Genomic DNA, 72,089 nt, shown 5'->3' on the forward strand with positions numbered 1-72,089 from the left:
TTGTCTCTTGCTTTTGAATACAAGTCCCATTTGGAGTGAAGACTATTTTACATATCTTTGTGTCACTAACATTTAGTCAAATACCTTGCAGTCACATCCTGAGCGCTCAAAAACATGTTACAAGAATGATTAAGTGGATGAATGAATGGTTATAATACTGGGAATTAGCATTTTGTATAAAAACTATGACCTAGAAAAGCACAGGGGACATTAAACCACAACTATTATACTAGTGACACGAATTAACTGTGATTTTGGTTTCACTGCTGCTTTCCTTTTGCAACTCAGTCTTACTGGACCCTTGAGCCGTCTTCATTCTTCTTGTAAAGTGGCACCAGGCAAGAGAATGTTCTAGAAGTTTATTCTTCATCACTTACATCTTAGTAAAATGAATGTTCTGAGTCCCCTCCCCTGGTTGCCTACTATAAAAGAGAATCCACTTCTTTTTAGCCTATTTAGTGCCCTGCACTAATCCCAATTCTATAGATTTAAAGGAAAGTTATACTTACTCCACTCTTAGGAGGATCCTGAACTATTGTGATAGAGCATCTTCCCCAAGTCTGAATGTTTCATGGACAGTGACTCAGCATCCAGGCAGGCCCCACTCCTGCAATTTGTCAAACAACTGTCAGACAGGTTCTCCATGCAAAGGCAGAGTAAGAATATATTATGAAAATAACATACTAAAATAATCTTATTTTTACTCTTGGATTGAATTAGGGTTTTTTCTAATTGAGCATGTCTTACGTCTTCTCTTTTTGTACTCAGATAAAATGTCTACTCTGTTTATCTCACATTGATATTTACTACCTCTTCTCCTTAAGGGTTTCATTAGTTAGCCACTTGCTGTAATTTGAGTGATATTATATTATAAATCCTAGAAAACAATTTTATCATATTTTCTGTTTCTTCCATATACAGAGAAACAAGGTAGAGAGTTTGTTCAGAAAGTGGCATCCCAGGGTGAAAACACAGTTCAGATCAATGAGCTCAGCAACACGTTTACATCTTGAAATTGAGTTTCCTGCAGAGTAGTTTTCCATCAGTTTTGTGCATCAGCATTAAGCTCCTTGGAAATTTCTGCAGTGTTTCAAACTCTGATAAAGAAGTTTTGTCATTTGGGGAACTAAGTCACTCATTGATCATATTTGGAAAACAAATCAAGCCATGAACAAACATTCAAGAAATTACCCAGCCCTAGCCGGTTTGGCTCAGTGGATAAAGCATTGGCCTGTGGACCAAAAGGTCGCAGGTTCCATTCTGGTCAAGGGCACATACCTAGGTTGCAGGATTCTCCCCAGCCTGGGCCCTGGTCAGAGCATGTGCCGGAGGCAACCAATCGATGTGTTTCTCTCACATCAGTGTTTCTCTCTGTCTTTCCCTTTCTCTTCCACTCTCCCTAAAAATCAACGGAAATATATCCTTGGATGAGAATTAACAAAACAAAGCAAAAAAAGAAATTATCCATTAGGGATAATTTCTGAGGGCTGAGAATATACTTAAATTCATATTTAAAACAATTTATATCACTTTAAAATGGTCACATACTTTAAATATTTTATATTGTATATATAATATTTATTTATTTATTAATAAAAATCTTAGCTTTAAAATTATATTACATGCAAGTCATTTCACTAATTGCTTTATATATTTGGTAGGGTATTGTGTGTGTGTGTGTATGTGTGTGTGTGTGTTCATGTGCACACATGTGAAGTTTATCAACAAAGGCTCAATCCTGGAAAATTACTACATGGAATACGATTTAGCAATTCATGGCTGAGGGAACCATGGAGACAATTTCATCATGGAAAATACAGGAGATGTGATGAAAAAAGATGATCATAATGGGATAATAGGGAAACTCTTCCTTCTAGTCAATACAGCAAGGAGAGACATGGAAAAGTGGACAAGGGGTGGGGACCAAAAGACAAAGAGATCAAGTAACTAACAGGGCCTCAAAGGACGTAATAGAGGAAAGACAGATTCCAAATAGCCTACCATGAAAGGTTTACATCTGCTGAGACCCAGAGCCAAAGTGAGAAGACAAAACCAATAGAAGGTCTCCTAATGCCAATCAATAATCCATGTATTGACCCTCTGGTTGACTCAGTACAGTTTGGAAGAAACTATTGAAACCTAATATAAACCGAATGCATTCTATCGTACTCCACATGTGTGCTTGCTAGTAAAATTGTTAAATAAAAAAAAAAACTGTTAAATAATAGACAGGGCCCCTCTCTCCTGAGATTTCAGCATAAAAGCGATGCAAAAATCATCTCATTCCCCACTGTTGACAATATAAAGAACTGAGCTTTTCATTACACAGATGAGAAAATTGAAGCTGTTAATTAGAACAGGAAATTGAACTCAACTCTCTCTGGTTCAAAGACATGCCTTTCAAAAGTGGTATTTTCTGTTTAATTTTTTGGCTAGGCATGTATTATCCTTCACTACACTGAGCTTTACGAAAACAGGAATTGTGCCTATGTATTAGCTTTATGGGGCTAAAATAAATGAACACGGACTTAGTGGCTTAAAACAAGAGAATATTATTCTCTAGTAATTCTTAAGGCCAGATGTATAAAATCAAGGTGTCAGCAGGGCCCTGCTCCCTCTAGCAGAGAGTCCTTGCTTGGTTTTCCAGCTCTCACTGACTAGATGGTCCTTGGTATGGGTGTGTGATTCCAGTTTCTACTTCTTTCTCCATATTGCCTCATCATCCATCTGCCTGTCTTCTCTCTTCTTTCTGTGCAACTCTCCCCTTGTCTTTCCCTTATGCAGTCACTATGTTCTGCCAATCCTGGATGGCTTCACATGGAGATACTTACCTTAGTTAAATCTTCAAAGACCTTTTCCAGATATGGCTCCATGCATAGATTCCAGGAGTTAGAAAGTGGACGTATTTCCATGGGGTGCCACCTTTCAAGCTATGATGCACTCACTGGGTAGTATGGGCACAGATGGAAGGGACCATTACAAACTCTCACATTCTCACTGAAATTATAACACACCAGAGGCCCAGTACACGAAATTCGTGCACGGGAGGGGGGTCCTTCAGCTCGGCCTGCACCCTCTCACAATCTGGGACCCCTTGGGGCAATCAGACATCCTTCTTGCAATCCAGGACCGCTGGCTCCTAACTGCTCTCTTGCTTTCCTGCCTGATCTCCCCTAACCGCCTCTGCCTGGCTTCCTGATTGCCCTAACCACTCTGCATGCTTGTCTGATCACCCCTAACTGCCTCTGCCTTGGCCCCCGCTGCCGCGGCTTCATCCAGAAGGACATCCAGAATAATGTCCAGAAGGTCGATTGGCTGTCTGGCCTAATTAGCATATTACCCTTTTATTATTATAGATGGCACATTCCTACTTCATCACATTGGTGTCAGATTATTGGCTTGGTGTAGTTGTACCTTCAATGCCATGGTGTATTTCTACACCGATATGTAGGAGTCAGTGACTTGATATATATTTTTATATAGTTACTATAATGAAATGTACCAGAATAATTACACCAAGATGGAGAAAAATAGTGGATGTGGACAATTGGTTTTTACTTAATTTAATAACGAACACCTGAAATTGATTGCTTTGTAGAAACAATAAAACTTTTTATAATAATAAAAAGATGCTTACTGTAATAATGACATTATTATTATTAATGCTGATCAGTATCATTAACATCACAGTTAGTTCTTTAATCTTTATGTGTGAAGGAGCTCCACAAGCATCGCGCCCAGCACTCCACAGTAATGCTGCCAGGGAGGTCTTTCCTCAGTGTTCCTTAAGTTGGGGGGTCACGTGACTTATTTCTGCCAATGAAATCTGACACATAAGCTATTTTAAATGTGACCTTGAAAGCAGCCTTGCACTCACTACTCCTGGCCCCCTATCTCCTTCCCCAGTGACCTCACAATTATGACTTCCTTATTGCATCACTACTTTATGGAAAGAAACACTATGGCTAGATTTCTAGAAGAGCCAAGGATGGTGTTTTGTATTCCTCTGCTTGTGGCATGCATGACAGATACATTTTTCTTGTTGTAAGCTACTAAGATATTGGGATTTCTTTAGTACTATTTATAATCTCACCTATGTTGATTAAAGGAAATAATTCAATAGAAAACTGCTTGAAAATATATAGGTGCAATTTATAATCCAAAGTAGGTCTAGCCTATATTAACATCTCCCATTTCCACTTAGATAGCTTTATATTTTGTGTTTTTAATTGATTATGTTTCCCCTTCCTTGTCCATGAGAATTAAAATCCATGAGGGCTAGATGCATTCTCACCTTGTTTACCAGTGAATTCCCAACATTTTAAAACATTCATTTATTAAAGCCACCATATGCCTTCATCATGTAAGAAAAAAAAAAGGCTTGAATACCAGTTTGTAGGGGTAATAAAAAATACCTCTGGGAAGAACTATAGATTAACCACATTGAATTTTAAAATGCAGAAGGGCTGCAAAGTGCTGAATCTTTAATCAAAATATGCTTCTTGCAAAGGTTTGCTCTTATTAACACCAATGGGGAAATAAAATATTAACTCCTGCCAGAGAAGTGAATTATTGTGATCACAATTCAAAGGAAATGAAAACCAGGCAATACCAGTTGCACAAGCATAGGAAAATTACTCAGGTGAATTCCAAGAATATCTGGAAGCATACAGGCATTTGGATCCTTAAAAGAAACATGTGATGCAAATATTAAATGTTAGGACCTGACGTGAATTCAGACCATGGCAGACAAGAGTTTTTACATGTGATTTAGTCCTAGTAATTACTACATAAAATGAAGTCTTCTCCTTTTTTCTCCTCTGAAAAATGAACTTTTATCCTACTTTTTACATAGTCTTTCAATTAATGCTCATTACTGAGTTTTTTCAGTGCTCAGTAAGTTCCTCTTTTCACAATAATGTCACATAAAATTACAAAGTTACCAATATTGATAATCCTTCAGTATTTTAAATTTATCATTAACTCTCAATAGAAAGGGTTATGGTATGCTTTTGAAAGCTACTCAAGACCTAAATTCAATATATACATATCAGACAAGATACGGAAATTTGGGCTTCAATATATTTTCACATTTCTTTCAAAAATAAATTTATCCAGTGATCCTCAGGATATGCCTCTGGGTCCCAAAATAAAAGTTTCAATGGTTATCAAGATAATAACATCTATAGAAAATATATAATCTGTACAAAAATGTACACATCAAAATTATTGTTATTGAATTTAATCTGTATTCAAATTCTATAATGAAACTGCCATGCATCCAATTGCTCAGAAAAGAACTCCAGTCATTCCGGATTACTTTCATTCTTCATTCACATATGCAATGCACCAGTAATCACAGTTGCCTTTATTTACAAAATACAACCCTAACCACTTCTCACCATATACACTTCTTCCCCACGACTCAACACCAGCATGGTTTTTCATTTGTCCAGTGGTCTTCCCTCTTCCCCACTCATCACATTATAATCCACTCTCCACATACCAGAATAGGCAGCATGGTCTTCAAAATAAAACCTTAAAAGCACACAAGATCATTTCACTACTATGTTAAAATTTTAAATAAATGGTTTCCAAAGTTATAATAAAATTCATATTGTTATAATGGCCCTACAGAACTCAGCATAATCTATCACCTGCTTATCTCTCCAGCTTCATTTCTTATTATTCTCCCCATTTCAATCAAGATACTCCCATCAGCTGTGGTTTTCCTTCTGCCCTTTTGCAACCTTCACCCCTTCAGCAAGGGCGGGTCCCTGGGGTTCTGCATGGTTCCAGGATTATGTGTATCTGATTTCAGAGGCCATGTCTTCACCAGCATTGTATCTGACTACCATAACTAAAGGAGCAGTAATATCACCCTTCATATGGTTTCATATGAAAGCCACTCTTGCAATCTGAAAGGATGATATTTTTGTTTTTATTTTTACCATATCTTTTCTCCTCCATGGGTACTTGCATAGTTTACCACTGTATTTCTCAAGTGTAAAACAACCTGCTTATTGTCAACATTTAATAGCTGTCTATTGAATGAATGAATTTGCTAATGGAAATATCTTAAATGCTAACGAACTTCTCTATGATTAGTAAACACATAAGTTGACATTATTATTCTTGTGAAAATTGATTCAAAGGAATAGGCAGATTTTGTGCCAACCCAGGCAGATCTCTACTGTCTACTCACATGGATGAGCTCCGTATTCAGGAGACAGGTTAAATGGATAATCAGTATGTATAGAATTGCCCTTAACTTGACTTTAGTCTTAGACAGCACTGTTTTTGTCTTGTAATTTATTGTGCTTTATTATCCTACTTTATGTCTTCTTCATCAGTCAAAACTATGTCACAAAACTATGCCAAAACCAATGCTGACATGCTACTAATAACCAAAGCCTCAGCCTTGTTATTTTTTATTTTAATGAACAGACTTCTATTTTTTTTAATATATTTTTATTGATTTCAGAGAGGAAGGGAAAAGGAGAAAGAGATAGAAACATCAGTGATGGGAGAGAATCATTGATCTGCTGCCTCCTGCACGCCCCACACTTGGGATCGTGCCCACGTGCCCTGACAGGGAATCAAACGGTGACGCCCTGGTTCATAGGTCAATGCTCAACCACTTAGCCACACCAGCCAGACTGTTTTTAACAGAAATCAGAAAGAAACAATGATATAAATAGGCCACATCTTCAAAGTTGAAAGGAAAAAGGTATTAATGTTTCCTTGAGGCACACTCATTTCCTGAATGAGTTAAGGGAGTAGGGGCTCCCCATCTGTGCTGCTTCACAGTTCTGAGCAACAATAAGGAAACATATAAAAGGGAATGCAATGTGTCTGTCAATCCCATGAGGATTTATCTTCATAATAGCAAAACAATGAACGCTCCACACGATACTCTCAGAAAAACCCAACACTATCATTTGTGTGTCTACTGTCTACTCACAAGGATGAGCTTTAATATCTGACCTTGAATTACAGATTTTGCCATTTTAATTTCCTCCTTTGAAAAGTCTACTGATTGTTAGGCATCAGAAATGACAATGACTTTAATCAGTCAGATATATACTCAGAAAAAAATCCACTCTCCATATAGAAAGGGAAGAAAATGAATAAGGAGGAGAAGAGGGCGAAGAAACAGAGCATAAATTCAAAGGAAGAAATAGAAATCCAAAGAAAAAAGAAGGCGATTATGAATCAGGGTAAGTCTTGTGATAATTAAAATTAGATCATTAAGTATATAAGCACATTCTCATGTTCAAATTAAAGAATTATTTGAAGACGTGGATTCAAAGAGCTGCATAAATATTCAGTATTATTCATTCAACAAAAATTTACTGAACACTCTGATGTTCATTCTTCTAGATTCTGGGACACCAGGGTGAACAGACTTGGGACAAGTCCCTGTTTGGGTAGAACTTATACTCTATTGGGATGAGACAGATAAAAACAAACAAAATAATGCCTGATAATAAGTCCTCAGGGAAAAATATTATATACTAGAGGCCCGGTGCACAAAATTCATGCGTGCGCGCGCGCGTGTGTGTGTGTGTGTGTGTGTGTGTGTGTGTGTGTCCCTCAGCCCAGCCTGCACCCTCTCCAATATGGGACCCCTTGAGGGATGTCCGACTGCCCATTTAGACCCGATCCCAGTGGCATTGGGGCCTAAATGGGCAGTCGGACATCCCTCTCACAATCCAACACTGATGGCTCCCAACCACTCACCTGCCTTCCTGCCTGCCTGATTACCCCTAACTGCTTCTCTACCAGCCTGATCAATGCCTAACTGCTCCCCTGCCAGCCCGATTGACCCTAATTGCCCTCCCCTGCCAGCCTGGTCACTCCTAACTGCCCTCCGTTGCCACCCTTGTCACCCCTAACTGCCCTCCCCTACAGGCCTGGTCCCCCCCAACTGCACCCCCCCTAGAGGCCTGGTCCCCCCAACTGCCCTCCCCTCAAGGTCTGGTCCCCCCAACTGCCCTCCCCTGCAGGCCTGGTCTCCCCCAACTTCCCCCCCCCCACCTGGCCTGGTCATTCCCAACTGCCCTCCCCTGCAAGCCCAGTTACCCCCAACTGCCCTCCCCTGCAGGCCTGATCTCCCCCAACTGCCCTCCCCTGGTGGCCATCTTGTGTGTTGGAGTGATGGTCAATTTGCATATTGCCTCTTTATTATATAGGACAAGCTGCTATAGTTGATAATAGCAGTGATTTCTGTAGTTTGGATGAGTACTGCTTTTGTTAATCAATAATCTTATCAGTGTTTAATAGTTCAACCAAAAATAATAGTAATAATAAGAATATATGAACAATCTGAACAAATTATCATGAGCAACAATATGACAGATATTCAACCACACAGTCTATGAAAGTTGACCTTAAACTATGGCCATAAAATACATCTTCTATTTTCTTTTCTTTTGTGTGTGTGTGTGTGTGTGTGTGTGTACACATTTAGTTTTATTGTAACAAAGCAACTTGTGCACTTTTTTTTATATATATATATTTTATTGATTTTTTACAGAGAGGAAGGGAGAGAGATAGAGAGCTAGAAACATCGATGAGAGAGAAACATCGATCAGCTGCCTCCTGCACATCTCCCACCGGGGATATGCCCACAACCCAGGTACATGCCTTTGACTGGAATCGAGCCTGGGACCTTTCAGTCCGCAGGCCAACACTCTATCCACCGAGCCAAACCGGTTTTGGCAACTTGTGCACTTTTAACATTTACAACTGAACATCATCTTTCCTTTCCAGTGAAACAAACAAAAAATAAATAAAATAAACAGGAACAAAATTACAATAGATAAATGTCAATTCTGAATAAGATCCTACAGGTTCTGCTGATTCTTCCATCCAGTGGCAGGGCTCATGTCATCATTAGGAGAGACTTTTATTTTAAAAGTTTTATCTTAGACTGCAAGAATGTCCATTAAATCACAATTAAACATGCCAAAGGAGGAGCCATGTTGTCAAAATGTCCACTTAACCCACTCAAACATCTCAAATACAGCCTTTGCTGACCTTCTGTAACAACCCCCCCCCACCGCTTTTTTAAGTTTTTTTTTTCTTTTGTAAACAAGAGAAAGTAGACAGATACATGTTGGTAAATCCTAACTGTCCATATTCACACAGAGACACAGTGTAATCGCTGAGCCCAATATACAGAGAACAGAGAGGAAAAAAAGCTAGAATTCTATGCGCTCCTACACAGAGGCCTAGCAACCTCCAGCTCCCAGCTAAGGGAACAGGTTTTCCTTTTCCCTCACAGAACAGTGGTGTTGATTCCATAAAGTTTTTCTTGAGACAGGAAGGGATAAAAATGAATTTGGAACAGAAAGATTCCTTTCCCACTGTATTCTGCTCAAGGTACACCCCCTCCCCGATAAAGTGAGAACAATGATGTAAAGGAGAGACCTCAAAAACAGGGTGACTGAGTGCAAGTGGGGGGAAAAAAGACTGCAAGTTGCTCCCAGGGACTAGGAAAAATTTAACAAGGTTGGAATCTATCAGTGTTCATTTTTCATCTGCTCCTTCATCTTCCTCTCTTCCTTTCCCCTCATCATCCTGTTCATCTTCTTCACCTTCCTCCTCATCCCCTTCTTCATCAATATCTTCCAACCCTTCCTCCCCCTCCTCCTCCTCCCCCTCCTCCTCTTCCTCCCCCTCCTCCTCCTCCTCGTCCTCCTCCTCCTCCACATCCTCCTCCTCCTCCTCATCCTCCTCCTCCTCCCCCTCCTCCTCCTCCCCCTCCTCCTCTTCCTCCCCCTCCTCCTCTTCCTCCCCCTCCTCCTCCCCTCCTCGTCCTCCCCTCCCCCTCCTCCTCCCCCTCCTCCTCCCCCTCTTCCTCCTCCTCCTCCTCCTCCTCCTCCTCCTCCTCCTCCTCGTCCTCCTCCCCTTCTTCTTCTTCTTCTTCTTCTTCTTCTTCTTCTTCTTCTTCTTCTTCTTCTTCTTCTTCTTCTTCTTCCTCTTCCTCTTCCTCTTCCTCTTCTTCTTCTCCTTCTCCTTCTCCTTCTCCTTCCCCTTCTTCATCATCCATGTCAGGAACCAAGTAGTACTGTAATGGATTTGACCAAATATCATCTTTAATGACTCTTCCTAACTCATCTGCACCTGCATCAGAATGGTCAGTAACTAGATAAAAAAAAACTCTCTCAATCAATCCTCATGCTGTCTCTTCCTGCTCGCTTTATTCTGGTTTTTTGTTTTGTTTTGTTTTGTTCTGTTTTTTTAATTGAACCTTTCCTCAAATCCTTTCCAGATTTCCATTTGATTTCAGTGGACTTTGAAGAGAGAGCACCACTCTCATTCAGATTAAATTCTTCGGAGAGAACTTTATTTTTGAAGTAAGGGTTTTCATCAAAATAAAAATGTATTCTGTAACCTGACTTAATACCTTAAAATTCTGTCCCTTCAACTCTTGTCAAATAATGCAGTGCCTTTTCATCCTCCTCCCCAAGCAGTGCAGACACTTGTGGATGGTTGACAAATGTTACCCAAAAATGTGGGATTTTTGCAATCAACTCTGACTTCTTCTGAAAAAAATGGTTGGTGGAGTTTGTTATATTTCTATTCTGCTTTCAAAATCTCTTCACTAGCTTGTTCATTGAGTCCATCTATTCAATTTTATACTTCATCAATATACTTCATCAATATGTTCAATTGATTCTTGCTGTTCTTTTCCTCCTTTGGCAAGTCCTGAGGGATTGACTTCTCCAACTTGGAGGGAGGAGGCAATTTTGGTTTCTTTGCTTGAGGCGGGAGGAAAGACTGTCATTGTGGGGCCATTCTGTGAGGAAACTCAGAGAGAATCTGACTGAAGGGAAGTAGCTGGAATAGAAGGCACTCTGAGAACTGATGTTGTCTTCTATTTTCTAACCACAACACAATTAAGTTAGAAAGTAGCACTTACCTCAAAACTAGAAAAAATTCTCATGTTTTATGAATTACTAAATATACTGTTAACCCACATATTCAACAAGCAATCATAATAGAAATATAAAACTACTGAAAATGAAATAATACTACTCATACTTCCTATGAAAATATAATGGAATTAAACAAAATATAAATATAAAATGAAAGAATTGGTAAAAAGACAAAAGTAGTTCCTTGAAAAGTCAAAATGTAAGAAGTTTTTGACGACAGTATGACTAAGAAGAACAGAGAGAAAGCTCAAATAAAATGAAATTATAAACGAAAATGCAGAAATATCTAGAGATGTTACAGAGATAAAATTATGACAACATAGATTGAAGAGTTTTCTGGCAACATAATTTTTAAATAATCTAGAAGTAGATAAATTATCAGAAAAATATATTTTCATACTCACTGAAATAGTAAAAAACATAAATGGCCCCAAATTTAAATAATAAGTCAATCATTTTAACAGAGTCTTAATAACTCAAATTATTAAATATCTTGAAGGTACAATAGTAAAGCTACTTCAAGCTTCTAGGTCAATCAAATTTAGTTTCATATTCCAGCTTTGCAGGTTTTCCAGATGTGTAAGATCTTACGAAAATTATGCCATTTTTCTGCACCTCTTTCCTATCCTCAAGATGTCAATAATATAAATATCTCACAAAATAGCTGTTTAGCCTAAATGTGAAAATATAAGTAAAATCATAGTGCAGAACATGCAGTAACCCCATGATAAACACTAGTGTTCATACCTCTTCCCCTACACCCTACTCATACAACTAATTATATGTAGGAGACCTTTAAAAATATTTCATATATAAAAAGGAAATATACTTTTTATTAGAAATTACTAGGTTTGAATCTGAGATCCCTGTTTTCCATTAATGGGCAAACGCATAATTTAGTTTTCATCTTTGAAACTCACTTATGGCTATCTTCAGAAGAACAGCAATAGTTAGCACCTAGAGTTGTCATTATATAAATGAGATAATAAATACTAGTGTACAATTCTTAGTACATAATAAGTGTTTAAAAATAATATGATAGTTCTATGCAATGATATTTAGAATGCCAATGCCTACAAGAGACCTAAAGAAAATTTTCAAAATTCAGTCATCAACTTCATCTCAGGAGATAAAATTCAGTGTTAGGTTATCAGAAAGAATCACCCACTAAAAGCAAAGCTGCAAGTTTCACTAGATTGATTGGCCCGGCTTTGGTTACCTTTTTGTTTGTTAGTCTGTTCTAATTAGGGGTAGTAACTGATTAAGTGCGCTAGTCCTAAATTAGAGATGTATGCATGTGCAGTACAGCACACACAGTTCCCTGTTCGCTGAGATCCCTGGTTTACATTAGGCCAGTAGAGTGGATGAGTTGGCTTTGGGGAACGTCACAGGTGGGGAAATACATCCTGGTTTACACGTTGGAATCACCACTTCCTCCTGCGTGAGTTGCAGAAGCAGCTTTACTTCCACAAGCCTGTTTCCTGAAATAGAAATGAACTTTTCAGATCATTTTGAGAAAAGAGTGAGCTAGTGTGGTGAGCAATTAGCTTAGTGTTTGGAATACTTAGTGATTGGCACGATGTAAGAAGGTAATATTTTCAAGATCTTTACAATATGAGAAGTGAAATTCTTTGCTAAACTGCTACTCATTTTATCATCAGAGTTACAAAAGCAGGTATTACCAATAGAAAAATAAAATGTGACCTCTGTTTCCAGAGTGGAGTATGTTATATACTTTGATTTTCCCACAATCATAACCTCTTACCTAAAAGTTAAGGAGCACCGCTGGAATCACATTACATAAACATTTTGATTTATAGATGAGCTGCTATGGAACAAAAGCTTAAATGGTTCCCCCAGCCAGGTTAATGACACACCTTCCTATCTCTCCCAGTTGGGTTCTAGAAATATTAGGGGAAACACTTTGGAGAGTATATTATTTTCTAATCACTATACTGTACATCTAATACAAAATAATACTGAATGTAAACTATAATTCAAAAACATTTTAAATAAAAAATGTAAAAAAATAACCACACACACACACACACACACACACACACAAACACACACACACACACAGAAAGAGAACTCGTGTGTACCAGTCCAGCTTTACTTGCCATTTTTCTAAACTCCTCCTGTTTTTCTACTATTTCTAATGTTTATCATTAATGTCCATAGTCCAATTATTTGTTGCATATTCAAAAGCTACTTTGAGAGGAAAAATGCTATGTATGGAATATTTGCTTCTTATTCTCAATTTCCCTCTGGCTTTCCGTGTCCTGCTTGCCTGGGAAGAGAGAAGTGTTCCCACTCTTCCAGCTGCAGAAATGATGTGTTCTGTGGGCTAATTCCATGGAGTTGCACTGTTTAATAATACTGTTTACTTCAAGGTGTTTCTTTGAAAAACCTCCTAGGAGTTTCTTGGCAGCCTTTGATTACACTGTTGTCTACTTAGGAATATAATCACGTTCCTGGAGTTTTACTTAGAGAATATGCATTTAGGTGAGCTCTGAGTAATGAAAACTCAGAGCTGTCTCCAGACAACTAATCTGGTTCCCCTTGTCAGTTGTAAAGAGATATTGTTCTGTGGTAGGAAGGCCAGTAAAACCCATTAAGACTAATGACTTTCATCACAGTTGAGATAAAAATTCCTTGCAGTAAAAAAGCTTTCAAATAAAAAAAAAGTACACACATTATAAACACATTGATATTGCACATTGAAGATTCAGAGAAGGTTCCAAAAATGTTTAGAAGTTAAACATTTATTCATTTTGGAAAAAATATATTTACCAAATTGAAGTCTGTAGAAGATGGCATGTAATCTAACCAAATTTTTAAACTTGCAATGGACATCATGTATTATGGGAGAAGTTGAAGTATTTATTTTAAATATTAGATATATTTTTTAAAGGTCTAAAATATTTTAAATTCCATATGTCATCACATATTGGACATTGTCAAGACTTCTGTATCAATTAGAACAAACTTCATTCTAATATCTGAAGTGAATCTATTGAAAAAATCAAGAGATAAACATTTATTGAAGTTTATGGCAAGGTCAAAGGAAATGAAAAATGTTGGCTTTGTCAGGAATTATGAAAAGGACAACTCTTGAAGCAACAGAAAAAGGAAATATTCATTTACACAAAATACAACCATGAGCATATATGCAAAGAAATGTAATAATGAATGCATCTGCTATGAATGTCCTGATCACATATATATGTGCAATTTTTTTCAAAAAAGTTTATATTTATTTAGTACTTATACTTGCTTTATCTCACTTAATTCTGATGAGTATGGGGAAAGCAACAACATTTTAGAAAGGAGAAAAAGATTAAAACTTATAAGAGACTTAAAAATGTCATTAGCTCACTAAATATTTTAAATATTAATTCATATAAAAATTCAAAATAACATTCTGAAGTAGCTGTAATTACTTCCTCCATGTTGGGGATGAGAAAATGATATTCAGAACATTTACATAACTGGTTCACCTTTCATGCATGGGTGAGCTGGACATCTATGTTCTTAGCACTTCCAATGCTCTGCCTCTCACAATCTAACTTTTAGGGAAGTACCATATCCAAGATTATGGTAATGGCTAAGACATACACTTAATGTCCAGATTATTATGACCACCTTACCTTTGTAGGTAAATTAGCTATGATTTCGCTCTAAAGTTGCTAGAGGGCCAGACCATTATAAATAGGGAAGCAGGTTGTTTGCCATGACAGTAGAAGTGATTTTTTTTCTGAAGATATGGGTAAACAATGCGATTTAACAGCCTTTGAATGTGGGAATACACACACATACACACACACACAGAGTGGCCAGATTATTATGACCACCCCATCAGTATTTCCAGTACTTGGTTGGGCAACCTTTTGCCAAAATACCACGGTGATTCTTCTTGGCATTGACTCCACGAGATGTTGAAAGGTGATGCGAGGAATCAGACACCATGCCTGATGAATAGCACTGTCCAGTTCTGTGAGATTTGATGGTCTTGGAACCAGCTGCCTGATGACTCTTTTAACTTCGTCCCACAAATGCTCAATTGGATTGAGATCTGGTGATTATGGGGGCCACCTAAGCACGATAAAGTCTCCCTCATGTTCTTGAAACCACTCCTGCACAATACGAGCACCATGGCATGGCACATTGTCTTGTTGGAAGAAGCCATCTCCATTGGGATACACCAACATGATAGGATGAACTTGATCAGCAATGATACTTAGGTATGTTGTGCTATTCAAATGTTGTTCTACACAAATTAAAGGGCCCAAATCATGCCAGGAAAACATGCCCCAAACCATAAAACTGCCCCCACCAGCTTGAAGAGTTGTACTCATGCATGTGGGGTGCATGCTTTCATGTTGTTTCCACCAAATTCTCACTCTGCCATCTGCATAATGCAACTGGAAACGTGATTCATTGGACCACATGACTTTTTGAGATATATCCTCCCCCATTGAAAGGCTGTTAAATTGCATTGTTTACCCATATCTTCAGAAAAAAATCACTTCTACTGTCCTGGTAAACAACTTGCTTCCCTACTTATAATGGTCTGGCCCTCTAGCAACTTCAGTGTGAAATTATAGCTAATTTGCCTACAAATGTCAGATGGTCATAATAATCTGGCCACTCAGTGTAGACCAAGAATTCAAAAGCTATATTCTGAAACCTGGGTACTATTGCCTCTGGATTTAATATCTTCTCTACTTTCTATCCACATCAAGCTTGGGTAATCCCATTCTGCACCACGACTAGATCCAGAGTTTCATTTGTAGCTCAAACATTTCCCTTGAAATCAAGATATATATACTCAACTATCTACTGAGTGTCAGTACTTGGATGTATTTGGTATCCAGTAACATTGAGTTTGGTGCATTTTAAGGATCTTATCTAATAAAGAGGGAATATGCTAATTGACTCTCATGCTGTTCCAAAGATGGTGGCGCCTACAGCCAATAAGGAGGGAATATGCTACTTGACTGCCTTGCCCTCGAAGATGGCAGCACCCACAACCAATAAGGAGGGAATATGCCAGTTGATTTTCCTGCCCTCAAAGATGGCAGTGCCCACAGACACAAGATGGTGACGCCCAGTCCCCTCAGCCCTGTCTGGGTGGCAGGCAGGCCCTGCCACTCCATGAGCCTGCCTCCAGAGTCCCCCAGTTCCCTCAGCCCCCCAGCAGCCCAGGACCAGCCTGAGCACAGGCAAGCCTCAGATGGCGGCTGCCCAGCCACCCAGGGCCGCCCGAAGCTCAGGTAACCAGGACCAGCCAAGGCTTGCCCTGCCGGGTCAGTGGCAGCAGAGGTGTGATGGGACGTCACCTTCCCCTGATCACCGGGTCACCTCCCACCCCTGAAGGCTCCTGGACTGTGAGAGGGGCAGGCTGGGCTGAGGGATGCCCCCTCCAGGGCATAAATTTTCATGCACTGGGCCTCTAGTAGATTTATAAATAACTAGTGGGAATACGAATTGAAGCTTCACTCTGAGCACTGAGGAGTTATGTTGGACAATGTAGTTATACTTGCTAAATGTAAGTTTTCTCATCTGTAAAGCTTTAAAAGACAGCATCTCTCTTAATATTATGCAGCTTAAATAGATTCATATATGAAAAATTAAAAGAATGTATTTTAAACCTTGAAGAGAGAGTAACAACAACAACAAACATAAGCAAAGAGACAAAAAAGGCAAGAGAAAGCCAAAAAGAAGAGAATGAGAGAGAACACAGACAGAAAAGAGAAGCATCAGGGGAACAAGGAAGGTCTGTGTTAATGTGGATTAGGGTTGGCTAATGGGTGTTAACGTAAGGAGTCTATTTTGTATGTTGGACACAGTAAACTGCTACAACGTTTGTGTGTCACAGAGTGAAGGTTATGACCAGAAGTGTACCTGGGAAGTTTAATGTAGATGCTGCGTAAGAATGGGCATGGGCAGGAATGAGGAGGTCACTGGTCATTGAACACATGCGAGGATCTGTGTGCCTGGTGTGGGTGGGATGTGATCTAGGATGTGTATCATGGAGGCTGCAGGCTAGAACTGCCACAGGTCTTCTCCAGTGCACACTGTGTCCCCCTGACCCCCGCCCACCTGCCCATCTCCCTGCCCTCCCTCATTAGCCCACTCACCAAGCCTTATTCGCTCTGAATACCAGGCATGGAGCTGGGATAGTGAAGGAATTTTCCATTTTTCTAAAAAAGAAAAAATACATATCTCCCTAAATATTACCTTACATCTAAAACCTAGGGTCTGATTTGAAAACAAAAAAAAAAAAACATTTGGAGTGAGAGGAAATTGAACGGCAGGAGACATTCAGCAAACGTCCATTGGTCTGCTCCTCTCCTATGATAGATGCCCAGGGAGACTTCCAGACACAATGATTTTGGAAAGACTGCAGTTTCTAAGTTTGCTGCCGAGGGGAGGTAAGTACAGTTGGTAATTCATCGATTCTTTCCCAAGTTCTCTTGATCCCTGGTTCAGTCTCCCTCTGAGCAGCCTTCGTCTTACAGCTTTGAAGAGCTGCCTCATCCTGGCACAGGTAATCAGAAGAGCAGCAGGCAAGCCATCCAGCCAGTAGGTGGTCACAGGTCCCCTGCCTATTCCTGCAAACATCCTCTTTCCAAAGGCCACCTGGCCGTGATGGGCACTGGAGCAGGGAGGAGAAATGAAAAAGCGGTGCTGAAAGGTATAAAGGCGAGACAGGGCAAGTCTCTGCTAGAGGGACTGTGTGTTTACTAGGACGTGGTAGTGTGTTTAAATGGATTGAACTGATAGGAAAGGGAAGGAGAGGTTCAAGGGCACCTAAAAGAGTGTCCACAGGTGTGGTGAGAACTGGGGACTACCACCGTCTAACTTCTAATGCTTTCAGTAGAAACCAAGCGGCAAGTAGATTAGAATGCTCCTGGCACTCTGGCTGCAGAAGTTTAAGGCATCTGGCACCCTGCTCAGCGGAGAAAGTGGGAACCAGAGCAGAGAAAAGAATAAAATGTCTTCGCTGTGTTTACTAAATCCATGGGAGGAGGGGGGCAGGACACAAAACACAGTGTCTCATAGAAAATGGGGTATTCTCCGTCACCAGGACACAGCCTTCAGGCGTCTATGACATCGCTGGCCTTCCACACTGCTACTGATGCTACGCTCTCTCACTAATGAGAGATGCAGAGAATGGGTGCCCTGACTTTCCACCCCCTCCGGAGCCTGGGTATCAGTAGATTCCTACACTGTGGACAGAGATACTCAGATATGATTAAGGCTGGGGCCAGCCCTGGGTAGCAGCATTCCAAACTCTTGAGAAAAATATGGGTAGGCAAAGTGGGTGGAGAGGTCCCAGGCAAGGTGGGTGGAGAAATCCCAGGTAAGGTGGGTGGAGAGGTCCCAGGTAAAGTGGGTGGAGAGGACCCAGGTAAGGTGGGTGGAGAGGACCCAGGTAAGGTGGGTGGAGAGGTCCCAGGTAAAGTGGGTGGAGAGATCCCAGGTAAGGTGGGTGGAGAGGACCCAGGTAAGGTGGGTGGAGAGGTCCCAGGTAAAGTGGGTGGAGAGGTCCCAGGTAAGGTGGGTGGAGAGGACCCAGGTAAGGGGGGTGGAGAGGTCCCAGGTAATGTGGGTGGAGAGGTCCCAGGTAAGGTGGGTGGAGAGGTCCCAGGTAAGGGGGATGGAGAGGACCCAGGTAAGGGGGATGGAGAGGTCCCAAGTAAGGTGGGTGGAGAGGTCCCAGGTAAGGTGGGTGGAGAAGTCCAAGGTAAGGTGGGTGGAGAGTACCCAGGTAAGGGGGCTGGAGAGGTCCCAGGTAAAGTGGGTGGAGAGGTCCCAGGTAATGTGGGTGGAGAGGTCCCAGGTAAGGGGGGTGGAGAGGACCCAGGTAAGGTGGGTGGAGAGGACCCAGGTAAGGGAGGTGGAGAGGACCCAGGTAAGGGGGATGGAGAGGACCCAGGTAAGGTGGGTGGAGAGGACCCAGGTAAGGTGGGTGGAGAGGACCCAGGTAAGGTGGGTGGAGAGGACCCAGGTAAGGTGGGTGGAGAGGACCCAGGTAAGGTGGGTGGAGAGGACCCAGGTAAGGGGGATGGAGAGGTCCCATGTAAGGTGGGTGGAGAGGACCCAGGTAAGGTGGGTGGAGAGGACCCAGGTAAGGTGGGTGGAGAGGACCCAGGTAAGGTGGGTGGAGAGGACCCAGGTAAGGGGGATGGAGAGGACCCTGGTAAGTGGGGTGGAGAGGACCCAGGTAATGGGGGTGGAGAGGAACCAAATAAGGGGGATGGAGAGGTCCCAGGTAAGGGGAATGGAGAGGTCCCAGGTAAGGTGGGTGGAGAGGACCTAGGTAAGGTGGGTGGAGAGGACCCAGGTAAGGGGGGTGGAGAGGTCCCAGGTAAGGTGGGTGGAGAGGACCCAGGTAAGGGGGATGGAGAGGTCCCAAGCAATGTGGTTGGAGAGGTCCTAGGCAAGGTGGCCACTCCCATTCATCCCACCCAACTTCTGTGCCAAGACAGAAGGTAGGGATGTGGAATGGTTTGCACAGCAGTCCTAGGGCTTGAAAAGCACACTATCTGTCATCAGTAATGATAGTCATAGCTACTGAAGATGCACTATGAAGAAGGCACTGGGCTAATTAGTTTATTCTCATTATTGTATTTAGTGTTAAAATGTACATATCAGCCTAAACCGGTTTGGCTCAGTGGATAGAGCGACGGCCTGCGGACTCAAGGGTCCCAGGTTCAATTCCGGTCAAGGGCATGTACCTGGGTTGCAGGCACATCCCCAGTGGGGGATGTGCAGGAGGCAGCTGATCGATGTTTCTCTCTCATCGATGTTTCTAACTCTCTCTATCTCTCTCCCTTCCTCTCTGTAAAAAATCAATAAAATATATTTTTAAAAAAATGTACATATCAAGTAAGAACTATTATCCTGCAAACAGGGGCACTGATGATCACAGGGGGCCAGGGAAGTCCTGAAACTGGCACTCAGTCCCAGGCAGTTGGACTTTCATGCTTTAAACCACTTTGTTAGTCTGACTAGGCCCAAGTTCTGCTATCATGCTGTTTATTTTCTCTATTTTATGATGTCTTGGCATCTTAGGACTCTCTACATCCAGGGAGGGACTTAGTGAATTCAAATGTGTAGAAAGAAAGCAGTTTGCTTGTGAGTAAGGCTTTGATAAGCAGCTCTCCTAGTCCATTCTCCCACCTGCAGGTGTGAGCACTGACCTGAGTTACCAAGGCCCGGCACTGAGCACTGAGGGGAAAACTCTATAGAGCAAAGGAGGCTGCAGTTATTGAAACCAGCTTGCTCACCCTCATGCACTCCACAACTCACAAATAACTTCAGGTTCATGCTCTCCTTCATTCCTGTCACCTCCTGACCTTCCCTGAGTGGGGTGAGGCACGCATCCCTCCTCCTATCTTTTTAAGGGCAGTTGTCTCCTGATCTAATTGCTTCACTGTCTCTGATACATTTCAAAACATATAGATAGATGATATGAAGATAAATTTTAGACTTTTTAAAATCATTTTGGCACACACCATCCTCCTGTCTTTGTCTCCCTTCTCACCCAAAACGATGGTTATGGCGATAATAAGCAGAACACTCAGCCAGGATTTTAGTACTTTAAATTACCTCACTTCTTTCTTACAACAATCCCATCAATTAGGTAACAGTATAGTAATTAGAGTGATAAAGAAAGTTATTATACTATCCCAGATTTAAAATATTTAAATATTTTAAGAGACATTGTCATTCCTTTGAGACTTTTAGACCTGAAGGCACTCTCTTGCTTGTTGTCATTGATGAAGCAAGTCGCTATGTTGGAAGGCCCTCCTGGCAAGGAACTGAGGGTGTCTGCCAGCCAACAGCTCACCAGAAACTAGCCTACATGAGCCTCATTCCAATGGCCCTATAGGAACAGCAATCCTGTTCACTCTATCCTTCTTCAGTAAAGCCTTCAGGTGAGACCCAACCCTGGTCAACCCTCATTTCATCTGTGTAAAATGCTGAGGATGCAGAACCAGCTCAGCCACTTCTGGGTTCCTAACTGCAGTAGCTATGAGATAAACACGTGTTTTTTAAGCTTCTATGTTTGTGGTAATTTGTTATTCAACAACAAATTACAAATACAGGACCTAACACAGGAAAGCTCACCTTTATCTCTGCAGCCCCATTATGCCATCATAATGATGGAAAGTACTGCGTCCCATAGGCCTGCGTTGATAAGCACTAGCATTGCCCAGGAAAGTGACTGTAATGGAGACAAACCATTGAGAGTTCATGCCTCATGCTGTATCTAAGATAGACCAAGTTCTGCATGCAAAAAAGCAAACAAACAAATAAAACAAAACCAGGATATAATTATAGGGGGAGGGGGTATTGTTATGTCAAGACATATCCTTGGTTCTGTACTTTGCAACTGAACTATAACAGGCCCAGTCCTCAAAGAATACTGGCCACAGAAACGTCCAGAGAACTCAGATACCAGATGCCTGGTTCTGTTTTGCTGAATGTCTCATGTTACCTCACAAAACTGTTTCCCCGGAGCTGTGGTTTCCGTCCCTAGTCAGCCCCTTTACCCACACCATCCATGAAGATGCACAGATCCAAAGCTCACAAACACAATCCTGGCAACAAAGCCCAGCTGCAATGCCTCTTCCCAGTGGAAGGGCCTGCACAGGGCTGGGCAAAGCTGAAATGCCCTGGACCATGCCAGGCAGCCAGGCAGCCAGGCAGGCCTTACTCAGGCTATTGCAGCAGGGAGAGAGTCAGAGGGAGTCGGACTCGACTCTGCTGACTGAAAGCAAGAGGGCTTCTAGAGGCAGATTCTGTTTTCTGTGTTTTAGATATGTTTGTGAGTTAGCGGGACTCTGAGTTATTTCTGTTGCTGCACTGCAGTCCCTCATCCTTGTCACCTGTTCCTAAGCGTTCTTCCCACCAGTGTAAACAACCAAACGTTTACAGTTCACCCAGGATGAAAACGTACGGACTGATCTCCCCCATAACGTTTCACCTTCCCACATTAGTTTCCTATATGACAGAATTTTACATGAGGTTTTCCAAGGGGAGAAAATGGATTATGAGTTCAAAGAGGGAGTAGAGGGTGATTTTTTACCTGCTCTACGCCTTTTAGCAAATGATTGCTTTTTGGTCGATATGTTAGAAGGCTGTTATCTGAAGAGAGTAGGATACCAAGTTGGGGGAGTTTTAGGGAGAAACAGGATAATATTCAGTCCTTAAAATGATGCCTTTGAAGGATATTTTCTGAAGAAAAACTATAATAGTAATGGAACATAAGCTACATTTGGAAGAGTAAGAAGGATAGCTATGAGCACACACATGCACTGTGTGTATGTGCGTGCGCACGCATGTGTATATGTGCATATGTGTGTCTTACCTCAAATTTTAGGCGTCAATAACCATTTGTTGAGCCTGGGATATTACAGGTACAAAACTAACCATCTGTTCAATAATAAATGAATAACTAAAGAATACCTGGGCCATTAACAATGAACTCATATAACAACTATATTACATTATGCACTTCCATTCAGGAGGCTAAACCAGGCTCAAGTATTTTTTAACGATTCTCTGCTCTGTTTCTGAGCACACACATGGAAGGAAAATCCCAAAGACGCATCAGTTATTGAAGGCCTCCTGTGCACCCAGGTTATGCTAACTGCTCAGACTCCAGGCCAGGCAAATCTAGGTTTCAATTCCCACTTTTACACTGTCTAGATGTGTGAATGGAACAATATATTTCCTTCTGCTGAAATTACCATATATTTTTTGAATAACTATTATTGGAATTTAGAAAAATCAAGGTACTCTGATAATGCTAAAGAGCCACAATCTCTAACACCCTGCTTCCGGCTTGAGAGGCTTATAAAACCTATGGGTTCACATTTCAAATGCATCTAAAATTTCATTAGTAGTTACTACGTGAAAAATGGCTCACTCATGTTCATAAGCTTTGTATAATTAACGCAATAAACGCCATGAGAGTTCTTTAATTTTAAAAATTATGCAAAACAGAGAAATACATTTTAATAAAAATTTTAAGAAGTATTACACACCTGTCACCTAATTATTTAAACCGTGTGTCCACTTCTAGATTTACAAACATTTTGCAGAATTAATAGATAAGCCTCTCATTATTATAATTATATAGTCACGGTTTATGTAGGTTTAGAACCAAGCAATTTTTAATCTGGTTAAATATGTTAGTGGTCTGCATATCTGCAATTGAATATAATCCTCTCTATCTGCTGAGAAAATCAATTTCTTTCCCACAGCAGGAGTGGAGAGCCACTTCTCCTATAAAGCTTACACAGACCCCTGCTTCTCTTTGCCACACGAGGAGAGATGCTTGCATTCAGTGATTCCTTCATTCAAGTAGGTTACTGTACAAAATATTCTAGGTTCTAACAGTTCCTTCCTCAGATGGCGAGGATTTAGATAGCAAATGTGACAATTATACTAGGGTCCAGCTTTTAATCCTGACGTTAGTCTAACACTCAGTGTTAAAGAATCAAAAATGGCACAAGCTTTCCCAAAACCATGAGGGACAGTGTACAACACTCCTGGTCTGTGACTGTAATTAGGGTGGTCTCCCCATATCCACACATGCCCCCAAAGAGCACTTGAGGAAGCATCGGGCTAGTGTGCTAGTGTGAGGAACTCTAGCAGAGCCCTGTTTTCAAAGTGTAATTGTTTCTGTTGTATTTCAGAGCCATGTGGCTCTTCATCTAAATGATGGACAATTAGGGGGTTGCATGTTGAATAATTTCTACAGGCTTACTGCTACTGAGAGTTGGATCATCTTAAACTCTAAAGGTCTTGTCCAGTTACCTGGGGATGGCGAGGTATTCGTTAGATAGACCAAGGAAGGCCGCAGCAGAGAGAATGTCTGCTCCTTGAGTAATAAGTTATCGACTTCAGTGAAACAGCCTGAACCCCCTTTTAAAAGTAATTGGAATGCACAGTCTTCTTTCTGGTTCATGACAAGGCAGAAGACACTATCTTATGTAAGAAGAATAACAAAATCCCATCTTAGCCCCAGAACAGTGTCCTACTTAGTTTTTTGTTTGTTAAACTTATACTAAAAAATATTGTCTCTAAATTTTTAGCTTTCACTTTTATCCTCTTTAAAAGTCAAGATGGCTTTATAAGTTCAGATTAAAGAAGTAAGGACACACTTTTTCACAGAAAGGAAGTTTGAAAAGAATCCCATAATGAATTATAATGTATTCAAAACTCTTTGGATTAAAAACTGCTGTGAAAAAGTTCAAAGTTCCACCCTAGCCATTTTTGTTCAGTGGTTACAGTGTCAGCCCTCAGATTGGAGTGTCGCAGGCTTCAGGGCCAAGGGAACATACCTTGGTTGCAGGCTTGATCCCTGGCCCCAGGTTGGGGTGCGTGTGGGAGGCAACCAATCCATGTGTCTCTCACATGGATGTTTCTCTTTGTCTCTCCCCCTCCTTTCCACTCTTTAAAAATCAATGAAAAAAATATCCTCCAGTGAAGATTAACAAAAATCAGTTCAAACTTTCAAGTTACACATTGAAGTTCCAAGTTTCTCCTATTTAATCTCAGCTAAAAATGTTATCATAGAAACTACTGGAAGTGTCTGTGCTTTGAGTTCTATTTGGTAGAGACATAAACCAACAATAGAGGGCAAAATATACAATTAAATTTTGGAAACCCAAATGTGAGCTAAATTTAGGAAGCCAGACTTGAATTAGATATCAGAAGCAACTTGAAATTTTCTCTGAATGGCTTTCAAAATCAAGATTGTTATTCACTTTATTCATTAAAAAAAAAAACAAAAAAAAACAAAAAACAAAAACAGGAGAGGAACCAAGATGGCAACATAGGTAAACACCTGAACTTGCTGCCTGGCACAACTATATCAAAACTACAACTAAAAGACAAAACAGATATCATCCAGAACCACGGGAAGTCTGGCTGAATGGAAGTCCAACAACTAGAGGGAAAGAGAAAAGCACATCTAGACCGGTAGGAGGTGCAGAGGTGCAGAAGAGCAGAGATACAAAGGAGCGTGAAATGGGCTGGCAGCTGGGTACGCTGTGGTCTTTTTTAATCGGGAGGGAGATACAAACTCCGGACTGCTCTGAACACCAGTTCCGGGTGAGTTTCTGGGGACCCAGACTCATATGGGGAGAAACTGAACTGTCTGGTATCGGGCAGGAACACGAGGGCAGCTTTCTCTCAGATGTGCTCCCAGCAATCATTGTTCTTGCACGAGGCCATGGGACACAGAGACCCAGGGACCTATCTGCGGCAGGACCAACGGACAACCATTGCTGTTTGCACCACCCCATGATTCCTTGAAACCCTGCCCCACCCAATTTACACCCCCACCGAGCTGTGCACAGAGGCTTTTGCATATGAATGGCCTGGCCTTTTGCAATCTAAAACCTAACAAACTGCAGTTGGGTCAAAGAACCCCAGAGAAAAGAAGGCCTAAGGCTCTTCAGCGGCCAGCATTGCTTCACAGCTGTGCCTCATCTGGGCACCTCCAAACCCCAAACAAAGAGGAGGAATCTTCATCTTTCTCTGTAACTCCTGCTTGGTGGCCTCAGGCAGTGGTTGACTTTTCACCTCCTTGGAGATCCAAGAGCCAGTGTACCCAGTAGTCAGAGGGAGACCACACCAGATTACAACTCTTCAGATCCATAACAGACACACTCAGGGGGCAGACTCAGTGAGCACCAAAGCCCCACTGAAGCAAGTCCTGCCCCATAAGGGTGTTTTGAGCATAGCAGTTCTCCCATTGTAGACACAACTGGTCCTCACAGCCAATTGGACTGGAGGTCAGTTCCTCCCAGTGATACCAACAGCAATCAAGGCTTAACTAAAACAAGACTGTGAACACAGCCCACAAAGGGGTGCACCAAGAGTGTCCACCTCAGGAGACTAAGGAGGCTGAGCCACTGGGCCCTATAGGACACTTAGCACACAAAGCCACTCTATCAACAATGGGAAGCAGCCAAATGCGGAGACAAAGAAACATGTCACAAATGAAAGAAATGGAGGAAAGAAAAATACTGGATATAAAGTTCAAAACCATGATTATAAGGTTACTCAAGAATCTTCTAGAAACCTCCGAGAAATTAGGGTTTTAGTGAAACCCTCAAAGATGTGAAAAAGAACCAATTAGGAATTAAACATACACTGACTGAAATAAAGAATAATATACAGAGATCCAACAGCAGACTAGAGGATCCCAAGAATCAAGTCAAAGATGTTAAATATGAAGAAACAAAAAACACCCAACCAGAAAAGCAAAAAGTAAAAAGAATCCAAAAATATGAAGATGGTGTAAGGAGCCTCTGGGACAACTTCAAGCGTACCAACATCCGAATTATGGGGGTGCCAGAAGAAGAGAGAGAGCAAGATATTGGAAACTATTTGAAGAAATAATGACAGAAAACTTCCCCCACCTGGTGAAAGAAATAGACTTATAAGTCCAAGAAGCACAGAAAACCTCAAACAAAAGGAATCCAAAGAGGACCACACCAAGACACATCATAATTAAAATTCCAAGAGCAAAAGACAAAAAGAGAATCTTAAAAGCAGCAAGAGAAAAACAGTTATCTACAAGGGAGTACCAATACGACTCTCAGCTGATTTCTCAACAGAAACTATGCAGGCCAGAAGGGAGTGGCAAGAAATATTCAAAGTGATGAATAGCAAGAACCTACAACCAAGATTACTCTACCCAGCAAAGCTATCATTTAGAATTGAAGGTCAGATAAAGAGCTTCACAGATAAGAACAAGCTAAAGGAATTCATCACCACCAAACCAGTATTATATGAAATGCTGAAGGGTATTCTTTAAGTAGAGGAAGAAGAAGAAAAAGGTAAAGATACAAATTATGAAGAACAAAATGACAACAAATATATATCTATCAACAAGTGAATCTAAAAATCAAGTGAATAAAAATATGAGCAGAATAAACTGGTGAATATAATAGAATCAGGGGCATAGAAAGGGAGTGGACTGACAATTCTCAGGGGGAAGGGAGTGTGGGGGGGTGTGGGAAGATACTGGACAAAAATCGAACACCTATGGGCGAGGAAAATGGGGGGAGGGGTAAGGACATAGGGTGGGGTGGGAACCGGGTGGAGGGGAGCTATGGGGAGAAAAAAGAGGAACAAGTGTAATAATCTGAACAATAAAGACTTATTTAGAAAAAACAGAGAGAGAGAGATAACATACTTTATTTTGAACTTCAACCCAGCAATAAAAATAATGAATAATGTTATTTTTGTCACTATCTATAAACCTATATGAAGTAACTGTTATGTAAGTAATATGAAGAATTTCAAATGAGGAGTTCTGTGTTAAATAACTAGTACTAGGATAGATTAGTTTTCCCAAGTATCTTTAAAAGTATTTGAAATATCATTAGCCAACAAGTAATAACTGACCATAAATTTATCTCAGAAAATAATCAGGTAAAATATAAGTGATTTTTAAAAATATGCAAAAAATTATACCTATAGAATTTCTCCTGTAAAAGCTTCCTTGTTATGAGACAATCACTTATTTTTAAAAAGTACCCCTAAATCAAATAAATGTACATATTTTTATAGTTATCTTGATTAATAGTTTTTCCTTAATACTTGCTGTGGCTATATGGGAACTACAAAAAAAAAAAAAAGAAAAGAAAGGAAAGGAAAGGAAAGAAAAGAAAGAAAAAAAAAGAAAAGAAAAGAAGAGAAGAGAAAGGGATATGCTTAAAAATTCAAAGAGAACTATGGCTGGTGTAGCTCAATTGGTTGGAATGTTGTCCCATGCACCAAAACGTCTCGGGTTCCATTCTTGGTCAGAGCTCATACCCAGGCTGCAAGTTCCATCCCCAGATGGAGCATGTGCAGGATGCAACTGATGGATCTGTTTCTCTCACATGGATGTTTCTCTCTGTCTCTCTCTCTCTCTCTCTCCTCCTCACTCTCCAAAATCAGTAACAAAACAAACAAACAAAAAATCCAAGGAGATAGGACTTCTGCAATGTGTGGGAGGATTCAAACACAAAATGTTTATTTGGTAAAATAAACATTAGATAAAAATAAATACACCTTTTAGATAAAAATCAATACACCATTGGCCAAATATTAATCATTTCCAGAATTAGATGTTAAACAATTGTATCTGTAAGGTAAAAAACAAAGTATCATAAAAATGTTATTTATAATGTTCATATTATGTTTATTTAAGTAGTAATTAAATATATCTCTCAGCTTAAATAAATAAATAAATAAACACAAATATTTAAAAGCTACCTAACATGCTATTTTAATGACCAATTATGAATTATAACTACTTTTTTATTTTAGCAAAGTTCCTTTCTTTGTCAACCAAAGCATTGACTTACTGAAGCATTTGTTTTTGTTTTCCCTGAACTTTCACAGATTTGTGTATAGTTTACTTCATTGTCCTTGACATTAGGAATTTATATTTTAAATGGATTTCTGTGGTTTCAGAAGTCAGAATCTTAGGTTTCAAAAACTTTCAAGAAACTTACCTTGAAGAATCAATCTGAAAAACATGAAGGACCTTCTAACTTTCCAACAGTGTCTGGATGGGTGACTTGGTAGCTGCAGCTTAAAATGGGAAACAAAAGTTTTCAACTGAATATTGATGGAATGATTTCTGTTTTTCTTACTAAACACAACTTCTTTTATTTTTACTATTTATCAGGTATTTGTATTATGTGCATGTAGTCAAAATTCTTAACTATTAAGCAATAATTATCTCTTTGGAAGAGAACAGTATAAGGCAAAATCCTTGTATTCAATGACCTTTAGTTGCACTCCACAAGTAAACATCCGTAAGTCATTAGTAACATTTTTTTTTCCACATCACATAAGTAAAGGTTTATGCAGTTGTGTTTTTTCCAAGTAATTTTAATTTTGATCCAATATCAGGAGTTAAGCGAAACTTCTAAATACCTGCTGTGTTCATTTTCTGATTAAAAGTAACTTTTTATGATTTCCAGATTATGAGGTATTAAATTGTAATTAAAAGGGCCAAATCTTTGTAAGCCACTCTTAAGAGAACCACTGTCTGTTTCTAATAACAATGAGGCAGAGATGTGCTTTCAGATTAATATAAGTACAGAGGAGCAACAATACCTGTTTCATTAACATTTCCAATTTTAAAAGTAAATCACTCAATATGCATTATCAAATATACATGCCCTGCAAAATGCCAGCAATGTCACTGAAACTCGATATTTTATTCTTACAGCTTCATCTCACAAACTGGTTTGCAAGTCTTTATTCATGTTAAGGGAACCTCAATAGTAAAGTTTATCCTATATAATAAAAGCCTAATATGCTAAGTGTCTGGTCATCTGGTCGTCTGTTTAATCAATCAAAGCGTAATATGCTAATGACATGCTAAGGCCGCTCAACCACTTGCTATAACGTGCACTGACCACCAGGGGGCAGATGCTTCAACCAGTAGGTTAGCTTGCTACTGGGGTCCAGCCAATCAGGACTGAGTGAGACTGGCCAGCCATGCCCTGGTGTCCTCCCACGGTCCCTCCCTGGTTGGGCAACCTCCTGTGTCCCTCCCCGGCCCCAGTTGTGCACCAGTGGGGTCCCTCGGCTTGACCTGCACCCTCTCACAATCCAGGACTCCTTGGGGGATGTCGGAAAGCTGGTTTTGACCTGATCATGCAAGCCAGGCCGAGGGACCCCACTGGTGCAGGGATTCGTGCACCGGGCCTCTAGTTTAATTATAAGAAACACTGTATACACCCTTCTAGCTGAGCACACACAACACTAAGCCTGATTTTATGACTATTGCTAATAATTTGAAAATAGAAGGTATAGTAAAACTTGCTTATATTGAAATTGAACATACCAAAATTTAAGATATAATGAAATAATTTAAACATTTGAGTTTGTAAACTCACATCTGACCAATACATTAGTATTAAACAATAATCAATAAGGTAAACTTCCAAATGCCCTTAATGCTTTCAATATTGAACTGAGTGGGGAAAATGTTTCCAACATACAGGGCTGTTCTTATATCTCCACGTGTTCTGCTGTTTTCCTAACTACCCCAAGCTCTCTGAAGGTACTGTTTTTATAAGCTAAAAGTTGATTGACACATACACAAACAGAAGGAAATCATAACTTTTCATTGAAATATTTTTGTGACGCACACCTTATCTACTCTTTTCTGAGCTGTCACTTCAATCCTTACTCTTACCAAAGCATTACTGGATTCACCCAATAAAGGCAGCCTTGGTTAGTGTGAAGCATTGCACAGCCACCAAAAATGCTGAGCAAGTAAAAAATCAATCAAAGGAAGCCAACAGGCTCTCACACTGCCAAGAGCATGAGTCATCAATAGTGAGAGAATTCAGTGAGGTGAAAGCAAAATCCTTCAATAAGGGCCCTTAGCTGCTCTGGTTTCTTTCTCTGTTTTATTCCATAGTGACATCAGCCACAGTTTCTTCAGATCCTTCAACCATAGTCTCTTTGTACGCTGATGAATTAAGCGGTGCCTCTGTTGTGAAAGTTTACCTGCACACCAGCAGAATAACATCCGGTGACAAGAGGCCCCCATTGTATTTATTGGAAATAAATTAGCAACAGCTTAAAAATGAATACTATCCTATTCAAAATACCGCTTCACACTAACAAAGGCTGCCTTTATTGGGTGAATCCAGTAATGCTTTGGTAAGAGTAAGGATTGAAGTGACAGCTCAGAAAAGAGTAGATAAGGTGTGCGTCACAAAAATATTTCAATGAAAAGTTATGATTATCAGATCACATCATAACAAAAGTAGGAAAAACTAGAAATTATCAAAATAAATATGTAAGAAAAATAATGAAACAGTATTTCATTTTCATTTTTTTGCTAATATCCCAATTTCTTCATAAGTCCTCAATAGAGAAAAATACATATGAAATACGAGTTTGAATTTTGTTTAATACATAAAATAATGTAAGGCAATACATAAAAAATAGACCATTTGGGGGAAACAAAAGATCATGAAAAGAGGAAGTAACAATTGTACTCTAAACCTCCTGGTAGCTAAAGCCATGATAGCAGTTTGAGAATTCCAAGAATCACTGCATTTCAGAGCCTACAAGCATTGCCTTGGTTCCTGACAATAACAGCCCCATTACCATCCCTATAGTTTTTATTTTAAACCCTACATGATGTGAGAGATAGTATCCTCTGAAATGTCACTGCAACAAATAAAATCACACATTTTAGCTTTCATATGAATTCTGAAATACATGGCCTCAAAATAATCCAAACACTGTTTGTTTTGACTACCAGACTATAAATAAAGCCATTGTTCAGAATCAGCATCACTATGTTAGCTTAAAGGAACACATAAATATCCCCTCCTTCCTAGTCATGTAACAAGTCCCTTTCCCTTTCTCATCAATATGCCTTTTGCCTTGTCCTCTCCTCCTACTTGGGTTTCTCCGGAATCAGTGCTTCAGCAATAGCTATTCTTTTGGGTCTCAAATAAACACTCATTTCCTCTCACGTTTATATTATACATACACATATGCATGAAGATATATATTTTGGATGATATTGATTTACTATGACTACAAGTGGAAAGAATACACTTCATCCAAGGATATGCTCTTTGCCAATGACTGATTAATCTTTGCAGGACGAGGACTGAGTATGGGTTGGTGCTTAGAATATGGTGGAGTGGAATAAAGGAAAATGTGTGTGGGTTGAATGCCTCTCCACCTGCTCTCACTGCTTTCAGAATTTCCTGTCATATTGCATTTGTATTCTCTCTCCATTTCACATTCCTCACACATGAAATCAAGACCTTGTTGAACTTTCATGTCAATCCTCAGAAATCAGAACATTTGGTAGCTCTTAATAGAGGCCCATAAATATTTGTGGATTACTTAATCGATGATTTGTCTCATGAGGGTAAAACCAGATAATACCAGCATGGAAAATTCATGACAAAAATACATTAAGAATGCAGTGAACAAAACCTTTTCCCTTTTTTATTCCCATACTAATTATATGGTGAGGGTCTCAAAGTATTTTAAAGTACTTATAAATTATTAGGAAATGCCATCTTTAATTTTTAAAAAGTAAACACGAATCTGGTTTGCATTAAGAAGATATTTTAAAATAATTAAAAATATTTTAGGAGCAGATACAAGGAGTGAAAGGAAACTTAATCACATCTGGGAAGGACATAGCCATTATCGTGAATATAATCTTAGAATTAGGTCAACACAGGGTCTCTTGTATAAATGTTGCAGAAGAAAATTGAAAAATAAACTTCCACAACTTCTTTACTTGGGACTGGCTTTATAATATATCTTCATATTATTGTAAGACTATGTTGCCTTAATGGCTTAATTGCGAATACTATCATTCATCATTTACAGCTTTCTGAGCTGCAACATGAGAGGAATCAATGCACATGAAAAAGGAGAACCATAAAAAATGCAGTGAACACAAGCAATTAAAAAATGCGGTGATAGATTACCTTGTTCCCGCCTAGTCTTATCTTAGAACTATAAATAAGCATGGTAGTGAATAGTCTTTTTTCTCTGCATTTTTATCCAAGTAAAATGAAGTGAGTTCACACCATATTTTAGATAGGTCCTGGCTTACTTTTGGACATTTGAATGAGATTAACTACCTACCTTTCACATTGTGGCTCCTTTGAACTTGTTAGTTCATTGGCAATAACCTTGAATATGCTTGTGTTTACAGAGAATTAGAACCTGAACAGAAATCAATAGGCCACTTGAGAAATTAAAGTAGGCAGGGAGTATGTATGATTTTAATACAAATAGAAAAATGAATTTGGCTATGGATTTTCCCTGACAAGAGTCTCCATGAGAACAGGAATGGTAATCAGTTTTGTTTACCACTGCATTCCCAGAGCCAGCACTGACTGTGGCATTTCAGGAACTCAGTAGATATACATTGAATTCGTTTTGAGAGCTGTCAGCACAATGAACACTCTGGATTACCTACAGGCCTTGGAAGTCATCTGTGAGTGAGCTTCTGGTACAAATCGAAAAGAATGCATTAGACACTTTTACAAAATATTTGCTCTATGGGAAGATTTAGAATGTAGAGAATAAATACACTCACTCTGTGATATGAGATGGAGCACTGTATTTGTAAGTCAATGGAAAATCAAATAATGCAACGTGAAAAACAGAATATGATATGGAACAGCGCAATGGTCTATCCTCCACTCACCTTCATTCCTCAACCTCTTGGCCCTTCTTGACTCATTCACAAGCGTTGTCAAATTTTACTCCTTGAAAATATCTTCCTTCAGAGAATTGCATGTACTTCCCAATGTTCTTGAGTTTCTCTTGCCATCTCTACTTTAGTTGGCTGGTCACCACTGTGTTATTTTCATAAGTCAGTGTATTCATCATGTTCTCTCCCTAATAAAACCTCTTCTGAGCATCCCCATTGCATTTTGTATAGCATTTTTCATTTCTAGTACCATTAGATAATTATCCAATTCTATCATACGTTAACTTTTCAGATGGCTGTCACTATACCTTAACTGTAGCTTCTTAAACAGGAGCCACTATTTATTAGGTGTTTTAAGGGCCCCCCTAGACTTATTAATGTGTTTATCACTTATTGCAGAATTGCTGTTCCATGATTATCTTGCCAAAAAGAGTAAAATGGGTAACTTATTCCCATACATTTGTTTATAACATCCAAAAACAAGCTATATGGAAATTTCCTGAGATAATCTGCATTAATTTTTTATTTCTCAGAATAAAGAAAAAGAGAACAGAATTCTCTGGGCCATAATGATTTGAGGGGGAGATTTTTAAAAACATACATACATGAAAATTTACTTCAGAATTACCTATGGCTTAATTATCTATATACTAGAGGCCCAGTGCACAAAAATTTGTGCACTCGGGGGGTGGGGGGGTGGGGCCCTCAGCCCAGCCTGTGCCCTCGCACAGTCTGGGATCCCTTGGGGGATGACCGCCTGTTGGCTTAGGCCATGCCTCCCTGGGGATTGGGCCTAAGCTGGCAATCAGACATCCCTCTGGCAGCCCGGCAGCCCTTGGGGGATGTCCACTTGCCAGCGGGGAGCAGACCTAAGCTGCAGTCGGACATCCTTAGCGCTGCTGAGGAGGCAGGAGAGGCCTCCACTGTACTGGCAGCCATCAGCCTGGCTTATAGCTGAGCAGAGCTCCCCCATGTGGGAGCCCATTGACCACCAGAGGGCAGCTCCTGCATTGAGCATCTGCCCCCTGGTGGTCAGTGTGTGTCATAGTGACCAGTCATTCCCAGTCTTCCTGCTGTTAGGGTCAGTTTGCATATTACTCTTTTACTATATAGGATAGAGGCCTGGTGCATGGGTGTGAGCCGGCTGGTTTGCCCTCAAGGGTGTCCTGGATCAGGGTGGGGGTCCCGCTTGGGTGCCTGGCCAGCCTGGGTGAGGGGCTGATGGTTGTTTGCAGCTGGTCACACCCCCTTCAGGATGGGGGTCCTCACTGGGGTGCCTGGCCAATCTGGGTGAGGGGCTGAGGGCCGTTTTCAGGCTGGCCGGCAACTGAAGCTCCCAGCCTCTCCTTTTTTCCTTTTTTTTTTTTTATTCTGGGATTTATTTACCTTCTATAATTGAAATTTTGTTGCCGTCACTGGTGCTCCCAGCTCTGAGGCCTTGGCTAGCTGAAAGCAGGTATCTGGGGTTTGTTTGGCTTCTATAATTGAAACTTTGTTGCTTTTGGAGCTGTTGCTTTCAGAGCTTAGAGCAGGCCGTGGCAGGCAGGGAACCTTGGCTTCCTTTATCACTGGAGCAAGCAAGCCTCCTGCTCGCTTCAGCTGCATGGCTGCTGGCCGCCATCTTTGTTGGCAGTTAATTTGCATATCTTGCTGATTAGCCAATGGGAAGCGTAGCGGAGGTAAGGTTAATTACCCTTTTTGTCTTTTATTAGATAAGGTTATGCTAATCACTGTCTTATTATATGTTATCTTCAAAATTGGCTGTAGTTCTTCTAGCAAAATTATTGCACTGTTTTCTATCAATGGGTGCCCAAATTATCCAATTTATACTCATGATTATCCATAACAAGCCACTTCTTGGTCCTTTCCCTCCCATCTAGGTTGCATGGTTGTTTTTAATGGCCATCATATGTGTTCCATGTCCTAGGTCTGAGGTCACTTGTTGGAATTATGCATGTGTCCTTGCAGCTGAGCTGCATAGAGATTAATCCTCCTGGCCATTGTGGTTGCCTCTTTGAAATCTTCATCATGTCCCAGCAATTTTGACTCTATGTGGAACCCACTAGAAAAGATGGTATCTTCTCACCTGCTCGCTCCACCTTTTTCAAACGCCTCCCTCTCCCCGCCCCCATTTGTAGCCCACAGGCAGATATCTCTGGCTTCAGATCTTTAATTAAATTCCCCCAGGAAGTTATCAAAAACGCAAAGTCCTGAGTTCTACCAAGATGATTTTGGTGTAGGTATTCCACAGTTTATACAAAACAAATCAAAATGAAAAAAACAATAACAACTTAGCATAACTGGACTTGTTAATTGACTTTAAAACATGTCATTTAAAAACATATCTTTCCCTAGTCTAGTCAATCCAGAATCACATTATATCATGTTGTAGTGTTCATCTCATGCTCTGTTAATGAAACTGCATAAGCATTGACTTGTATTCTAAGAGAACATAATTTTGAACATGTCACTAAACAAATGCAAAAGTATAATTTTTAAAGATTAGTGAAATTAAGACTTTCAAAACTATGTGTTTGGCCTTGATTACTTTAGCATCAAGAAAAATATAAATTTTCTTTGCTTTGTATTGGTCATGTTCCTATAAAATTTCAAAAGAAATATATACAAATAAAAACTTTGAGTAATTCTTAGAGCACATTGTGTGGTAGGATAGCTCTTTTTTTCTAACATTACTTTATAGCATTACCCAGTGTCAATAGGTATATTTTAAAGGTACTTTAATTGTGGTAGTTTATAACAATTTAAGGAGATAAAGCATCTTATTAAACATTGACATAGTTATTAACCAGAATCAAATATTTAAAAATAACAATGCATTGATTACTTCACCAAGATCAAAGAACATGCAGCTACAGAAAATATAATTAAAATGTGATAAATAGAGTTATTGATAGCAACTGGAATTTGTTCTATTTTTCACTATGAATCATTAGATCTTATACTTTACATTCCTCATATCCCAATCCCAATAGCTACATTTTTAGAAAAGCCAATACTTAGTATTTGTTTCTTAAGGAAGTCATTAAAGAGAACTTTGTCTGTCTTAATTAAGAACAACCACTTATTCTAACCAACCCTGTTCAACAACCTGATAAGCATTCTTACTCTCAATATACTTAAAATATTAACTGAGCATTCTACACATATAAAAAAGCAAGTGTTCACTCCCAAAATATGCATTTTTAGATAGACTCTTCTAAAGAAGATTTCTCTAGATTTAGCTTGCTTCAGAGTATTACCCAACTTCAGAGGCTGTTTCCATTGACTATTTTTTTCTTTTTCTATATATGACCATATTATCTTGTTTCTGAATCTCTTAGAGTTTTGTGCTAAAATTGGATATTTTAAAAGTTTTATTTATTGATTGATTGTGGAGAGAGAGAGAGAGAGAGAAGAAGGGAGAGAGAAGCATTGGTTTTTTGTTTCACTTCTTTATGCATTTATTGGTTGCTTCTTGTATGTGCCCTCACCCCCTGGCTGGAAATCAAACCAGAAACCTTGACATACCAGGAGGATGTTCCAACCAACTGAGCCACATGGAAAGGGCAAAAAATATAAATAAATACATATTTTAAATAACATAATTTGAAGACCTTGTCTGCAAATAATACCCAACCCCTGAAATTTGCTATTTTTGTTGGTGTTGCTTATTATTGGTTCAGTGACTCCGTGGAACTAAGTCTGTAAATTGTATGGTGTGTAGCCTCTAAAGCAGGGGTGGGCAAACTTTTTGACTCGAGGGCCACAATGGGTTCTTAAACTGGATCAGAGGGCCGGAACAAAAGCATGGATGGAGTGTTTGTGTGAACTAATATAAATTCAAAGTAAACATCATTACATAAAAGGGTACGGTCTTTTTTTTTTTTTTTTAGTTTTATTCATTTCAAACGGGCTGGATCCGGCCTGTGGGCCGTAGTTTGCCCACGGCTGCTCTAAAGTCTCTGCTCAGTTACTCAGTGATTTTAATTAGCATCAGGAGCCACTGAAGAAATTAGTATGCAGAACACAGTCTTCATCCAACTTCAATCATTCTGCTTCCAATTTTAATTGGATAGATATTTAATTGGATAGATATTTCCTTAAATGTCCCCATACAATGCCTTCACCTTTTGCCAAGAGACCTCAGTGAATACAACTCCAGTGGCTCAGCCTTCATTTCCAGTGGGCACAGAGCCTGGGTATCAGCCAGAAGTATGACAGTAGGGCCTTCCAGGGTCTTTCTGGTCATGCACACAGCCCTGCCCACGAGCACAGCTGGCTAGATCTTCAAGAACATGTTCGAGCCTGTGAAGCCCCATATGGACATTTTTCTCCCCATATTTTCCTTTTCAGGTCTTGTCCATCCTTGCGTTTGCTCCAACCAGCATTGAGGTCACAGTCAGCACTGTCACTACAAAGCCCTGGGGAAGGCCTTTCCTTGGTGAGAAGGTTTGGTCAGGCATTAATCAGGACCAGCCCTGTGAGTAGGGCTTTTCATGGGCGTCATCAGACAGATCAAATTGTGACAAAGTTCCAGGAATGGGACATTTTGTGTTGTTTCAAACCGACCTGGCCCCTCCTGAGGTTGCTGGCTGCTGATGTTCCCTGGGACTTTGGAGCTGAATAAGGGTAAGGCATTAAACATCTCAAGCTCACTGTTCTACCGAAATTCAGACATTTTATTTTAATGAACTCTCTTCCACTTTCTGCAATCCCTTAGTTAATATACAGAGTTCTGAAACTGTTGATATTTAAAAGCTTTCTGTTGTCTTTTGTGTTTGTTTTGTTGGTTGGCTGGTTTTTGTTTGATAGTTTGCTGTTAATCTTCACAAAAATACATACATATATATATATATATATATATATCAGAGAGAGTGGATGGGAGAGAGGGAGGGAGTGGAAGAAACAGTGATGTGGGAGAGACACTTTGCTTGGTTGCTACCCACTCATAGCCCCGCCTGAGGGGGGGATGTGCCCCTGACTGGGAATTGGAACGCCATCTTTAGGTGGGCAGTCTGACGCTCTTACCTCTGAGGAACACCAGCTAGGGCCTTCTGGTGTCTGTTTTATTTTATAGGAGAGAGGATTCGAGGAGGTTGTTTCTACTTCATGTGGAAGTGCTGCTGTATTTATTATTCTTTCTGACTTCTGTGCTTTATCTTTACTGAATAGTAACAGGAGCTGCGGGAGCAGATTTTAATTAGCATGAGGAGACCCTGAAGACCTTAGTATGCAGAACATAGTCTTCATCCAACTTCAATCATTCTGTCTCCAATTTTAATTCATGAGCAAAATAGTAAAAGGTATGGACACCAGGCATTGAGCTAAGTCTGATGAGAAGCTATGATACTGAAGAAAAAGAAAAATTCATGTAGCTACAGGGAACATCTTACCAAAATACAAGTAGTTTTTTGTTTTTTTTTTCAGACAAAAATGATTAATTGATAGTAGTTCAAAGAAGCCAAAAGTACTCCGAACATTCACTCCAATCTCATTTTCTTCTTACAACTTGTTCTTTGGCCAAAGTCTATGATCATGAATTTCAACATTTGAGAAGCTAACATCCTGCACTGATTCTGGTTCTGTCTGCTGACTCTCGAGCGGGCTGCCCTTATTCCTGCCCCATCCACCCAATAGAACAGCACATGGCAGCCACTTCCTCTCCTCACTCCTCTAATTCATAACCTCTTTCAAATACACTCTCTCCCTTCGATGAGGAAGAAAAAGAACCAGATTCATATACTGACTCTGCAACTTTAACAGTTAATGCTCCAATTGATGACCAAGACCAAGAAAGAGCCAAACATCAGTAGAAGAGCTCCTATCTCTACTCACATATAACAGGGATGCACTGGGACTCTAGAGGTGATGTCTCATTTAACTACCACAACTGTATGCATTGCTCTAAATTTCCCCAGGCTGCAGCTGAGGCACTGAAACTCAAGATTTTTCAGCTAATAAGAGAAGAAAAACAAACCACGTTGCATGAATCTGTCAGATGCTCTTACCCAGAGAGTCCCCTTTGCCTGCTTCCTTCCTTCCCTTAACACCTGCTCCTCTCCGCCAGCACAGAGCCCTCTACGCACCCAAGGGGAAGGGAAATTTAAAAGGCTGAATTTTTAAGCAGCTGGTTTTCACAATCAGTAATACAACTATCAGCAGGCTGTATGCCTTCCACTGGCATTCTTTTCTTTCATACAGAGTAGATTGTCTGGAGAGTGTAACGCCCCAGTGTCTGGAACACTGAGGGAAGCTGAGTCTCCTTGATTTCTGAAAAATACCTTCTATTTTCTGGTTGTTTCTTGACACCTGTGGTTCTGAACTGATGCTCTAGGAGCTCTGGATAGAATCGTTACTGTCATCTCAGAGCAGTGTGGGAAGCAGTGGTCCCCTATCATACTTCTCAGCTATGTCTAAACTAACCCCAGGTACATTTCCTCCAAATAAGACATTCTATCACAGGCAGATGGTGCAAAACAGACAGAATATGAGCCCTTGGTTATTTATATTTACCAAAAATAGTATAGACACAAAATGTGCATAAATGATTTATTTTAAACATGTTTATTTTAATAATGATATATGTTATAAAATATATATGTGTTTTATATTTACATGTCTACGTTTTATTTTGTATTTCTATTTTGATTACTAAAGTTAAAGTTACCTGCATTTATTAGAAAATGAAAAAGTAAAAATGGAATTGCTGCATTTCACATTTGAGTTGCTTCACAAAAACAGGTATTGGCTACAGAGGGAGCTTTGTCACTATAGGAACGAGAGGACAGACAATTGTAAAGCTGGTTTCATTGTACATTCTAAGAGGTCATGTTTCCTTTCAAACTAACAAAAGGAAGTCAGCACATTTAAGTAGCTTCCCTTTTCAATCCTCCAATTCAGCCATTTTAGGTCTATCAGCATATTTAAATGTAAATTGCATGTTATTTGTTTTGTGATCTCCTAACACAAAAGGACAGTTTAGGCTTTGGACCACATTAAATTCAACTCCAGGCCAATGTTAACTGTATTCTTTTAACTAAGCCTTCCCCCTTACCTTTGGCGTCATTTCCAGACATCAACCATCCTGACATCCCCCAAGCTCCCTGTTCACAATCTCTTTGTCTATGGCAGCGGTTCTCAACCTGTGGGTTGCGACCCCTTTTGGGGGTCGAATGACCCTTTCACAGGGGTTGCCTAAGACCATCAGAAAACAAATATATAATTACATATTGTTTTGTGATTAATCACTATGCATTAATTATGTTCAATTTGTAACAATGAAATTGGGTGTCACCACAATATGAGGAACTGTATTAAAGGGTCACGGCATTAGGAAGGTTGAGAACCACTGGTTTATGGGCTCCTGTCTAACTCCTTCTCCAATAGTCTGATTTCTTTCCTAACTTTGATTTGCCAGGACTAGATTTCAGCTGTGGGATCACTCAGTTTTGTGTTGTTGGGACTGGTGTCTGTCCTTAATCTCATGTACATCAGCAGGACTCACTTTTTCTTCAGAGTGATGTTCCATTGTATCAATATACTGAAATATGACCATTTCCTAGTGCATAAAAATCAGGGTTATTTCTAGTTTGGAGATGTTATGAATAAAGCTACTAATATAATCTTTTAGAATTTTTTCTGTGGACAGGTGTGCACATTCTCTTATTATTTCTATGTTTCAAACTATATTTTTACTAGAGGTCGATGCATGAAATTCGTGCAAGAGTAGCCCTTCCTTCCCCCGGCTGCGGGCACTGGCTTCCTTCTGGCACCCGGGTCCCAGGCTTCCCTCAGGCTGCCGGCAGGCACCCAGGACCAGGGCTTCCCTCGCAGCCCCGGCTTCATCTGGAAGGTCGTCCTGAAAGATGTCCAGTCTAATTAGCATATTACTCTTTTATTATCATAGATTTAATTAAGAGAAGAAGGGAGAGGAAAATAGAGATAGAAACATCTCTGATGAGAGAGAATCATTGATTGGCTGCCTCTTGCACACCCCACACTGGATGGACAAGAAAACACACAAGCATGTGCCCCAACTGGGAATCCAACCATGGCCTTCTGTTCAACATTTAACCAGTGAGTTACACCAGCAAGCCAACATTTTAGAAATACACTCATGCGTGAAATTTCAGGGTTGCAGGGCAGGTGTATATTTAGTTTAATGTAAAATATGCCAAATTTCTAGTTGCTGCACCTATTCCAGCTCACCAGTGAGGTATGAGTTCCGCTGCAATACAGCCTCACCAGCACCTTGTGATGTTACACTTCCTATGATTTTTCCAAGCCTGTGAGTAAGTGACGGTATATAATTGTTGTTTAATTTGTATTTTCTTAATGCATAACAATAGTGAGCACTTTAAAAATAAATCTTTATTGTTAAAAGTATTATATGTGTCAAGTTTTCCCCAATTGACCCCTTCTAGCATGCTCCCATCCTCCAACCCAGGCCTTCATCATGCTATTGCCTGTCTCCATGAGTTATGCATATATGCATACACATACTTTGGTTGATTTATTTCCATCCACCCACCCACCTCCACCTTCCCTCTGAGATTCATCAGTCTGTTCCATGCTTCTGTGTCTCTGGATATATTTTGTACATCAGTTCATTTTGTACATTAGTTTCCACATATGAGTGAGGTCATATGATACTTTTCTTTCTATGCCTGGCCTATTTCACTTTGAATAATATTCTCCAGATTGCTCCATGCTGTCTCAAAAGGTAAGAATCCTTGTATTTACTGCTGTATAGTATTCCTTGGTGTAAATGTACCATGGCATTTTGATCCACTCATCTACTGATGGGCATTTGGGCTATTTCCAGATCTTAGCTATTAAAAATTGTGCTGCTATGAACAAAGGGTTCATACATTCTTTCTGATTGGTGTTTCAGGTTTCTCAGGATATATTCCTAGAAGTGGTATCACTGGGTCAAATGGCAGTTCCATATTTAATTTTTGAGGAAACTCCATACTATTTTCCACAGTGGCTGCACCAGCCTGCATTCCCACCAGCCGTGCACTAGGGTTCCCTTTTGTGACATCCTGGCCAGCACTTGTCATTTGTTGATTTGTTGATGGTAGCCATTCTGACAGGTGTGAGGTGATACCTCATTGTCATTTTCATTTGCATCTCTCAGCTGATCAGTAACTTAGAGCATTTTTTCATATGTTTCTTGGCCATCTGTATGTCCACTTAGGAGAAGTATCTATTTAGGTCATCAGCCCATTTTTCAAATGGGTTGTCTTCCTTTGGTTAAGTTGTATGAGTTCCTTATATATTTTGGATACTAACCCTTTATCAGATGTATGTTCTCCCATATAGTGGGCTTCATTTTCATATTGTTGATGGTTTCTTTTGCTGTCTAGAAGCTTTTTATTTTTATGTAACCCATTTTTTGTATTTTCTCCTTAGTTTCCTTTGTCTTATGAAATGTGTCCTCAAATATATTGTTATGAGACATATCTAAGATTTTGCTGCCAATGGTTTCTTCTAGGATTTTTATGGCTTCACAATTTACAGTTAAGTCTTTTATCCATTTTGTGTTTATTGTTGTGTATGGTGTAAGTTGGAGGTTGGGTTTCACTTTTTTGCATTTTATCTGTTCAATTTTTCCAACACCATTTATTGAAGAAACTTTCTTGACTCCACTGTATGTTCTTGCCTCCTTTGTCACAAATATTAATTGAGTGTAATGGCTTGGGTCAATTTCTGGAGTCTCTGTTGCCTTGATCTATATGCTTGTTCTTGTGCCAGTACCAGGCCATTTAGAGTACAGTAGCTTTGTAGTATAACTTGATAACTGGTATTGTGATCTATCCAACTTAGGCCTTCTTTCTCAAGATTGCTGTGGCTATTCAGGGTCTTTCGGTTCCATATAAATGTTTGGAGTGTTTGTTCTAGGTCTGTGAAATATACTGTTGGCATTTTAATAGGGATTGCATTGAATCTTAGATTACTTTGATTAGTATGGACATTTTAATGATGTTAATTCTACCAATCCATGAACAAGATATAATCTTCCACTTGTTTATATCTTCTTCTATGTCTTTTTACAACATCTTGTAATTTTTGAGTACAAATCTTCTAATCCTTTGTTAAGTTTATTTCAAGTATCTTAATTTTTTGTTGCAAAGGTAAAGGGATTATATGTTTATTTTCTCATTCTGAGGATTCATTATTGGTGTATAAAAATGCTAATGATTTCTGGGTGTAAATTTTTTATTCTGCTGCATTGTCAAATTCCTTTATTATGTCTAGTAGCTTTTTGGTGGAGTCTTTAGAATTTTCTATGTACAATGTCATGTCATCTGCAATAATGAGAGTTTCACTTACTCCTTTCCAATTTGAATGACTTTTATGCTTTCTTCTTGTCTGATTACTGTGGCAAGGTCTTCCAGTGCTATGTTTAATAAGAATAGTGAAAGCGGGCGTCCCTGTCTTGTTCCTATTCTTAGGGGAAATGGTTCTAGTTTTGCCCATTTAGTATGATGTTGGCCATAGGTTTGTCACATATGGCTTTTATTATGTTTAGGCATGATACCTCTATTCCCAATTTGCTGAGAGTTTTTATCAATGGGTGATGGATTTTGTCGAATGATTTTTCTGCATCTATTGATATGATCATGTGATTTTTGTCTTTCAATTTGTTTATGTGATGTATCACGTTTATTGACTTGAGAATACTGTACCAGCCTGGCATCCCTATATTAACTCCAACGTATTCATGGTGTATGATCTTTTTAATATATTGCTGGATCTGGTTTGCTAATATTTTGTTGAGGATTTTAGCATCTGTGCTCATCAGGGATATTGGCCTGTAAGTCTCTTTCTTTGTAATGTCTCTACCTGGATTTTTTTATGAGGATAATGCTGACCTCATAAAAATTTTGGAAGTGCTCTTTATCGTGGATTTTTTGGGACAGTTTGAGGAGAATAAGTGTTAGTGCTTCTTTGAAGGTTTGATAAAACTTGTCTGTGAATCCTTTCAAACAAGGGCTTTTGTTTGCTGGGAGTTTTTTGATTACTGCTTTGATTTCTTCAGTTGTGACTGGCTTATTCTTTTTGTTTCTCAGATTAAGTGATTTTTTTTCTACCTTGGTTTTTATTTATTTATTTTTATTTCACTGATCAGATTCTCCCTGCCCCTAATCTGCTATTGTGTTATTTATTAATTCTATGTCATTCTTCATGGTTACTATATCTTTTCTCATGCTGTTGAGCATCTTTACCATCATTATTCTGAACTCTATGTTAAATTTCTTATCTCCATTTCATTTATCTCTTCTTCTGGAGAATTCTCTTATTCTTTCATTTAGCTTGTTTTGTTTTTTTGTTTTTTCTGTCTCCCCATTTTCTATGCCTGTTTGGGTTTGTGACTGTGTTTTAGGTAGCTCTGCTAAGACTCCCCATCTCTAGTGTGGGGCAATGTCAAACACTGTTCATGAATGGCTTTCAGTAACGTTTGAATCTATCAGCAATCCACAGCTTATGGCTCTGTCTGCTTGGGCTTGGGTGCCTTTGGAAAGGACCAATATATACACCAAGGTCTGCTTTTCCTAGCCTTAGGCCCTGAATTAGATCAGGCAAAAACTCAAAGTTTCTAGAGATCCTCTTCTGCCTTCAGTCTTATTATTACTAGCTTTGATTAGCCTCAAGCTATCAACCACAGGGTAGAGAGTGACATCTTCCAACAGGGTGTTTCAATTGCCTTTTCTTCAGGCAAAAACCACCTGAATAGCAAATGCTCGCAGGGAAAGATGTCCTGTGCTATGGGAGATAATGACTCAGCACAGAAAACTGGGGTGGCTGCCTTCTGAGCTCTAGCCCCAGAGTCCCCAACCCTGGACTCTCTTCACATAGCTCCAGTCTGCTCTGCCTTCCCTCCATCTGAGGCTAAGATGAGTGATTGCACACCAATTTATTTGTATTGGTCCTTTAAGAGGGTGCCTGCATTTTCAGCCATCTCTTGCTGACAGACAGAAACCCTAATATTTTCACAGCCAGATGTTATGTGAGCACCTTTCTCAGTTCTGGTGCTCTGGGCTAGGGAGCCCAGCTAGGGGTTTATACTGCAGATTGCTGAGTGGAAACCCCCCCATATCTGAGATATCCCTCTGGGACTTCAACTGCTGTCTCTGGTATCCTTGCCAGTCCTTTTGCACCTCCACACTTCCTACCAGTTTCTATGAGGTCTCCACTTTCCACTCTTGGCTATCAGGGTTCTCTCCAGCTAGCCCTCAGTGGATTTTTCAGGGTGGTTCTTCTGTATTTTAGTTGTATTTCCAGTTTGGTCTTGGGACAGTGTCAGTGTAGCCTCCACTTAATTAATCACCATTTTGGAAGATCCTGCACTTCCTTATGTAATCAATTGTCATTCATATATCTCCCTTCGTTTAGTACATTTTGCCCATGTATTTTCTTTTGGGGGTGATTTATTGTGTTTATTATCTTACAAACTCTGGATATATGTTACTTTATGGGTCTGTGTATTATAAATATTTCCTTCGGCTTATATATTCATTTTATAAATGATACCTTTTGAAGAGGAGAAGTGTTTGAAGTGAAATCTAATGTATCATTGTTTATTTTGTGGTTAGTGCTTCCAGGGTTCTGTGTGAAAATTATTTTCCTATACCAAGACCACAAAGCTACTGTCCCTCATTCCCCATATTTTCTTTGGAAAGCAACTTATTTTACATTTAGGTTTATGATTCACATTAAATTAATATTTGAGAATGTTTTTAGGTAGGTGTTCATGTTCATGTTTTTTGATATCCAGCTCCGTTTATTCAGAACGCTTCCTTCTCCAATGAACTGTAATGATGTAAGAAACTTCACTTCTTTAACATAACCACTTCTCCTTTCTTCTCTTTTGATTCACACTGGACTCATGCAGCAACCTCACTCACCTGCTGCAGGAAGCCACCTTAGCAGGGCTGGTGCTAAGCACCTTGTCTGCTGAGATAGTGGTGGCTCAAGGCAGTTCCCTAATCTGATAAACCTTTTACTGTTTACCAAACTTTACCTTTAATGGGCCTGCATGCATTGCTAACGGGCAAATGTGTATTCAAGTAAATAAATAGCAGACCAGACCAGAAGTCTGTGTGCCTCTTCAAGAAAGAGCTCTCCAGCTAGCCCCCAGTGCCTTCTAAATTCATATTTCTGGTGTAGCATTTTCATTTGTGCATCCGCCCCTCCTTCAGATCCCGAACCCTCTGCGAAGGTCATGGCATCTGGCGTCCCGGACAGCGACTGGAGGAGAAGATTCACCTGAGTGAAAAAGGTATTTAACTTGCCACCTAAAATTTGAGGCTTCTAAGAGTTAAAAGTTCAAAGTAAGTCGGGATAAATTATGATAACACGGGTCCTAGGAAAATTCCCTAGGAAAGGGATGCTCCTAAAAAAGCCCCCAGCCCATTAATTAGGTCTCTTAGCGATCCTGTGAAATGGACACCAGCTCTCGGGAGTGTTCTTAAAAGTCGCATTTCGCCATGTTTTTATTTCCCAGGCCGTCATTTATAATTTGGATAAATGAGACATTTCTCACAATTTATGGGCACTTCGGGGACTTCTATGCCCATGAAGAGAAAAAGGCTGGTTTAAGAGGAAGGTGCCCCACCGATTTGGGGTGGCCTGTAGCCTAAGCCCCATGGCTTCACTGATGTTATAGAATAGGCCCCAGATTGTTTTTCTTTTACAGATGATGAAACTGACACAAGGAAAATATGCAGGCTGTGTTTGGGAAACAAGATTAATGTGTGCATGATAAAGGGCAGTTTTTGAATAATAATGGAACGCATTCCAAAGTTGCCTCCCAGATCTCAGGGGCACTCATGTTTTTATAAAGAAAAATAAAGTAAAATAATACTTTAACATCAAAGCCACTGAAAGTCAGTGAGTTATCTCTGTTACAGAATTTGCCAAGGAAAATGCCTTGGGTAATAATAATTGTCTTTAAAATCTCAAAGTTGTTAAGGCAAAATATATAAAACTAAAATGAAGTATGGTAAAAAAATCTTTTTCAGTGGTAATTATATATGACTAAACATAGTTTTCTAAAGTCTTTGGTAACTTAAAACTTTGGAGTTTGATGAATTAAATAATGAAAATTATTAAACATCTAGATATTTTGAAATAACAGGATACTGAAATATATATCTGAGTTCGCCTCACATGAAAATTCTAAAGGATAGATTTGAATCTATTAATTGAATATTTCTTGTATTTTATTTGAAATATATCCTTAAAATATGAATATATTACTAATGTGAGAAATGCTAAGTATGTAACTTGCCACCTAAAATTTGAAGCTTCTAAGAGTTAAAAGTTCAAATTAAGTTGGGATAAATTATGATTGTGATAATAGAATGCATGAAGTATAAAAATTCATTTTTTAGGAAAATAATTCTTGCGTTTTCTCTGAAAAATTAGTAGTTCAGATATATTGTAGTCTTTATGTGTATGTGTGTCTGTGTACTACATGTGGTAAAATTTCAGCCTAGGATCTAATATTTTATTGTAAAATATAATCTTTGAATATATATATATATATATATATATATATATATATATATATATATATATATATATTAGTGTTTCCAAGTTAAATTTCAAGACTTAAACTGAGAGATAGCTTTGGGACATTTGAAGGGCCCTGGAATGATTTAAGGATTTATTCTCTCTTCTTAAAATAAATATTTTTGAGCTAAATTAGGCCAATCTAATATACTTGAAATCACGTGGAAAACCTTTTCAAATAAGAAATTACTGTGTTCTATTTATATACACATATTTTAAATATTATAGAAGTTTCAGCTTCTAAGCTTGGCAGGACAAGGTTGTTGAATACTTCTTAAGCAAAACCTGAATATTCAGCAGCGAAATTTCAAAACAGGAGCATACATACTGCCACAGACCCCCACACAGCCTGCTCTATAGATTGGCTGGGGGATGGGGTGGCATCTGTATTTCATTTGTCAAATGTATATGTTTGCGTACTTTGATTTTTCAATAAAGGTGCATACTTTAATTACTTAATAAGTTAGCTTTTCACAATATAATCAAGGTCTCATATAAACTCATTTATATGTGAAGCCAATATTTAATGAGCAACTGGTTTTAGTAAAGTCCAAAGTAAAATTTGCATACATATGCAAATGAGCACTAGCCAAAAGGAATGCTGTTTAGATGTAAATTTAAGCTTAAAAAGGAGAAATTTTAAAAATTTTGCCCTAGCCCATTTGGCTCACTGGATAGAGCCTCAGCCTGTGGACTCAAGGGTCCCAGGTTTGATTCCTGTCAAGGGCATGTACCTTGGTTGCAGGCACATCCCCAGTAGGGAGTATGCAGGAGGCAGCTGATCAATGTTTCTCTCTCATTGATGTTTCTGACTCTCTATCCCTCTCCCTTCCTCTCTGTAAAAAATCAATAAAATATATTTTTTAAAAAAATCTCTTCCACTACTATTTACAAAGTAAACTAAAAGTTATTATTCAAGCATTAAATCTCACCATTAATGAGGCACCATAAGTAAAAAAAAAAGTTACTTTTACTTGAGATCTATGCATTGCAGTATTGGCCAGCATGTTTCTCTCCTACCTGTTTTTCTGAAAAGCAACCAAGTTGGTTGTTCTGTTTGAAAGAAAATAAAAGTCTTTAATGTAGTGATGTATGGCAAGCCCACAGGAAAAGCAGACTTTAGCAATGCTTTCCCAATTAGAAAAGAAAATCCCTAAATGGGGCTTAAAAATTGCTCCTAAAAAGGTACATAAAGAAACACCCTTCAAATATCTAGAAACTGTAATTAAAAATTATTGTATTAGGCCTTAAAAAGGTAGAGATATGGAACGATTGCTTTAAGACCTTGAATAACTTTTAGAAATTATTAAAGGACATTAATTAAAACCTTATCTAAAAATCTCTATGGGAAAAATGACAGATTTATTCAATATACTTAGGGAATCTTAAGGAAGCTTTTATTAAGTGTATGCAAAAACCTACAGAATCATTTTCTAATTTTGTGGCTCACCTCACAGGAGCTGTGAGATAGCAAATACAGCATGTAACAGCAGTTTGCAACCATCTAAATTATAGAAAATTTAAATGCCAAGTGGTTTGGGGCCATCTAATAAACTCTATCTTCCCTAAACCAAAGACACTTAAGAGTAAATAATTTGCATTTTGTCTCCCTAAACAGAGGGTAAACAAAGCTTATGTCAATATACTCAAAAAGACTGAAAACAGGTATCCAATTAGTGTCATTTACTGTCCACATCCAAGGACAAATGAAGTTAGAAAATAAACCTTATTTGAGACTAATTACATTGGCAAATTGAAATACTAGGTATAGTGGTTAATAATGTGGATTTTTTTTTAATAGATGGAGTTACACATATGTTGATATATTTGCAGTTTGATATGTATGCTATTTTGTTATATTGACAAGTTTCAAAACTTCAGATGTCAAATTTTCTGAAGGTGTTAACATCATAGATATTTTTACACTTAAAAATGTCAAATTTCGTGCCAAAAAAAAGAGCATTTGTGGGAAGTTTTAATTCATTACTATATTTTGAAGAAAAGTGCTCCTGAATACTTTGGGAAGCTTATGGTGAACATGCTCCATCTCAAGATACTTGTGAATGCTGGTTTAAATTCTTTAAAAGTGACGATTTTGATGTGAAAGACAAAGAATGTCCATGTCAACCAAAAAAGTTTGAAGACCAACAATTATAAGCATTATTGGATGAAGATGCATGTCAAACTCAAAAACATCTTGCAGAAAGATTAAATGTTGCTCAGCAAAGAATTTCCAATCTTTTACAAGAAATGGGAGAGATTTTAAAGGAAGGAAAATGGGTGCCACATCAACTAAACAAAAGACAGATAGAAAACCGAAAAGTCATCAGTAAAATGTTGCTTCAACAGCATGAAAGAAAGTATTTTTGGATAGAATTGTGACTGGCGATGAAAAGTGGATTTATTTTGAGAATCCCAAATGCACAAAATCATGGGTTGATCCAGGTCAACCATCGACATCGACTGCAAGGCCAAATCGCTTCGGAAAGAAGACAATGCTCTGCGTTTGGTGGGATCAGGAAGGTGTGGTGTATTATGAGCTTCTAAAACCAGGCGAAACCATTAATATTAATCACTACTGACAACAAATAATCAATTTGAACCATGCTTTAATCATGAAATGACCAGAAAGTACCAGAAGACACGGCAAAGTAATTTTGCTTCATGATGATGCACCATCACACACTTCAAAACCAGCTGGGGATATGTTAAAAGATCTTGCCTGGGAAGTATTAACTCACCCACTGTATTCACCAGACCTTGCTCCTTCAGATTACCACTTCTTCTGATCGATGGCACATGCACTTTCTGAGCAGCACTTCAAAATGTATGAAGAAGTGAAAAATTGGTTCTCTGAATGATTTGCCTCAAAACAAGAAAAGTTCTATTGGGACGGTATCCACAAATTACCTAAAGTTGGAGGAAATTTGTAGCTAGTGATGGACATTACTTTGAATAAAGTACTTTTGATGTTTCTCTTGAAATTATAGTGTTTTCTTTTATTACAAAATCTGCATTATTAACCGGTACAACTAGTAAGTGAATATTTAGAGGAACTTAGTTGACACCTACTAAAAAACAAGTTACTACAGTTTTTATATTACATCCTTATTACCTTATTATTTATACCAAAAAACACTAGACAGGAACCTATTTTTGGAACATTAACTGTTTTTACTGATGGTTCATCTAATGGTAAAGCTGCTTATCATGCAATGGATTCAGACCTAGTCATCCAGACTAGTCACACTTCTATACAAAGGATTGAATTAGAAGCTATTAAGGCTGCACTACAGAATTTCCAAGAGCCTCTTAGTATTATTTCTGACCCTAGCTGGTTTGGCTCAGTGGATAGAGCGTCTGCCTATGGACTAAAAAGTCCCAGGTTTGATTCCGTCCAGGGGCACATGCTGGGGTTGCGGGCTCAATCCCCACCCCCAGTAGGGGGCGTGCAGGAGGCAGTAAATAAATGATTCTCTCTCATCATTGATGTTTCTATCGCTCTATCCCTCTCCCTTCCTCTCTGAAACCAATAAAAATATAGTTTAAAAAATATTATTTCTGATTCTGCCTATGCTGCTGGCCTGGTAACAGAATTGAGCCTGCCCGATTAAAATGGCTCAGTGACCAAAGTCTATTTATACTATTTAAACAGGTAAAGCAAATTGTACAGCAAAGACAAATCCCTTTTATATTACATATATCATGGCTCATACCACCCTGCCTGGTCCTTTAACAGGAGGAAATGCATACTTTATTACAACAGGCACATTACGGGAATGCCATACAATCCCCAAGGGCAGGCAATTATAGAATGCCAACACCAGTGGCTAAAATCCCAACTAGAAAAACAAAAAGGGGGAATAGTGACAATGGAGAAATCTCCTCTCGGTAGACTACACCAAGCGTTAATTATCTTAACTTTTTTTCACTTGCAATGCTGATGACAAGACACCAATAAAATTATACTGGTGTCATAATAAGCCAAAAGAAAAAAGCCTTGATCAAATGGAAGGATCATGAGTCTGGTTTATGGAAAGGTCCCAAATCTTTATTAATCTTTGGTTGAGAATATGCTTGTGTATTTCCAGAAAACTCCTCCAAGCTCGTGCGGATTCCTGCAAGGAACATTAAACTTCAACATGGATCTGAGAGAGGAACTGACCAGACTGATGGGGACCTTGCACCTGGAGCCTCACCCTGTACTTGTGGCTGCAGACAATTGACTATTTCAGCCATAGATAGCAGTAGCCCCAGGCAACACGCTGAAGATGAGGAATTGGAGAACAAGACAGATGAAAAACAGTCTTGAGATGACCTGGGGGATGGTAAAGAAGACAGTCCAGAACAAGAACCCCGAGAATACCTGAGAACGTTTTCCTTGCCACGCTAGCAGTCATCAGTTGTGCGATGGTGCAGGTTGCCCTGGACAAAGCCAGAGAAGGTCGGACCTGCATTGTCATTGCCCACCGTTTGTCCACCATCCAGAACTCGAATATCATTGCTGTCATGTCACAGGGGACAGTGATTGGGAAGGGGACCCATAAAGAACTGATGGCCCAGAAAGGAGCCTACTACAAACTAGTTCCTTAGATGCCTGGCAGCAGCTTAAAAAGTACAAGAAAGAACTCAATCCTTTTCATTGTTTTTCCCTACCTCTGCCTCTTAGCATAACCACTATTGTCTGTCTCATTCTTGTTTTCATGTTTATTTCTACTCTGCAGATGTGGAATAAAGAGTCTTAGAAGGACTCAAGCCCTACAGACAGCATACACTTTTCAAGATTTATTAAGAAAACAAAAAGGGGGAGATATGGGAAGCCACTGCTTGCCAATACTGTCAGTGCACCAAGGAACATAGAAGGCTGATGGACCTTGGGCATTAGAGGGGCTGACACTAAGCACCTCGTCAGTTGAGATAGTGGTGGCTCAAGGCAATTTCTTAACCTGATAATCCTTTTACTGTTTATCAACTTTACCTTTTATATGCCGGTATGCATTGCTAAAGGGCAAATGTGTATTCAACTAAATAAATAGCCAACCAGGCCAGAAGTTGGTGTGTCTCTTTAAGAAAGAGTCTCCACCTGGCCCCCAATGCCTTATAAATTCATATTTCTTGTATAGTATTTTCATTTGTGCATCTGCCCCTCCTTCAGATCCTGAACCCCACCACGAAGGTCGCGGCAACCTTCCTCCCTCTTCCTTTGCACATCCACTCCCTTTATCATGAAGAACTTGGACCAATGAGATATTCTGATCATCATCAATAACCTTAGGAATAAAGCCTGGGGTCTGTTGACCACAGAGACAGAGTTTCAATTAGACTAAAAGTAACATCTGGGCTTCAGTTGTGTTTCAGTTCCAGGCCCAGAAAAGTAGTGAAACCAGATCAAGCGACACCATGGCTGACATCAGGACCAGATGCAATGGCCCCTCCCCTAGCACTGCCTACTCAATAGAGACCACTATTCTAACTCCCTCAGTCACCATGACTAATGATTTCCCTCTATATAACCCATCCCCTGGAAGCCATCCAGGAGCCAGGTCTTAGAGATATTAGCTCACCTATGTCTCCAGGGGTGGGTCCTTTCCTAAAACTAAACCCTTACTGTCTTTGCTTAAAACTCCTGTTCCTGTCTTAGCAGGCTATGATGTGTGCAGACACAGAGACCTCTTCCATTCTGTAACAGAACTGCTTTGGAATATTGGCTGAAAATTCATTGCACATATATGTTTTAAATCTGTCAGGATTTTCTCCTCTGGTCAATTGGTCTATTAATTATTCATAAACTTTAGGTCCCTGCCTAAAGTTATTATGGCCCCATTAAGGAGGAAAAAAGAATTGTGCAAGCAATATGGGACTGAGATAGCTCTATCATGTTTCTACAAACTCTACCAATTTAAATAATAGTTTATCTATATATTTATATTCTATTTTATGCCAAAAAAATGTAATGTCACCTTTGTTTTTAACTTCAGCTAGGTATTTGTGTGAAAGCTTTCTGGATTTTTCTTATTCAGTGGCATTCTTTTTTTAATTTTTTTTATTTATTTCAGAGAGGAAGGGAGAGGGAGAGAGAGATAGAAACATCAATGATGGGAGAGAATCATTGATCGGCTGCTTCCTGCATACCTCTACTGGGGATCAAGCCCACAACCCAGGCATGTGCCCTTGACTGGAATCAAACTTCAGTCCATAGGCTAATGCTCTATCCACTGAGCTAAACCAGCTAAGGTTTTCAATAACATTGGGATGTATTTTTCTGCAGAAACTTTTGTCAATTTAATTTGGCTCTAAGACTTACTATTGTATTCTTGTCTTATATAAGTTAAATACCTTTCCTATATTCTTTAACAACTTCTGTAAACATATGGCTATGTGTTACACATTTTGTTTAATAATCGTATTGAACCCATGTTTTTATAGTATTCATTAGATCTTAAAATATTCTTTGTCCCTGTTTTTCAACCTATTGACCAATATTATTTTTATTTCAACTTCTTCCTTTCTTAATGCTAGATTTTCACCTAAATTACTAGAACCTGCTGCAAAAAATATACTTTGCTTTCAGATTTTTTGGCCACTTGGATAGAAATTGGAAGCCCATAATTATTAAAAATTACTAATCAGTACAGATACATCCACTAAATTGACCACAGTGTCAGAGTCTGAAGATCTGGTTTAAATCCGAATTGCAACAATGTTGTGTTCTATAATTTCATAAAAATTAATTTAAACTCATTGAATCATAGCTTCTTTCAACTGTAAGATGGGGATACTATGCGAAATATGTACTCTCCTTTCTTAGTGTTACCTTGAGCATCAGATGGTGTGATATGTAACTAGATAGCACTTCAAATTGCTTCTCTCCAGGAAGGCACTTATCATAAGACCTGTGATTACCTTCTAACTCATCGTTCTGCCCTTCTTAAGCCTTTTCTCCTTGAAGGAAAAATGAATGAATGAAAATTACAAGGTCCAGAGACAATAAGAATATTATACTATGAAAAATTAAAAAGATTTTTACCACTTGCTGGGCTTTTAACATCTTGTTGCTTCTTGCATAAATTTAGAAATAATTTATATAAGCACAACTCTGGTTTTTTTTGCTTGTTAGTTTCTTAAATATAAAATGACAAAGATTTAAAGAGAAAGCATATGATTATAAAAATTTTTCTATGTAGACAGTGGGACATATATAAGAGAATATGTTCTAAGTACTTAATAATGGAATGCAATGTTCTAAACTTTACCATTTTATTGTTGTTTTCCTTATTAATTTTTAAAATTAAAATTGTAATTTTATATTTAACATGTTTCATAAATATTAACTCAATTTCCCCTTTATATGTTTGACAAAAATATATTATAATTCTCATCATTACAATTGAAGATATTAGGGCAAAAAAAAAGGAATTTTGTCATTTTCAGTAGCAGAGTTGGAGTCATTTCATGTTTCTTGGTTAAAAATTTTATTTCTGTTTTTGTGTTTTATAAGTATGTTGACTCCTTTGTCAAATATTAATTGAGCATAATAGGTTGGGTCCATTTCTGCATTCTTTTCTGTTCCATTGATCTATATGCCTGTCCTTGTGCCAGTACCAGTTATTTTGAGCACAGTGACTTTGTAGTATAACTTGATACCTGGTACTCTGATTCCTCCAACATTGTTCTTCTTTCTCAAAATTGCTATTCTGGATCTTTTTTGGTTCCATATACATTTTTGGAGTAGTTGTTCTAGATCTGTGAAATATGCTGTTGGTATTTTAATAGGGATTGCATTGAATCTATAGGTTTCTTTGGAAGTATGGACAGTTGAATGATATTGATTCTACCAATCAATGAGCATGGTATATTATTTTACTTGTTTATATCTTCTTTGATCTCTTTTTTCAATGTCCTGTAGTTTTATGAGTACAGGTCTTTTACTTCCTTGGTTAAGTTTATTCCTAAGTATGTTAAATTTTTGTTTCAATGGTAAATAGGATTTGTTTGTTTGTTTGTTTCTCTTCCTGAGAGTTCATTATTGGTATATAAAAATGCCAATTATTTCTGGCTGTTAATTTTTGTATCCTGCCACTTTGCTGAATTCATTTAGTAGGGTTGTTTGTGTGTGTGTGTGTGTGTGTGTGTAGTCTTTAGTGTTTTCTATGTACAATATCATGTCATCTGTGAATAATGAGAGTTTTACTTCCTCCTTCCCAATTCGGATGCCTTTTATGTTTTTTTCTTGTCTGATTGCTGTGATTAGGACTTCCAGCACTATCCTATATAAGAAAAGCCTAATATGCAAATTTCCCCCTCAACTAGGAGTTCTGCCAGGAGTTTGACCACTTGCTATGTCATGCACTGACCACCAGGGGGTGATGCAAAGCATGGCAAGCATTGACAATGCAGTGCTGGCAGTGGGCAGCAGTGGAGGCACTACAGACTCTGATGGGCCCCGACAAGAACGGGACTGGGGCCGGATGGTGGAGCAGGTGAATGGGTGGCCCTAGGCCAACGTGGGTGAGAGCCACTGGTCACTGAGTGTGGACCTATCGCCCCGCCCATCTCATCACCCTGCTGCTGCAGGGCTCCCAGTTGCTGAGGGAGCTGAGCGGGGCCTAATGCTCCGCCAATCTGATTGTAGGGTGACCAGTGGCAGCAGCGGGGGACGGGGCCACTGCCAGGCTCTCTCAGTGTCTGGGAGCCTTTAGGCAGTGAGGTGATAGGAGGGGTGATTGGACCTTGCAGGCAGTTACTAGCAATGGCAGCAGGGGGCAGGCAGCAGGGGGAAGGGAGGGAGTACCCAGCTGGCAGCTGGCATCCACTAAGGACCCTACCAGTGCACGGATTTTGTGCACTGGACCTCTAGTGTTGAATAAGAGTGGTGAAAGCAGACATTCCTGTCTTGTTTTGTTCTTAGGGAAAATGTTTTAATTTTGCCTATAAAGTATGATGTTAACTGTAGGTTTGACGTTATACTCAATTAGTATTTGACAAAGGAGGTAAGAGCATACAATGGAGTAAAGACAATGTCTTCAATAAATGTTGGGAAAATAGACAGATACATGCAAAAAGATGAAACTAGACCATCAACTTACACCATACACAAGAATAAACTCAAAATGGATAAAAGACTTAAATGTAAGCTGTGAAACCATAAAAATCTTTAAAGAAACCATAAGCAGCAAAATCTCAGACATCTCTTGTAGCAATATGTTTACAGATTAATCTTCTGGGACAAAGGAAACGAAGGAGAAAATAGACTAATGAGACTACATCAAAATGAAAATTTTCTGCACAGCAAAAGAAATGATCAACAAAAGGAAAAGAGAGCCCAATGCATGGGAAACATATTTGCCAACTATACATCTGATAAGTAGCTAATTTCCAGAATATATAAGGAACTTATACAACTTAACAAGATTATAAAAAATCCAATTAAAAAATGGACAAAGGATCTAGATAGATAATTCTCCAAAGTGGAAATACAGATGGCCAAGGTAAATCTGAAAAAGTGCTCAAAGTTACTAATCATCTGAGAGATACAAATTAAAATGACAATGAGGTATTGTCTGAATGGCTACCATCAAGTCAACAGATGATAAGTGTTAGCTAGGATGTGAAGAAAAGGAAACCCTACTGCCGGGGTCCAACCCCAGCAGGTCCAGGGGTCCCCAAAGGTGTGGATGGAGTCGGCGAAGAAGGAATGACAAGGAGACAGCGTTCAGTTGATCAGCAGCCTAGCCAGGATCTCCAGCCAAGTTCTGGTCTCGATCTCCAGAGAGGTTCTGCTTAGGATCTCCAGCCAGGTTCTGTGTCCATGGTCTCTTGCAAGGTTCTCCAGCCAGGTTCTCCAGGTTCTCCAGCCAGGTTCTGTAGCCATGTTCCCTCGCTAGGTTCTCCAGCCAGGTTCTGTCCAGGTTCTCCAGCCAGGTTCAGTCACCAGGTTCTAGTCAGGTTCTCTTGCCAATTTCTGTAGTCAGGTTCAGTCCAGGATCTTTTGCCATGTTCTCTCCAGCGAAGTTCTTCTGTCTCTAGTGAACGTTCTGTGTAGGTTCTGTGCCTAGGTGTTCTCTCTCTCTTTCTCTGTCTCCTAAGTTCTGTCTGCTGTTGTCTTGTTTCAACTGTATTTATACCAGTTGATTCCAATCCTATCAATCTCTATTCCAAAGGTTAGGGCGTTTCTTATCTCCATTCCAGGGAGTAAAGATTATGTAGCTTAAGCATGATTGTTTGTAGTTGAAGTGATTAACTACCCGCCTGGCACTTAGTTAAGGAGTTTCATCCCCTCCCTGACTTCAGGGAAAAATTCCTACCTGGGGAAACAACCTTTCTTGGAGAGGTGACCTTGGTTAAAACACACAGCGCTAAGGGGAGCAAACATATTAAGAACAGTATGCCATATATGCCAGGTCCTTTGAAACAGCAAGGATGGACCGGCTCCCGGCACCCTACTATACTGTTGCTGACTAGTGCAGCCATGTGAAAAACAGTATGGAGTTTCTTCAAAAAATTAAAAATGGATTTACCATGTGACCCAATTCTAGGAATATATCCTAAAACACCAATCAGAAAGAATATATGCACCCCTATGTTCACAGCAGTGCAATTTCTAATAGCTAAGATCTGGAAACAGCCCAAGTGCCATCACAAATGAATTGATAACACTGTTGTAGTATATTTACACAATGGAATACTATGTGGCTGTAAAAAGAAAGAACTCTTATAATTTGCAACAGCATGTAAGGATCAAAAGAGTATTATACTGAGCTAAATAAGTCAGTCAGAGAAAGATAAGTATCAAATAATCTCACTCATATGTGGAATCTAATGAACAAAATAAATTGATGAACAAAATATATTCAGAGATAGAAGCATGGAACAGACTGACAAATTTCCGAGGGAAGGCAGGGGTGGGGTAGTGTGTGTGAAGTGATAAACTGGGGAACTTATATGCATAATAGCGGCCCAGTGCATGAATTCGTGCACCTGGAAAGGAACTGTGGGCCACGAGGCTGCTATGGACACATGGTGGGTCTCAACCCATCCTTTGCACCCCCTCCCGGACCATCCTGCTGCGGCCGCTGGTCTCCTGTCTGCCAGTAACCCCTCTCCTGCCACCACCACTCCCACATGCTGAAGGCACTGGCCCCACTCACACCTGCTGACTGCGCAGAGCTATTGGGGCTAGAGCCTTCAGTGGGTGTGAGTGGCGGCTGCTGCTCCAATTGCCCCTCAGGAGCAGGGGGAGGTGGAGAAGCCTTCAGGGGCAATCGAGGCTGGCAGAGGCTACTCACACCCGCCGATGGCACCCAGCAATCAGGGCTGGCGCCTGGCACCAGCAGTGGGTGTGAGCGGGACCATCGCTGGCAGCGGGTGTGAGCGGTGGCTGCCAACCCTGATCATCCCTCAGGAGCAGGGGGAGGTGGAGAAGCCCTGATGGGCGATTGGGGCTGGCAGAGGCTACTCGCACCTGCCATGGCCCCGAGCAATCAGGGCTGGCGCCAGACACTAGTAGCGGGTGTGAGTGCCAAATGGGACCATGGTGCACAGGAGCAAAAACTTTTCAGTAACCACCAGAGGCTCACCCCAATGACAGTGACTGATGCCCCACCTTGGTCTGGCACCCCCACTCACCTGCTCTACCATCCCACCACAGGCAACACCCACCATGTTTTGTGCTTGCTCCCTGGTGGTCAGTGCATGTCATAGTGATCAGTTGTTCAGTTGTTCAGCCTTTTGGTCTATTTGCATATTAGGGTTTTATATATATAGATATGCATAGCCTGAGGACACAGGTAATGGAGTGGTGAAGTCCTGGGAGGGGTGGGTACAGGTTGGAGGGGTTCAATGGAAAAAAACACACAAACAAAAGGCACATCTGTAACACTTTCAACAGTAAAAATAAACTTTAAAAAATAAGTAATTAAAAGTTTGTTGAAATAGCTTATTGCTTAGAATATATGGAAAAAGCATTATGGTTAAATGTGATGTCAATGAACAAGTCATTGTCTAATTTAGTTTTAGATTAAGTAGTGATTTATTCCAGAACTTGGTAGGAAAATTCTTACTGTAATGAATAAAGTTAGTAACACTATGGTCACTATTACTCTTCCCACTTGATTTGGGCCAGTACTGGAAGAATAAATCCAGGGAAGAGTTTCTGTCACTGAAAATAGTGCTACTGTGGTTTAAGTGGCAAGCAATATCTTGTTTTACTGAAAATTGTAACTTTAACAAAAGTAGGTGGTCACTATATTTTCACAGAGACCTTAGCTGGTAGATGTGAATAATAATAAAAGAATAATTGGAATAATTGTATGGAGACACAGCAAGTAAATCATCTTTCTGGCATCTCATATATCAAATACTCATTGAATATATTTTGTACCAAACACTGTGCTAGACAGTAGAGCTCAAATGTGAACACAACTATTCTGAGAGCATCTCACAGATACTTGAGGATTTAATGAAGTTGGGAGGTAGGGTGAGCAAACTCAGCTTGTTAGGGAAAAGAGCTAGTTAGACATTAACAAAAGAGAGGGAAGAGAACTGGCTAAGCCTGATTAAGCCGGGAAACTAGTTTCACAGACATTCCCAGAAATAGCTAGCAGGAAAGACTGGCTTTCCAACCACCCAGGGAACAACTGCCGGCTCTCCTGGCTTAGTGAGAAGGGAGAAATGGTTAAGGGAGAAGTTGCTTTACTGAGTACATGTGCTATAGGAGCCAAATAGTGCCCATGAAGGGGAGGAGGCAAACTGGGGAAAAGAATGGATGGGATAAGGACACAAGCCCTGGAAAAGTCAGGAAAGAGATTGAATAGTTTGAAAGAAAGCCTGCTCTCTCCCAAGCCCAAGGAAATATGGGGAAGCTCCGCACAGACCTGGTCTCCCTCTCTAGCAGCCACGTGGGCTGAAGGGCCATGCTCACCGCAGGCTGGACAGGATCAGAGACTGAGCTAGTCTCCTGGGCCTTGGGGGCCAGGCTACCAGCACCACAGCTCTGGACCCTGTGGACTCCTAGGCCTGGGGGGCTCAAGTGTGGGCCTGCTGCCCCAGAAGTTGGGCTTCTTCAGTGAGATGGAGCTGAACCACTTGGTTGAGGATGAGACATGGAGTGTGGATACCTGGGGGCAGAGAATGCTCCTATCAGGTGCATGCAGGGCAAGTGTCTCCTCAAGTCTGACAGCCTTTTCAAGAGCCCCAAATCTTCTACTGGCAGGTCTTCTGATGTATGGCAAGTCATTCTACCTCTCTGAAATTTTTTGCCAGAAAATTGTAGACAAAAACATTACCTTCCTCATGAGGATACTGGTGATATCATTTGAAATAAAATAAATGAAAACCTTGTATCCCAAATACTTAATTATTACTATAGAATAGGATATAATTTTATATCCTATTCTATAGTAATAATAGAGTACTTGGTATAGATTGTAGATCACAAAATCTAAGTTGTAGATCACAAAATCTAAGTTGTCAACAAATTTAAAATTCAGTCCCACCAAAAGAAATTATTTTATTTATATAAAGTAAATTTTGAACTGCAGTTCATCACTTTCCATGTATATGGGATTCTATCTTCTTATGAAGAACAGTCAAAAACATCAGTTAATGTAAAATTTGGCTAAATTTTATACACATATTGGTCAGAAATATAGTCAGAAGGAGTGTATACTAAGCTATTCTTTTGAAGCTTAATCAACAGAATGAGATGGAATTTTAGATCCAACATTTTGCGTATGTCCTTAGAAAAATTTAATAACTTCTAGTCTCAATTTTCTCAATTACAACTCAATTTTTAGCCACTTACCTCATTCTTGTGTGTTTGTTTTAGTCAATGAGATATGGTTGGATATACATTTCCTGGAAGAGTGTTGGAACAGAGAAGATACTCAAGGAATATAACAAGTTTTCTACTATTGCTCCTATTAATATTCTTATTAAAAAAACGTTAAGTGCTCTGATTCTTATTCTCCTCCTGTCTTACCACAGGCAAGTAAGTAAGAAGGGAAGTCAACAGGTAACCTGATGAATACAGAATTTGGGCACAGGTAGTTAGAGTGGCTACATTAATAAACTTGACCCTCCTGCATGTCACTGATTGGCAATATCAACTGGCTTTCTACCAAAAAATCAGGAACTGCATCTGTGAAGTGCATTTATATAACCCTAAACATTGGGTGCCTTTGAAATTTGATACTAGTAGTTAACATTACACAGTAATATGGAGCCCACCCCTGAGACCATAGAGCCCAGATTGTTTCATTTTGGGCACAGAATCCGGTGACAAAACTAAGAAAGTAACATAATTTAATGTTCCACCACATTGAGGAGACTGCAGTTAGAATTCAGAGTGTAAGTTTTTCTTCTGCCCATAGACAGATAATATACTTCACACAACTACACTTACTCTCACAACTCACAGCAGAAACAGAGACAACTTGCAAATCAAACGTGACCAGATGTCCTTTCAGCAAAGGTAGTGACCATCAGGAGGCCAAAGATCTCAGAGATACCTGTTGTCAAGAAGTAGGTGGTAAGCATGTAACCAGGACACAGGTGTCATCATGGAGTTATTCCATGCAGTGAAATTCACATATCAGAGTAACTGCTCAAGGAAGCTTTATGTGTGTTAAACCACTACCCAGTTTGAGATTAAAAAATACTTTCTTGACTCCACAAGTTCAAATGCTCATGTTCCAGTCTAACCATCCTCATTTCTTTTATCAGAGCTTGGTTTGCCTGTCACTGAAACTCATAAATTGTACTAATGTATGGCTAAATAAGGATTTTAAGTTAGGACATTTTCACATTAGATTTATTGTTGGCTTTTTTCAATGTATTTGTTGCATTAATGGCATAGATTCAGTTATTTTCCACTAACCGATCCTTTCTGCTAGAATTTTAAACAATATGTGCAATGTTTATCTGTGCATCATTGACACATTCCTGGTGGTCCAGGTGACAACTGCAGCCAAGACCAGGCTTCGTCCAAGCGGGTAGACCAGGTCAGCGTTGGTCATCACACGGCCATGGCTGGTGCGTGAACAGAGTGCAGGAGCCATGCTGCTTTCAGTCCCCGAGGTTCCCCTGTGTGATTGTTTCATTTGACACATTACAACCCCATAAAGTAGGAGGGGCTTGAATTTCTTTCTGTGTTATATTGAGGATTATGAGTGGTAAATTCAAAGAAGTGATAGGTTTGGCCCTTAAAAGAAGTCTTTTCTGTCTGTTAAACTACACTCTTTCCTCTTCTTTGTAACTAGAGGCCCAGTGCACATATTCGTGCACTGGTGAGGTCCCTAGGCCTGGCCTGTGGATATTGGGCCCAAACTGGCTCTCTGACATCCCCTGAGGGGTCCCAGATTTCAAGAGGGTTGTTCTTGGTTGACACACCCCAGAATCGGGCTCCCTCCTCTCTGGTGTCAGATGCATTACCTGAGAACAGCAGCTACCAAGTCACTGCAGCCTGGCAGCTCCTACGTTGAGCATCGGCACCCTGGCGATCAGTGCACATCATAGCTACCAGTCGGATAGTAGAACGGTCGGATGGTTGCTTAGGCTTTTATATATAGAGATGATTCTGAGCATTCTATTGAGGAGTGGTTTATTATACCAAAAGCCTTGCACATAATATCCTGTGGTACCATGGCTCAATTACAGTTTCCTTTATCTTTTTCCCTCTTACAAGTATTGTTATGGGTAGATGAACAAAATGAAGGCATGTGTTATTCCTAGAGGGAAATGAAATAATCAGAGCATTGGAAGAATAAAAGGCAATGAAGAAGGAATGTGACACCAAATTTTGAGCACTTGATTTCATTTAACAACTACAAAGTATAAGTCTGACTTAGAGTCCATAATTCCTGATGATGCTCTTGGGACAAGCATCTGAGTCCCCTTCATTGAGTACTTTTCATGCTTGAGGGATGTCTGAGTTCAGAGGCTTAGGTTTAGGACATGTGTGGGTTAGACACATCTCTTACAGGAGCTTTATGTTCCGTCAATCCTACTAGGAGTTGAGAATAGACTACATTACATTTTAACATTTCTTCTAGCTCAGGGTTTTATGATCCTTTGGAGATTCATAACTCCCAGTATCTATGACATTTCCAGGTATTAAGCTGGGTTTTTCTAATTTACTGCACCACACTGAATGGTGCCCTTGTGGCCTGAGAAATGAATGTACGCACCCAACCCTAAAGACTGTGTTTAGTACACTTGCCCATATTTCCCTCTTCTTTGCATATTTCCATCCAAGCTTGTCTCTTGTGAGCAGGAAAAATTATTGTCAAAAAGCACTATCAGTTGAATCCTATGTTTACCACGTATGACCTGTAGAGCGTAGGTTCACTTTCCTCACTGTAGAAAGAGGGGAAATTATATACGCCTGCCAAGATGCTAAATGAAGCAAGGCAGATAAAATTTCCACCAAATATCTTGGAAATATAATAAGGATTTCTAAATACAAGATATATATATATATACTACAGGCCCGGTGCACAAAAATTTGTGCACTGGTGGGGGGGGGGGGGGCGTGTCCCTCAGTCCCACTTGTGCCCTCTCACAGTCTGGGACGCCTCGGGGGATAATGATCCACTGGCTTAGGCCTGCTTCTGGGTGGCAGAGGGCAGGCCCAAGCCCTAGGTGCCTGCCCCACAGCCCCTGGTCAGGCTCAGAGCAGGGCCGATTGGGGAGTTGGTGCGTCACCCCCGTCATGCACAGAGCAGGGTGGATTGGGAGGTTGCGATGCCACCCCCAGTCACACTCAGGGTAGGGCCGATTGAGGGTTGGGGCACCACCCCCTGTCACACTCAAGGCAGGGCCAATGGGGAGGTTGTGGCACCACCCCCTGTCACACACAGAGCAGGGTGTCTCGGATCAGGCTGGGGGTCCCATTGGGGAGCCTGGCCAGTCTGGGTGAGGGGCTGAGGGCCGTTTTCAGACTGGCCACACCCTCTTCAGGGTGGGGGTTCCTGCTGGGGTGCCTGGCCAGCCTGGGTGAAGGGCTGAGGATAGTTTTCAGGATGGCCTGACCCCCTTCAGGGAGGAGGGTCCTGTTGGGGTGCCTGGCCAGCCTGGGTGAGTGGCTGATGGCTGCTGTTTGCAGACTGGCCACAGTCCCTTCAGGGTGGGGGTCCGCCCTGGGGTGTCTGGCCAGCCTGGGTTAGGGGCTGATGGCTATTTGCAGGCTGGCTACAGCCCCAGCCACCCAAGCTCCCAGTGGAAGCTGGCTGGAAGCAGGTATCTGGGGTTTATGTAGCTTCTATAATTGAAACTTTGTTGCCTTTTGCAGAGGCCACAGCCTGCAAGAGCAGGCGGGAAGCTTGGCTTTCTCCATCACCAGGGCAACCAAGCCTCTGGCTTGCTCCAGCTCCATGGCTGCCGGCCGCCATCTTGGTTGGGTTAATTTGAATATAGTCACTCTGATTGGCTGGTGAGTGTGGCTTGGGTGTAGCAAAGGTACTGTCAATTAGCATCTTTGTCTTTTATTAGTGTAGATATATACTACAGTTGGACTGACCTGTTGGCAAAACCACAAACAAGTCCCAGCTTAGAGGGCACAGCCCTCTTAGCATTAGGCTTGACTTTATGACTCTCCCTAGATCTTACCTGGGTAGCTAATGGGCTGTGGGAGATGCAGCAAGTGCTACCTAAACAAGTGAAACTCCCAAGAACATTGTAACTATGGTGACCACTACCTTGTTTACCTCTGGCTATAAAATAAAGGCTCAGCTTGCTGCCTGGATCTCTCTATGTAGCCTTAGCCAGGCACAGGAGATCCACCTAGACCCAGCTTATTCTCTTTGTCTGTCTTTTCTACATCCTTCACTGCCCCACCTCAGGCTCACCAAACCCTTGGCTGTGCTGGCCCAGTATGTGTGTGTGTGTGTGTATATATATATATTACGTATTATTTATATATCATCTCTCTTATCCACTAAAGTTCAGTTCTGAACTGACTTTCAGATTCACTCCCTCATTTATGAGCCTCTCATTTTCCTCACCTGGCATAAGCTAAGACCCTCCAAGTTGGTTTTCTCCTTATGGCTCACACTGCCAACATAGTTTCCATACCTATGGTCTCTACCCAAGAGCCGACAATGCTGAATTCAGTCCGCTTACCAGGACCATGGCCCATCACTATCTCCCTCAGTCTGCACCCGAGCTTGGGTCCTGCAGCCTCTGTATCTCTACTCACACCTACTGAAATCCTGACAGTATCCAACTACTGGACCTGTCTTTTCTTTTCTTTTCTTTTCTTTTCTTTTCTTTTCTTTTCTTTTCTTTTCTCTTCTTTTCTTTTCTTTTCTTTTTTTTTCCCAAGCATTTTTCTTTGTACATAAGTTCATTTAAAAATTACTGAATTTATTGGGTGACATTGGTTAATAAAATTATATAGGGTTCAGGTTCTCTGGGTTCAGGTGCAGTTCTATCACATCATCTGAGTAGGTGTTGTGTGTTCACACCCAGAGCCAAGTCTCCTTCCCTCACCTTTATCCCCCTTTGCCCTCTTCTACACCCCCACCCACCTTCTCCTCGGGTGGTCACCATTCTGCTCTCTGTGTGTATCAGCTGTTGTTTTTCTTCACCTTTTCAACCCAGCACCAACCCCCTTCTCCTGAGTCAGCTTCTATTTTGTTTATTTTGTTCGTTAGTTTCCACATGTAAGTGAAATCATGTGGTATGACATTCTTTAAATAAGCTATGGATGTGGCTCTGGCCTCACCACTTCCCGGCTGTGGGTTCTCCACACCGTAATCCCTGATTCCTTCTTCACACTTAGATAAACACCACTTTCCTAAAGCTCTTAGGTGGGCATTCTCTTCTGTGGCTCCAGGGAGTACTGTTCAGGTGGCTGGTGTGATGTTTATCCAATTATATAACATTCCATTGATTTCAGTGCACACTGCATCACAGTGAGAGACAGGTGGCGGCTTCTGCAGAAAACGGTGTGTGGGGCCAAACACTGGCCACAAACCCCCGTGTCTCCTCTGTGCAGGCAGCACACACTGAGTTTACTGTTATTCTTCTGAAACTTTGCTGATTCTTGGTCAGCTCTCTGACTCTGCTCTAGGTCTGTAAGCTCACATCTATCTATCATCTATCTATCTATCTATCTATCTATCTATCTATCATCTATCTCTTTATTTATACATTCATCAACAAGCCTAGGGCTTGACACACAGGAAACACACCATTAAAGATTGGTATTTTTCATTTTCATCTACAGAAAAATACAATGTGGCAAATCCTGACAACATATTGTGTGCTGCTAGCTGAGCTCACCAGATATCAACTTCAGATGGGATGGTGCAAAAACAAAAGAGAGGAGAAAAGACCATCTGAACACCGCCCTATAGAAATCCAAGCCAGCTCCTGGATTCTTAATTTGCCTGTGACTCCTCCACTGCCTCTGTGTAATTTCGCCTGCCAACTGTGCACACACATCGCTGTATTATACACTCGCCAACTTTGTCCTTATCCATTTGAAATTTGATACAACTTATTCAGCTTGACTGACATGGTGACTGTTTTTGGCCTTGTCACTCAGCTCATGGGCATCTTCTGCCAGGCATTCAGAGTGGTGGGGGATGGAGTCAGTACATTCATATCTCTGCCTCTATTCTTACACTGAGCTTTCAAAGTCTTCAGTGGTGCCTGGCTTATTATCTGTGTCATTCCATACATTACACGTGTTCTGAGTACTCACTTCATCTTCAGTGGCTGTCTAGGACACGCATTGCTCCTGTCACTCATGGTCAGTGAACGACAACACAATGAACTACAGAGTACCCGCTATTCTTTCCATTTGTTCCCGGTATGGAAGCTCACGTGCCCTGCATTATCTACACCAGCCACTCTCCGCTAGTGAGTGGGGACCCAGAAAGGGAGTGGCACCACTGAGAGGAACCTGGAATGAGTGGATCTTGTTTTCATGGAGGGTAGAATGGCATAGAATACAATTTAAATTGTTTTTTTTAAATATATTTTATTGATTTTTTACAGAGAGGAAGGGAGAGAGATAGAGAGTTAGAAACATCGATGAGAGAGAAACGTCGATCAGCCGCCTCCTGCACACTTCCCACTGGGGATGTGCCCAGAACCAAGGTACATGCCCTTGACTGGAATCGAACCCGGGACCTTTCAGTCCACAGGCCGACGCTCTATCCACTGAGCCAAACCGGCCATGGCATAGAATACAATTTAAATGTATGAGAACATAAGGTATATCCATATTCAGCATAGTAAGAAAAGTTGTTATTTCTCAAAAATAGTCCAAGCCCTTCTGTTTTTCTTCTTCCCTTTCTTCCTCCTTCCATTCTATTCCTTCCTTCCTTCCATTCTTTTGTCCTATTTTTAATTTTTATTTCCACCCTTTCATTTCAAGTATTTAGTAATATAATTTTTGTGAAAAATATCACACTATGTATACCTTTAGGAAATACTGATTTAAACAAAATTAGCCAACAAGCATAAAAGCTCGGGCCTTCAGGACCAGCTGCCAGGTACACGTGCAGATGTGTGCAGGTGGGGCCCAGTTGGTTTTATGGGAGGAAAAGGGAAACAAACAAAAATATAGCTGTGAGGAGATCTTCACAGGGATGGTGAACAGAAATGTACTTCAAGGAATGTTCTAAGCACTGCACATCTATCATCTATTTATCCATCACTCTAAAAGGATTTTATTACGGTCATAAAATAGACAAACTTGGGGTCCCATGGCCTTAGATAGGGAAGAATTATATTTATTTAGGGATAAGATTGTGAAATGTTTTAACAAACATATTACATTTGAATCTGGGATTAAAAGATGCGTAAATTTGTCCTCAGCATGGCTCAGTGGTTGAGCGTCAATTTATGTACCAGGAGGTGGCTATCTAGGACACGTATTGCTACTGTCACATTCAGGGCACATGCTCAGGTTGTGGGCTCAATCCCCAATAGGTGGTGTGCAGGAGGCAGCTGATCAATGATTCTCTGTCATCATCGATATTTCTATCTCTCTCTTCCTCTCCCTTCCTCTCTCTCTGAAATCAATAAAAACCTATTTCTTAAAAATGCATAAGTTTATGGTGAAAGGAGTGGTAGGTAGGTAGGTAAGAAACTGGTGCTCACACTAGAGGGCACATAGTTATTGCTTGGAAATTTCTCGTAGAGATTGGTATATCTCTGTATCAGAATCTCAGGGTGATTCAGTAGTGAGGAGCATGGGGAGAGGCCGAATACTTTCCATGTTAACAAATGATCTCAATGAAGAAAGCAGGTCAGTGATACTTACAAACTTCTGTGTTAGGAAATCACATGAGACGAGATTGGCATGGGCTGGGATCATAACTAGTTGGAATAATAGTTCCATAGGTACATATAAAGGAGAAATGAGTTATGTATCTGAAAATATAAGTAATGTAGAGAATGGGGTTCCTGAATAAGATGATTGCTTCTGGTATTTAAAACTTCAGGGAGCTCAAGTGCTGCTCAAGGCTTTATGAACCCAGTAACAATCAAGGTAGATATTTATTCTGTGGAGTCCGCATTCTAGTTAAGACAAACAATAAGCAAATAAAAACTAAGCAAGATTATCTTGTACACTGAGTGCTATAAAGAAAGACTGGGAAGGACATAGGGTCCTGAGGACATCGATATTTACAGAGACCTTAAAAATGAAAAGAAAGAACCCATAAAAGACATGAGGGCAAGAACAATCCAAGGAGGGGAACGGAAAATACAGAGGTCCCGAAGCAGAGACCAGCTTGACATGTTTCTGGAAAAGATGGTACTGATGCAATTGGTAATGAGTCACCATGAAATACATTAATGGGGATGGATGTTATTATAATCAGATGCAATATAAAAATTGTAGAGAGTAAGGAGGATACTAGAAAAGCCTAGCTGAAATTACTTGTAGTGGCTAAAGTAATAGGTAATAAAGTCCTTCCTCAAGCGAATGACCCTCTAGGGCTAGCGAAGATACTGACAAGCATTTTGAGGGTGATTTTGGAGATGGAACTAACAGGCCCTGACAACTGAGTAAAGTGAGCTACCAAGGTGGAGAGGAAGGTCAAAACTGGATTCAGAATTGTAGGTGCCTGTGATGTCCCTTAACTGCACTACGATGTGCACAAGTAAGGATATTTGAAAAAGGAAGCAAATGGAGAGGCATTTACACATTTTGCTCTGATTATGTTCACTCGGCCACCACATTTATTAGGCTTTACTTTATTGGACCTAAAGGTGTATTGATTTGGCAGGTTGGAGACCCCACATCCTTGCTGTGTATCTAGCTCTAATTGTGCAATCCTGAGCAACTTGTTTTTCAGATATTCAATTTTCTGTTTATAAAGGGAGTAATGAATAAGAAGTCTTGCTTATTCTAGATCTCTAAAAATTTACAATTTTATTATTGTTTTGACATATTAGTTAACCTACAAATTTTTTTTCTTTAATGTTCTTCATTTAAGTATAAATTAATTGCCTTTTCTAAAGCATGTACTTATTCTCTATCATTAGTAATGAAGTCCTTTCAACAATGTCCAAAGACACAAAACTAAAAATTAGTGTTAATGACCAGGAAAGAGATATTCATGTAGCCATTCATAGATATTTTGAATATTTTAAGACTATTTTGATTAATATATAGTAAACTTTCATCACAGGCAATCAGTGGTATAATCAAGATTTGTGTTCTATTTAACCGCTTTATAGGGGTTGCTCTTAGCATTTCTCATATATTTTGGTATTATAGACTCAATATTTGTGTCTCTCCAAAATTTGTGTGTTCAACTGATGTGATGGAAATGAGTTGGTAGGGCCATTGGGCGGTGATTAGGGCCTGAATGAGAGTACTGTCCTCATTTATAAAAGAGGCTCCAGAGAGCTCCTCTCTGTCCACCACGTGAGGACACAGAAGACAGTCCTCTATGGACCAAGAAGGGAGCCCTTTCCAGACACTGACCCTGTTAGAGGCTGGACCTTCCATTTCCCAGCCTCCAGACTGTGAGAAATAACTTTCTATTGTTGCTAATACGCCCAGACTGCCTCCTGATCTTAAATCGGCTGAAAAAGACTAAAACAATTGGTTATACCTTTCTTGCAGGTATCATTAGATTGTGGTGACACTATTTTAAAAATTAATTCATTCTTTGGAAATACTGGAAGAAACTGTTATGTAATTGCCAAAGAGCAAGACAGGATAACAAAAACACTCTAGTTGTCTTCTAACTTCTAGGACTTGAGGTAGTAAAAGTGTATAATGCTGACCCAGGACAAAGAATAACTGCTATAAATTAGAAAGTGGAGGCTAATTCTAAACTCTGCCAAATACCTGGGGCAAACCATTGATTTCATTTCATTCTCCTAAAGGTAAAACAAGGATAATTGTGCCTGTCTCCTACCAACTGCACAGTAACATAAAGAGGATTAACGATTCGGTCCAGTGCTTTGCGGTCCTCAGGGCACAGCACTACTAGGTCAAATGCACCATCATTAATTGGGCCTGTGGCATATATCTCACCTCTCTTACCTTTGCTCCTTCATCTGTAAAATGGGGGATTAATAGCCCCCTGTCTGACCTAATTACTCCCTGTGTGGATTAATTAGTAAGTGCTGGCTTTATATGGCCTGATGATGGCGGGTGGGGTCACATTACTGACTGCATGACCCGCCATAGGATCCAGTTCTGTGAGGAAATGCTCAGACCTGTTTGTAATGTAGGTGTGTCCTGTACTGTGACAGTTCATGACCACACTGCTTAGTACTCGACAATTCATCCATGTGCACATGTATCAAATTCCTAGAAAATTATTGAAACCAATGTCTCTTGCTGTTCATTCTGGATGAATAAAAGATCCTTTCCCCAGCTTCAGTACACCACTCAACAAGAAAAATGCACGTTAAACATGAGCTATTAAAAGTTCTCATCACAACAAAAATAATAACCATGGGTATGGTGATAGATATTAACTAGATTTATTGTGGTGATCTTTTTGCAATATATACAAATATTAAATCATTATGGTATACACCTGAAATGAATATAGTGTCATAGATCTGTTATATTTCAATTATTTTTTTCTCTGCATTTTATATTATTAGTAGTATTTTAATACTTTTTGCTTGTTAAACCAGTTCACAAATTGTGCTACTATTTTACATTTTCTAAAATATGTATTCATGTTTATAGTTATTAATATAAACCAAAGAGCAATAACTATACTAAAAATAAAATATGAGTAAAAGTTTTATGTATTTACATGTTATGATATAAACAACATATTTTAATTATGAAACATCAAGTAAACAAGACTACAGAA

The 72,089-nt window shown here is 39.9% G+C and overlaps 1 pseudogene across 1 annotated transcript; it reads right to left on the reverse strand.

Annotated features, from left to right (window-relative positions):
- Positions 1–9,964: 9,964 nt before the first annotated feature.
- On the reverse strand, positions 9,965–52,241 carry LOC308533476 (protein SET-like; annotated as a pseudogene). Its single transcript has 3 exons — positions 52,151–52,241; positions 12,350–12,427; positions 9,965–10,634 (listed from the first exon to the last, which is right to left on the reverse strand). The product of its transcript is annotated as a protein SET-like (transcript).
- Between the last annotated feature and the right edge of the window lie 19,848 nt (positions 52,242–72,089).

The sequence above is a fragment of the Myotis nattereri genome, assembly GCF_964212035.1.
Source record: "Myotis nattereri genome assembly, chromosome: 17".
In the NCBI taxonomy this organism is placed as follows: Eukaryota; Metazoa; Chordata; class Mammalia; order Chiroptera; family Vespertilionidae; genus Myotis; species Myotis nattereri.